The 60,239-nt window shown below is 38.8% G+C and overlaps 2 protein-coding genes across 2 annotated transcripts; one reads left to right on the forward strand and one right to left on the reverse strand.

The window, feature by feature from the left end:
- Positions 1-3,907: 3,907 nt before the first annotated feature.
- On the forward strand, positions 3,908-21,452 carry LOC110677148 (cell division cycle protein 20 homolog). The gene is made up of 3 exons (XM_021847957.1): positions 3,908-4,226; positions 4,292-5,137; positions 20,454-21,452. The coding sequence occupies exons 2-3, from the start codon at positions 4,313-4,315 to the stop codon at positions 21,249-21,251; spliced, it is 1,623 nt and encodes a 540-aa protein (XP_021703649.1). The 5' UTR covers positions 3,908-4,226; positions 4,292-4,312; the 3' UTR covers positions 21,252-21,452.
- A 6,621-nt stretch (positions 21,453-28,073) lies between these two features.
- Positions 28,074-59,992, reverse strand: LOC5579157 (serine/threonine-protein phosphatase 2A 56 kDa regulatory subunit gamma isoform). Its single transcript, XM_001664202.2, has 2 exons — positions 58,954-59,992; positions 28,074-30,356 (listed from the first exon to the last, which is right to left on the reverse strand). Exons 1-2 carry the CDS (start codon positions 59,616-59,618, stop codon positions 29,273-29,275), a joined length of 1,749 nt encoding a protein of 582 aa, XP_001664252.1. The 5' UTR covers positions 59,619-59,992; the 3' UTR covers positions 28,074-29,272.
- Positions 59,993-60,239: the final 247 nt, after the last annotated feature.

Below are 60,239 nucleotides of genomic sequence, written 5' to 3' on the forward strand. Positions count from 1 at the left end.
TTGAAAACAAATAAATGACTAAAAATAGCTAACACTGTATATACAACAAATGCAGTGTATACCTTTACCATGAATTAATAACCACACTTTTAATAGTTACCTGAATACTGGATTCAAACTCGAGACCTTCCCATCGTCAGCGGTATACCTTGCCATCTGCGCCATCCTTGAATTCATATATCAGCCTTCCAGTGCCCAATATAAACCTCTTGTAGCTGATTATTGATCATGCTTGAGCTTCTATTCAACAATAACTAATCAACACGTGCTATGCTGATCAACAACTGAATAAGCGCATTACTTCTGCTGCTGTTCAGTACTGATGCGAGCTGAACTCAGTCGGCTATTTATAGCGCACAGTGAGAAAATTTATTTCAATGCCGGTCAAAAATAAAGTTTATTCACAAAGTAAAACAGTCTGAAATGAATAAGTTTTAACTTGTTAAAATTTTAATTGAATTGTTCATCTAACTATACTAAAATTCATTTATTAAATGTATAATATTTCTACTAGGTTAATATTTTAATTATGTGTCGTACTTTTTCCATCTATTAACATTATACAAATATAAATACATTTCAATCAATAATCCTATGTCAGAACACTGATTTAAAATATTTTCTAAACATAATTGAATATTGAAAGCATCAGTTATAATTGTATCCAACATGTTTTTATATATTAGTAAGCTAGTGGCGAATTCGCCAAGGGCGAAAATCCACTCAAATAAAAATAAATAATAATAATATTAGTAAGTTGAACTTTGCAATACATTAGGAATACAACGCAATTTTTAGATATTTTGTCCATTTTTCAAAAATTTGGCTATGGTGTGACCTCTTTTGTAAAGCTTCTTTGTTGCTGAACAATGTGTTTAGTAATCGTTATTTTGGACTTCTTTGGATGACCTGCTCGGATGATATATCTATGTTGTATTAGGATTTTATAAAAAAACCTATTCAGCTTTTAATCATGTTCATGTTAAACATGGAAACAGCTGAAGTGCGAAGCAACCAAGACGTTAGTTCGTCTCCTGTACATCTGTTTACACAACAATATTTGTTTGGTGGAATATTGGCTCTTTAATAGAAGGAAAAATGACTTGTTCAACTTGTTAGTAAAACAATTGTAACAAGTCGGCAGAGATTCTTTGGAGAAGTTTAATAAGTGTTGATTCTACTATTATTCATTCCAATGAAAAATGTTGAACATTGACTTAAATTTGGATCTAAATACCATCTTCTCATCTCTTTGTAGGGCATTTTTTCAGCTGTCACCATTATTCAACAATAATTAACTATGTATGTTTATTTGTGACACTTGACTGTAAGTTGGGTAACCACTTTCATGTAACTATTGTTAAATTATTATTTATATTTCGATTATCATTAAAAATTGTATGTTTAGTAACTTTTTCCGATATCAATAACGTCGCAGATGATGATCACTACATATGGAAAATTTAATCCAATGTGATTCGAACTTTACCCTCGTTGATCCATTACGTCACCATTACGTCCATTACGTTAATCCATCCATCGCATACACGTCTTGGATTTGATTTGAAAAAACATTTGAAATATTTGATAATAACATAAAAAGACATAATATGTTTTGCTTGAATAAGAGCATACTCATATACTGTTATTCACATTGTTTATAAGTTTTACTAATCATGCTGGTCAACATTTTAAGTATTAGACACTGAAACTTTTGTACACTGATACAAATCTCCATATCGTCGTTATTTGTGTCACACATAGATATTTGCAATTTGAATCGGTTCATGGTAATTATGTGTGAGATACATAACCAAGGTTCATTTCATAATATATTTGAATTATGTGTCCGTACACATGATTATAATAAAACATATCCATAACTTCTAAATGGTTAATTAATGAATAAAATAATTGAATTTCATTCAATATTCGAAACAAATATGCATTATATAAATTCAACTACAAAACAACGTTAAATAATTTATTAACTAACTTTATTTTTAGCCAAATTTTTCATAATAGACACAACGTTTCACAACAACACAGAACTCTTCAGATTGACGAATTTTCTCCCCTCGGTGGGTTCGAATGCAGTTTTGTTCCAGCCATTCGGAGCCATGTGGAGGTGATCCAAAGCAGCTTCCTCTTCGCTAACTTTTCCATTTTCAACATCTGAAAGCCTCGGATAGCGCATCCAATCCCCCAAGTGCTAAAATGAAATATTATCTAATTAGATGTTCAAATGTTCGATAAATATTTAACAGACTCACCAAATTACATTAAATTACGCGCCAATCGATGATTTTCAATCTGGTTTCGTAAAATGGTTGACCTTTTTTGTTGATGTTCATCAGTTCATTCTCCATATATGCGTTATGTGTGAAACCATATAGATTTTTGCTATGTGAATTTACACATATTTTTGATTCACAATAGCAAGGTTCATTCGGTCTCATTTAAATAAATTCAATGTGTGAGACCAATCCGAATATTAATGTGTCAATACACATATAGAAAATTATAACAATTTTTGCAGTGTACGATTTGTTGTTAATCAAATGTTCAATATGCTACTAAAATGATGGCTACAACCTATAGAAGCTTTTAATCAGTCAATTGTTAAACTTCTTATGTGTTGTAGAACAAAAGCTACTATATTTGCATTTTCGGAGGTTTATTCAGCTCTTATTCAAAACACAAACTGCAAGTGGAATAACAGCTTTTTTATAAGCGGAAATTAATTTTATTCAATTAATGATTCAACTAAAAATTTGTTCAGCAATGGTTGCTGCTATGCAGCTTGTATTAAACACGTAAGTATCTTAAAAGCTACCAATTGTTCCTTGGGTCTGCTCTTAGCACAATTTTTCTCGAGATTTAAAAAAAATAGGAATATATCACTACAAAAATAAAGTGGTCCAAATCAATTACAACACCCAGATAATTTCAGAATGACTGAAGTTTTGCCTTTATTTGCACCTCACACGAGGGGCCCAGATAGCCGTAGCGGTAAACGCGCAGTTATTCAGCATGACCATGCTGAGGGTCGTGGGTTCGAATCCCACTGGTCAAGGATCTTTTCGTCAAGGAAATTTTCTCGATTCCCAGGGCATACAGGTATCTTCGTACCTGCCACACGATAAACACATGCAAAAAATGGTCAATCGGCAAAGAAAGCTCTCAGTTAATAACTGTGGAAGTGGTCATAAGAACACTAATCTGAGAAGCAGGCTATGTCCCAGTTGGGACGTAACGCCAGAAAGAAGAAGACGAGGGGCCCAGATAGCCGTAGCGGTAAACGCGCAGCTATTCATCAGGACCAAGCTGAGGGTCGTGGGTTCGAATCCCACCGGTCGAGGATCTTTTCGGGTTGGAAATTTTCTCGACCTCCCAGGGCATAGAGTATCTTCGTACCTGCCACACGATATATGCATGCAAAAATGACCATTGGCATAGTAAGCTCTCAGTTAATAACTGTGGAAGTGCTCATGAGAACACTAAACTGAGAAGCAGGCTCTGTCCCAGTGGGGACGTAACACCAGAAAGAAGAAGAAGAACGAGAAGCTTTTATTTTCTCGGTACGATTCGAACGCAATTCATATTTGTCAATGCGGTCGTGTAAGAGTTGGCACACCCATTGCATTGGGTGCACGCATAAATTTGTGTGAACACAGAATCTAAGGAGAAAAATCCAGCAACCTTAGAAAACAAAATAAAGACTTCTCGAAGCTCGTCTCAGATCCCGAGTACCCAGAGGTTTTGGCCGATCGACAAAAGCGATCTGCTCCAGTGTGCGACGCATGGAACCTATGCCACAGTTGATATTTCAAAAATCAGATGCACCCGAAGAAGAAGTTAATCCAGCGTAAATTGCTATTCGGGCGGATTTGGAACTGCAATTTTGCAGTAATATCTGGATTTTATGTTAAAGTACTGCTATTTTCCATCATGAGTGGCACTTGAGTAGTAATTGATTTAATGATAATCGATAATAGTTTAAAAAGTTCAAAAAAACGACCATATCATCACTCAAAGTGGTTGTACCCGAGTGCTGTATCGCCCAAATCGAAAGTCGCTCTTGGTTTCCGAAAAAGCGTTGGAAACTTTCCAAGCAAACCTCGCGGGAAAAAAAGCGAAGTGCGGAGTGAAGAGAGTACAAAAAGCTGCAAGCGAAAGCCGGTGCATAAAACCGTTTGTTAAAGGATTCCTGCCTGTGGCCTGAGGTAACTTTGTGTATTGAATGAATAATTCGAACATCTCTTTTACAACAATCGTTTTGTCTCGTTAGAAATAGCGTGTGTTGTGGAAAATGTCTCAGTTCAATTATCTCAATGAGCTGAACAATATAATCACAATGGACGGCGAACTGACAAAAGGACCCGCTCCTCGGTGGCAAAAAAAGATGGATCTTTCGGCAGCATCATCGAGTTTCAACGCAAGCTCAATGAACACATCTCGCCAGAAGCTGTCGGTTTCGTTCAACGGCCAGCAAACGGTTCCGCCCGGGACGCTTAGCGGGAAGACCCCGAGTAAAAAACCCGGAGGTGGATCTAGCACCAAGAAGGAAGGTAAATCCCAAACGCCAAGTCAAAAGCAACCTTCCGGCGGGGACAGATTCATCCCGAACCGGACGACTACGGATTTCGACCTGGGTCACTACATGGTGAAACAGAACGAAGCCAGGAAGGAAACCGAAGGCGACGGAAGCGGCGAAGATGGGCAGCAGCAGCAGAACGGAACGAATCCGAGCCCCAAGAATGCCGAGCGCATCAAGATTCTATCAGAAGCAGTCAAGGGATGTGATATAAGCAACAAACGGATTTTGTCCTACCAGACAAAAGCACCGGCAGCCCCGGAAGGACACATGAACCCCCTCAAAGTGGTCTACTCGGTGAAGACGCCCATGTCCACGAAAAGTGGTTCCCGCTTCATTCCGAATGCACCGGAGCGGATTCTGGACGCGCCGGACATCATCAACGATTATTACTTGAACCTGATGGACTGGAGCGGGGACAATGTGGTGGCCGTGGCTCTCGGATCGTCGGTGTACCTGTGGAATGCGGCCAGTGGCAATATCGAAGTGCTGTACGAGAATGAAGGCGGTGATCATGCGTGCGCACTGAGCTGGATTCAGGTGCGTATACAGTTGCTAAACCGATTCCGTTTTCGTTTGGTCCACATAATTGAAATATAATATCCATCAAGTCCCTCAACCTGGGAATCGACAAGTTTCCCCTTGTCCGGTTTACTAATTACTAAGTTATAATTCCCGCTCCCCTAACTTTTTGTCAATGAGTTCTGGTTCATTCAAATGTTCATGGTAGAACTGCTGTCACAATTCTAGCGTAACATTTGAAAAGGGCCTATCTGCAAAACGTAAACATTGAGAAATTCTCAATAAGCCATTTTACGAAGCCTGGTCAAATGACAGGAGACCTGGGATTTTTCAATCATCGTCGTCAGTTTTCACGATGATGATGGTTGATGACTGTGCGCATCTCTAGCGTAGCTTTTCATCCAGGCGAAAACTTAAATGGAGAAAAATTATTAAAATATTTCTGATCACAAAAGTGCTTTTTTATGTGCAATATGGATAACAAAGAGGTAGCTGATACAATAACTAGGTGTAATGTTGCAGTAACGAACATTTTTGGATCTCATTTTTGTCATTTTCTCCATGTCCACGTTTGGTAAGATGAGGCGTTGTTGAAAATCACGCTGGATTTAATCCCAGGTCTCCTGTCAATTGACGCCGTTGCGGCGATCAGCTGTTCCGAAACGTCTCGTAAAATGGCTCATTGAAGATTCCGTACCATATTTAAAATTCCTATTTTAAACCCATTCGCATTTTTACTAGTTTCATACCTGTGTTCGACACCCATTAAAGTCTGTTGCGTGACCCATAATGTTTCAAATCTCAAATAATACAACAACTCGTAAAAATTGTTGAATTCAAACATCATCGGCAGATAGGCCCTTTTATGAATCTTCAAACCAGTTAGGCCCTTTCAGTTAGGCCCTTTGATTGAACGTGGTTTCAGTTAGGCCCTTTTATAATTTGCTAATTTTATGGATTTTTGAATTGGTTTGCATAAATCTTGAACAAAATTTAGCGATTATGTGGAAAAACACTATATAATAGCTAAATATTGGAAATTTTCGGTTGAAGATTCAGTACCATATTGATTATTCCTATTTCAAACCCATTCGCTTTTTACTAGTTTCATACTTGGGGAAGATCCAAAAATGACCTCCATCGTTTTTGGGGTTTCTACAACTCTCCTACCCCCTCTGTCACGCTTTTTCCAATACCCAATCCATGCACTTGTCACATTTTCGTACATCCCCCCATTGGAGGAGGCCCCAATTGATGGACTTCATTTTCGGATAACCCCTTGTGTTCGACACCTATAATGATCTATTACGTGGCTCACAACGATTTGAATTTCAAAATACCACAACAACTTGTAAAAATAGTTCAATTCAAACATCATCCGCAGATAGGCCCTTTTACGAATTTTCAAACCAATTAGGCCCTTTTTGAATTTGCTAATTTTATTGATTATTGAAGTGATTTGCATAATTCTTCGACAAATTTTAATGATTATGTGAGAAAAACACACAATATTATAAAAGCTAAATATTGGAAACTATTCTATGAAAAATCAGCAGCATATTGATTATTGATATTTCAAACCCATTCACTTTTTTTACTAGTTTTATATTTGTGTTTGACACTCATTATGGTTTATTACGTGGCCCAGAACGTTAGAAATCTCAAATAGCATAACGACTCGTGAAAATGGTTGCATTCAAATATCATCAGCAGTTAGGCCCTTTAATGAATCTTCATACCAATTAGGCCCTTTCAGTTAGGCCTTTCGATTGGACATGGTTTCAGTTAGGCCCCTCCAGTTAGGCCCTTTTATTAAACATAGATCCAGTTAGGCCCTTTTGGAGTTTGTTGATTTTATTGCTTATTGAAGTGATTTTCATAGTTCTTAAATATTTGAAATCAAGCGAGAGAAACATAATGTAATAGCTAAATGTGGGATATTCTCGATTGAAGATTCAGTATCTTATTGATTATATCTATTTCAAACCCATTCACTTTTTTACTTGTATTATACTTTGGGGCCTTTCTTAGCCAAAGCAAAGCTATTCTGAAGGTATCTGAGTTCCATTCCCGGTCGGTCCAGGTTTTTTCGTAATGGAAATTTCCTTTACTTTCCTGAACAAAGAGTACCTTCGTACTTGTCACACGATATACGAATGCGAAAATGGCAACTTGTCAAAGAAAGCTCTCAGTTTATAACTGTGAAAGTACTCATTGAATACAAAGCTTAGAAGCAGGCTCTGTCCCAGTGAGGACGTAATGCCAAGAAGAAGTATAAGAAAAATTCTTGCAGGGCTGTTACAAAAACAAACGAATTTGTTTTTGTGAAAATCGCGGCTTTTGAAACTCGATCCACAACTAGAGGCAACAAATAAAAATTATTCAAAATTTTTAATGTAATTTTTTTTTTCAGGATAAAAAAACAGTTTTTCTACTAACTTCGCATTAAGATTATGATAAAACTAGTAAAAAAATAGAATGAGCTTGAAATAGGAATCCATATAGTACTGAATCTTCAATAAAGAATTTTTAATATTCAATGCTGATTTTCTCACATAATCGATTGATTTTGTTCATAAACTTTGAAAATCACTTCAATAATTAATAAAATTAACAAGTTCCAAAAGGGCCTAACTGGAACTAAGTTTTATAAAAGGGCCTAACTGGAGGGGCCTAACTGAAATCATGTTCAATCAAAGGGCTAACTGAAAGGGCCTAACTGGTTTGCAGACTCGTTAAAGGGCCTATCTGCCGATGATGTTTGAATTCAACCATTTTCACGAGTTATTTTGTTATCTAAGATTTACAACGTTATGGGTTACTAGTAGACTATTATGAGTATCGAACACAAGCATAAAACTAGTAAATAGGAGAAAGGGGTTGAAATATGAATAATCAATATAGTACTGAATCTTCAATAAAGAATTTTCAATATTCAATGTTGATTTTCTCACATAATCGATTGATTTTGTTCTAAAACTTGGAAAATAACTTCAATAATCAATAAAATTAACAAATTCCAAAGGGGCCTAACTGTAACTATGTTTAATAAAAGGGCCTAACTGGAGGGGCCTAACTGAAACCCTGTTCAATCGAAGGGCCTAACTGGTTTGAAGACTCGTAAAAGGGCCTATCTGCCGATGATGTTTGAATTCATCATTTTTTACTAGTTTTTTTGTTATATAAGATTTAAGACGTTACGTGGCCCAGTAATAGACTATGAGTGTCGAACAAAAGTTTAAAACTATTAAATGGCAATGGGTTTAAAATAGTGACAATCAATATGTTACAGAATCTTCAATTGAGCATTTCTCAATTTTTACGTTATGCTGATAGACCATTTTCAAATATTTCACTTGGTTCCATTATGTGAGAAAACACTATACAATGGCTAAATATTGAAAAATATTGGGGAAAATTAAAAATGCACGAAAAGGCCAATCTGATTTTGATGGAAATTTTCAGTTAGGCCCTTTTATGACCAGTTAGGCCCTCTTAGTTTCACAATTTTCAGATAGGCCCTTTTAAATTTGAATAAAATTACCATTAATAATGCATTTTGCATGCCCGTAAGAGTATGTAGGAGTAAGTTACGTAAAAAATGATACGAATAATTAATAATCAAGTTTGTTCACATTTTGCAGTTAGGCCCTTTTCAAATGTTACGCTAGAATTCAATAAATTTGTTATTTGAACTTTATTATAAACGATAATCTGTAAGTTGAACTTTACATAAACATAACTTACATCGTTTTCGGCAAATGCTTTGGCACATACCAGCCTATTTGCGCGTCTAGTAGATATCAATACAGTACTTGATAAACGGCCTAACTGACAAATGTAAACAAACTGAGTTTTATTCACCTAACCGTTTGTTTGATAAATTGCAATCATATAATGCACATCTGTTCCTTAAAAATAACGTTTTTCACGAAATAAGTAAGAAAAACATAAAGGCGCATTTGATACTCTCTTTCGATTCGAACTCTGATGTCAATTTCGCCCATCTTCCCCCTCTGCGCTAACCGGGCGCATTTGAGCTTGAGTGTGGCAGCAGAGCGCATTTCAAACTGGGTGTGCAGAAGGGCGTTAGTGATAAAGGTTCGTGCGAGAGAGCGTAGCAGAACGGCGAAGCTGATGATAGTCAAACCAGAAGGACGAGGTAAAAAGGCGCAATCGCTGTTGTCAAACTGAAGAAGACGAAAAAACCGAGGGGCGCAACAGCTCTAAATTTTGTTGAATGGCGCATGATGGATTTTTATTTATTCTAACATGTTATTCATAATATTTAAATAAGTTAAATGTTTTTTTTTTTTTTTTTACTTAATCATTTATTTACTAGGCTCATGCGCCATTAGGCATTACGGAGCCGACTTCTTTTGATTGTTTTAACAATTTCATGATGTTTTCTTAATATACTATGTTAGCTTTGGGGAACCGTAAAACTCGCGGTTTGGTCGAGGTTAGGGGTAACAATAATTTCAAGGAAGGGATAGGACAATGGGATCGTTCCGTTGACATTCAGCAGCTTGAAGATGTGACGTGTTTGCTTTGCTGATGGTCGAACGTGGAGTGGACAATGACAACCTGTAACGATACAACAAGACGAATTTCGAGGGGACACAAGGTGGACAAGTAGACCGAAGAGATGGGGGGATCAAACACAGATGTTAGCTTGTTTCAAAAATTCGTACAAAAGCTTCATGTACACAAGGTCAAGTTTACCCAACACATTTCTAATGTCTTCCTTTTCTGGTTTCCCTTGGGCCCTGAGGGATGTACAAAAATTAGATCTGGCAATACCGTATTCGAGGCACTCCCAAACTACGTGGTTGATATCTTGGTAACCTGCACCGCAGCTGCAGTGATTGCTATCTGTGAGCCCTATTCGATAGAAGTGAGAGCCTAAAGAGTAGTGGTTGGACATAAGTCGACACATTACCTTAATAAAGTCTCGACTTAAGTCCAACCCCTTGAACCACGGCTTCTTCGATACCTGCGGGAGAATGGAATGTAACCACCTGCCCAATTCTCCGGCATCCCATTTTTGTTGCCAGCTGACCAATGCATGTTGACGAGCAATTGAGAAAAATTCATTGAAGGCAATTTGTCGGTCAAAAATATCACCTTCCATAGCGCCCACCTTGGCGAGCGAGTCCGCTTTCTCATTGCCCGGGATCGAGCAATGTGAAGGGACCCAAACCAAGGTGATAGTATATGAATCATTCGATAGAGCACTCAATTTAGATCGTATTTCACTGAGAAAATACGGGGAGTGCTTCACCGGCCTCATTGAACGTATAGCCTCTATGGAGCTAAGGCTATCCGTAAAAATGAAATATTGATCAGAGGGAAGAGAGGCAATTCGCTCTAATGCGTAATGTATAGCCGTTAATTCCGCGACATATACGGAGCAAGGATTCTGAAGTTTATATGCGGCGCTATGAAACTCGTTGTACATACCAAATCCAGTGGAATCATTCGTTTTTGACCCGTCGGTGTAAAACCTTCTCTCGCAGCTGATGTGACCGAACTTGCTAGCAAAAATTTTTGGGATTTGCTCCGAACGAAGCAGATCTGGAATTCCACGGATGTCTTGTCTCATGGTCAGATCAAAAACTACAGCGGAACTTGAGAAGTCATGGAAGCAACCGTAATTGGGAAGATTCAAAGAAGGGTTAACCTCCAGAGTCATGTACGCGTAGTACAATGTCATAAATCTTGTTTGAGGATTTCGTTCGATTAGCTTCTCAAAATTTTCAATTACCTTCGGGTTCAACACTTCACAGCGGATGAGGAACCTTAACGACAATTCCACGAACCGATCCGATAAAGGCAGTATTCCTGCTAATATCTCTAAACTCATGGTATGAGTCGAGTTCATACAGCCTAACGCGATCCGAAGACAGCGATACTGAATACGCTGGAGCTTCAGAATGTGTGTTTTCGCGGCGGATTGGAAGCAAAAACTACCGTATTCAAGAACCGACAGAATCGTTGTGCGATATAGCTTTATCAGATCGTCCGGGTGGGCCCCCCACCATGTTCCTGTGAGTGTACGCATGAAGTTGATTCGTTGCTGGCACTTCTGATACAGATACCTAATTTGTTTTCCCCAGGTGCATTTAGAATCAAACCAGACCCCTAAATACATATGCGATAAACCTTGAGTCAGTGCCTTACCCATAAACTGAAGTTCTAGCAGCGCCGGATCACGCTTTCTAGAAAAGACAACTAACTCGGTTTTCTCCGGAGAGAATTCGATACCCAGCTTCACAGCCCAAGCGGACAAATTGTCCAGAGTATCTTGCAATGGTCCTTGCAGATTGTCCGCCTCTGGTCCTGTAACAGAAACAACGGCGTCATCCGCAAGCTGTCTTAGCGAGCAATTTCCCATGAGACAATCATCAATATCTCTTACGTAAAAGTTGTAAAGAAGAGGGCTTAAACATGAGCCCTGGGGGAGACCCATGTAACTTATTCGAGAAATTGTTGAGTTTCCATGTGAGAAAAACATGTGCTTCTCAGACAACAAATTGTACAAGTAGTTATTCAAAATCGGGGCAAGTCCACACTCGTGGAGTTTGTCCGAAAGGACATCAACGCAAACTGCATCAAAAGCCCCCTTAATATCCAAAAAGACTGAGCCCATTTGTTCTTTTTGTGCGTAGGCCAGTTGAATTTCAGTAGAAAGCAACGCAAGACAATCGCTCGTTCCTTTGCCTCTGCGGAATCCAAATTGAGTATCTGAGAGAAGGCCATTCGATTCAACCCATTTGTCCAGTCGAAAGAGAATCATCTTCTCTAACAACTTTCGGAGACACGACAACATCGCAATAGGACGGTACGAGTTGTAATCCGACGCAGGCTTTCCTGGTTTTTGGATGGCAATAACTCTCACTTGTCTCCAATCATCCGGAACAATGTTGGTCTCCAAGAATATATTGAATAAGTTCAACAAGCGCCTCTTTGCGACGTCTGGGAGGTTTTTCAGCAAGTTGAACTTAATTCTATCCATACCCGGGGCAGAATTATTACATGAAAAGAGAGCAAGTGAGAACTCTACCATCGAAAAAGTTGAGTCCATTGCATTCCTTTCTTCTGGATAATCACGAATAGTCATTTGAACTTGGACAGAGTCCGGACAAACTTTTTTCGCGAAATCAAATATCCATCGAGAAGAGCTTTCACGATCCTCGTTTACCGATTGTACGTTCCGCATTCTTCTACCGACCGTCCACAAGGTTCGCATCGACGTTTCCCGTGTTAATCCGTTGACGAAGTTTCTCCAGTAACCGCGTTTCTTCGCTTTCACGAGGCTCTTGAACTTGCGGTCAAGAGAACAATACCGATCGTAGTTATCGCGCGTACCACGTTTCCGATATTCTTTAAACGCATCTGATCTTTCGCGATAGACTCCGGTGCATTCGCCATCCCACCACGGGGTGGGCGGCCGACGTCGTACTGAAGATCCTGGAACCGGTTTACGCTGAGCTTGAAGAGCACTGTTTATAATCAACGCGGATAAGAATTGATATTCTTCCAGCGGTGGAAGTATATCGACCGATTGCTCACCTACGGAGATCGCTTCAGCGTATTTTCCCCAGTCGATATGCTTCGTGAGGTCATACGCTACGTCGATCTGGTGTGTTCGACACGAATTATTGGTAACTGAAATTTTGATAGGCAGGTGATCACTACCATGGGGATCCTGAATTACTTTCCACATGCAATCCAATGATAATGAATTCGAACAGATTGAGAGGTCTAACATACTAGGGGGATCTGGAGGTTTTATTCGTGTTGCTTCCCCAGTGTTCAAAATTGTCAGATTGAAGTAGTCGCAAAGATCATATATTAAGGTTGCGCGATTGTCGTCCCTCGGTGACCCCCAGGCTGTACCGTGAGAATTAAAATCTCCTAGGATCAACCATGGCGCAGGCATAGCTTCGCATATTGCCGCTAAGTCTCTGCGAGACATTCTAGCGTTTGGCGGTATGTACACACTGGCTATGCTGAGGCTTTTACCTCGGGCTGTAATATGACATGCAACTACTTCAATGCCTGTCATCAAGGGGAAATCGATTCTATAAAAGGAGTGAAGCTTGCTAATCCCTAAGAGCACCCCTCCATATCCATCCCCTCGATCCAGACGGATAATATTAAAATCGTGGAAAGAGATATTTTTATCAGAAGTGAGCCATGTTTCACAGAGAGCAAATATGTCGCAGCGAGAGCTGTGTACTAAAAATTTGAATGCCTCCATATTTTTCATAAGACTTCTACAATTCCACTGTAGTACTTCGATCATATCTCCGACCTCATTGACCATATTTGCCATCGAAAGATATGAACGAGTCAAGAATCGGCCACTTCGAAGCTATTTGCTTCAGAAAAGGTTTCACCAAGGAAAGCGCCATGTTGAGCAGGTTCCTCGTTTCGGGTGAGAATTGAAACATTTCGAAAATGAAATCCACTATCCCAGAAAGAGTCAGTTTTCCGGAAGCATTATTTTGCTCCTGCTGACGAATTGGTTGTTCTTCTGGGCAAAAAACTGGGACAACTGGGGTTTTAGATGTTCCCGGAAGTGACGGAAATTCTCCAGCTGAAAACTTGAAGCCTGGAGGTGACACCTTTTTGGTGTTTCCGCCATTTCTTGATTTTGTCAAAGGCTTTGAAGAAACGTTTTGATCAACAGGGACGTTCTGAGAAGCCTGCTGCTTCAAGCGCCGTTTTTGTAACAGCACGCTTCCTTTTCGTCCCTGTCTCAATTATTGTATACTCTTCTCCATCCTCAGAGTCAGAGCATTGATCGTTATCCGGCAGGGATGCGAAGATATTGTTGCCTTGAAAGGTATGGGCCGATGGAGCAACAGTCGGAGCGATCTTTTTCAGCATGTCTGCATAGGAACGCCTGGACCGCTGTTTCAGGGAGTTTATTGTATGTTTCTCCCGCTCTATGTACTTCGGGCATGCACTGAGTTTGTGAGGAGCTTGGCCACAAGAGGTACATTTTGGCTCCATATTGCAGGAACCTTCGGCATGTTGTTCGCCACACTTACTACAACGTGGTTTGTTGCTGCAGTAAGGTGCAGTGTGGCCCAACTGCCGGCACTTTTCACAGTGCATAACCGTCGGTACATAAAGACGAACAGGTAACCGAAGACGCCCAATCACGAGGACGCTTGGTAAGGCCGAACCGGAGAAGGTTACGCGGAACGAATTTGACGGCTGTTTTGAGCCATCAGGCAACACTTTGTTCATTTGATTGGCATCAAGAACAGGAGCCAGCGGAACGGCACGATTTTTAAACCCACCAGCTCCCGACATGATGTCTTCGCGAGTCAAATTGTGCTCCGTGACCACTCCATAACATTCGACCTCGCGACTGGGAATGTAGACTTTGTACTCCATTGAAAAGAGCTCAAAGGCAGCAATTCTGTTCGCCTGGTCGCGATCACTAACTGTGACACGCAACTTATCACGGCTGGGTGAATCAATCTCAAGGATACCTCGAAACGATTTTGCCAGATCTTTTTCGATTTGAAGTTTATTCAATGGTTTTCCGTTCGCTTTGGGCCGAAAGAAAACCAGAAAGGGATCCTTAGATCCGGGTGGGTAAACCTTTGGGCGGGGGATCGCCGAGTTCGAAGAAGAAGCAGAGGTAGAGGGGGGTGAAGGTGAGCTAGTAGGCAGAACCCAATTGGTATTCACAGAATTTTGAGCCGAAGGGCTTTTCAAAAGAACTTCTGGAGAGGGTCTGCCTGAGTTCATGGGAAAGGAGGAATTAACGTTATTTTCATTTTCGTTAGTTTCCATGTTCTCGGTTTGTTGGCTTGGTATTGGGAGATCAGTGTTGCGTCCTGAGCCTGATTCATCATCAGAGGAAATTAAGTATTCCGGCGAACCCCCACCGGTATCATTCGGTTCCATTGTGTAGATTCTACTGCAAATGGGATAATGTTGAGAATAAAACTACACTACAGATAATTACAAACTTATCTTAATATTAGTATTCAAATAACTAACGATATAAAAAAACGGGAATAAAAAAAAATATTTACCAAAACAAATAATAATTACGAAAAAAAAATATTTGCAGAAAAAAAAATATTTACAGGAAAAAAAAAATAAATTGTCAACCACTGATGTTTGGGAACCACTGGTTGATGTGAGAGTCACAGTGAGACTTTGAAATGCGGCGGAGAGAGAGAGTGGATGGAATCAAAGTGGAATGTTACCTACGGCAAAACGATGCACTGATGTTTGCTCGTTGATGATACACCACGTGCTTTTCAACCACTTCACTGTAGGAACAATAATTGCCTGCTTTAGGTACTGGTGAACGGTATCACACACCGGTGATGAGGAAGGCGATGTGCGACAGCAACAATAGGCCACCGCAGATGATGACGATGACGGCGTTGTTGATGATGCCGATCGGCGTGTGGTGAATACACAGCCGTCCGACTTGATGTTGATAAATCTTCTCCGGCGGGTTGATTCGAGAAGATTTTCGTCCCAAACTGTTGTATAGTTAACTCGTCAGACTATGCTGACGGTTACTACTTCCCGTGGTGCACTTCTAGGGACACACGCGACGGTGGAAAAAACCAACTTTGTGGAGCAAAAACCAATTGTCACGGAGCAACGAACAAGAGCTCTTCACGTTGCGAGTGCAAGACTAGGAATGTGGTTAAATGTTTTGCTACAAAAAAATAATATTGTAATGGATCCTACAAAAATGCATCATGTGATTAAATCGATCAGAAACATAATATAGAATTAAAATTAAACCCGCAAACCTCAAACCGATTTTACTGAGAATGTATTAGGGTATTAGTCTTCACATTCGCCCTAATTCTGGCTCTGTATTGATATGTCGAACCTTTCGTTTAACCTTTTGTTTCCCAGGGGTAGGCGGTGCAAGATGAATACCCTTTGGTTACGTCGGTCTTTTCCAAGTTTTTTCAATAATTTGTTTTGGATACTAATGAGTAACAGTAAGTTGATATGAAGATTAGAAAATTAGAAGACGCTAAATTTCAACAAAAACCTTTAGATCAATATACCAGATCCGCAAGATTTCCGTCGTGAACTTTAACGAATGAATAATTTTTTCGAAATTTGTCGATTCTCTATCGATGGGGTCATATGGGCGCCCTATTTTAGGTTGTGAAATTATCTCATAGAATCTTAAAATTTGATTATTTTGTTCACTAAACAGGAAAGTTATTAGTATTTATAAACAATCTGTACAACAATATTAAATTGCAAAGAACATTGTAACAGTCAAACATCAACATTCTAGAATGATGAAATTTGTAAGAGCCATCCGGGGCAATATGGGCAGTTTTTTCGAACATAATTTATTCCCTTTTCATTGAGTTTAGCACTTACTTATAACATGGGTTGCATGGTATTTCAGATTAATTTCAAGAATTTATGCATTTTTCGAGGGGCGCTATATCGCGAGGGGCGTGTGTAATACATTGTGTATTCTACACTGTTCATACAATACAACAAGGAACTTTATTCGCATAGTCCATTCTACGAGACGTTTGATTGATCCTACAAATGACCATTTTTGGGTCTCCGAGAAGCATCAAATTTACGATAAAGTGGCCAATTGTTATCTAAGCATCTGTGCAAAGCTTATGGGAACGCATTTTAGTGAACAATTACGCTTGATTTCTACTTGTCGATAATTGAAACGGTTTAGTATCCAACAAATCTATAGCAGATTCTTCCGGGCATTAAGTCCGAGTGACCACATCTGGTATATTTTAAACGGTGCAAAACTCTTCATTTATGATGTTGAATATCAGATTAGGGCGGTTCAAAATTTAAATATGTTTGAGAATCCAATCTCCCATATGTTTCTTACTATCCTTACCATAAAAATAGTGATCTGTGAAATTTTCAGTTTTCTAGGTGGTGATTTAAAGGTGGCCCAAAGACAATGTAGGTTTGTATGTAAATTACTATGGAGAAATTCTGAGATATGTTCCAAACCTGCTAGTAATGTAATGTAAGTACAAACTTATTATCCCATAGTGAAAACTCATTCTTCAAGCCATAATAAAGAAATTTGCTGAAGAGATTAATTCAATCCGACAAATAGCAGAAAAGATATTCATGAGTTTGTTTGTTATCAGTTTGCTAAATATGGGATTATAGCCCTGCAAACATGTACAAAAATCCCAAACAAAATTTGCTCAAAAGGGATTTGTTTCTTCAGCAACATCCTTCATTAAGACTTGAAGAAAGAGTTTTCAATATGGGATGATACGTTCCTACTTACATTACAGTACTAGCGTGTTTGAAACATTTCTCAAAATTTCTCCATAGTAATTTCCATACAAACCTACTTTGTCTTTGGGCCACCTTTAAATCGCCACCGAAAAAGCTGAAAATTTCACAGAACACTATTTCTATTGTAAGGATGGTAAGGAACATATGGGAGATGGGATTTTCAAACATTTTTAAATTTTGAATCGCCCTAATATCAGATCTTAAAGATTTATGCAAATAAATATAGGTAACTTGACATGTCCCAAAAAATAGCCCTTTTTTACCCGGTGACTCATCGGAATAATTCTGATCACAGGAATATTTATGAGTTCCTCTGGTCACTTCTAGAAACTAGCTAGTATAATGACAAAAAATCATTTGAATCCCTTTAGAATTCGCAGAGCGGTGAGGGTTTTTGTATTTTTTGCTTTCAATCAGGCCTATACGGGTTAAATTTCTTTGCTCGTAGGCTCTAAAACAATCAATAGAATGGTTTGACCTACGGATTCATTACATTCTGCAGCATTATTATTGTGTCAAGTCCATCCCATTTACCTAACAATCACATCAATCCTATTTACCCTCTCCCATGGCGGTTGCGTTATCATCTTAGACTTTTTAGCCATTACCCCTCCTATCATCAGGTTTGGATTGACTTGCGCTCTTATTGCCCCGCCAAATGCTGCAAAATGGAAATGAAAAATAGGGAGACTTACGGCTTCGGCACAATTCGACTATTATCGGCAACTAAATTTCAAACGCCAAATACACAGTATTTTTCTCTTAAAACACAACAATGAAAACATTCAGATGATTATTTGTTCTGCCCGCTTCCCGCTGACAAGATTCCTGAGACTGAATAAACAATTTCGCCAGAGATGTCTCAATTCAAATCAACACACTACATGATTCCTCTATGATTTCCTGCGGCGATTTTTTACACTCAGAAAAAAATATTTAAATGTCAAATATATCCTGAATCATTATTATTGTAATGTTACAGAATATAGGTATTTGACTTTGAAATTATTTTCTTTGCGTGTCTGTATTGTTTGCCGACCTCTAATAGATTCAAATGATTTTTTGAACCGGAAATGAGCTGTCGCTTGTTGGGATCTCTGCAAAAATATTTACATATATGTTTTTTTTTATATGTGTAATGCACGTTAAAAAATTATACTAAATACCTGCGACAACTCCCGACGTTCAATTGGAGCGTGAATTTTGTACGTTCTGCGACAAAACGACGGATTTATACCACCCGCTCGATTTCCTTCCAACGAATAATCGGCTACAACAATTGAAACTATTTTAATGAAATGAAAAGTCTAGAAAGGTAGCCGCAACTTACCAAAATTAGCTTCGATTTTGGGATCGAATATTTCAAAACTGTTTGAAAAATCGATAACCTGCACTTCCCCAAACGAACCTTTTTTCCACGTCGGACTATATTTTCGCCGATCAGAAAAAAAAGCAAAATGACGAATCGATACGCGTAATAATTAGTACCAATAATGTATGAAGTTAAAACAAAAAAAAACTATCATTTGAAATGAATTTTTTTTCGTCGTTTAAAAAAATGTCTAATAAAAGTTGCTCTCTAAGTTAATTCAACAATATTTTTGTTTTGTTCTGATAGAAAATTGCTGATTTAACGCATATTTAAATTAACAACAAATTGTAAAAGTTGATAGCACGCAACGAAAATGTTCATTATTTTGAATAGCTGTTAATTCTCTGCGTGTAGTTATTCATCCAGCCATTTTCGTATGAATTCCTGTATTCCTGTCCATGGGTCCCAGGAATTCCTCCAGGGATTATTCTTGAAAATCTCTTAAAAATTCAACCCTGAATTCCACAGTAAATTTAATTAGGGATGCGTCATGAAGTGTCTCCAGAAATGTGTGTAGCATTCCATACAGGGTTTACTTATCAAGTAAAATCTTCATGTATACGCCAAAAGTTAATTTACGGTTTCACACTAGCAAACACTTCAACAATTATTCAAATAATTTGGTTCAATGTTTTTCAAGGAATTTCTTTAGAAAATCTTGCAGGATGTAGTTTAGGAATGTTCAATAATTATCTTAGCAAGCAAATTCTTTATGACTTTCACAAAAGTTTAGGGAGTTCTACCAGAGATGCTTGCATTTTTCATCAGAGATTACTTTAATTTCTGTATTTTATTTTCAGGAATTTCTTCAATAATCTGAGCAATTTCTTTGAGTCGGTGCGGTGAGACCGAACACCTTTTGAAAAAAATGGATGTTTTCTTGGGAGATTTATGAAAGTAGTTTCTGAAGGTATCTTTACAGAAACTCTTGGTTGAAGTCTTACATATATCCTAAAGTGATAATTTTGATGAAAAATCTTAGAACGCCCTGGAGAAATTGATTTTTGAATTGTTAAAGATGCTCTATACGAAAATTTGCAACAGGGAAATCGATGAAAGAAACACTGGATAAATTCATGGAGGTCTTTCTTGAGAAATTTGTGAAATAATCGTCAAAAGTATGCCTTGCGAAATCTTTGAAGTATTTTTTCTAGAAAAAATCAGAGTTGAAATCTTGGAGGAGTTTCGATCGAAATTCATTATCTTTATTCATATATATTAAGGTGAAAATGAATCAAAGCCGAAGTTCAAATTTTCAAGAGCACGGATCTGAAGAACCAAACATCCGTTTAAGCTGAAAACTTAATCGATTGGTCACTAGCTGGTGGTGATGTTGTTGTTGGTTCCAATATATTGAATTTTGGCTTCGATTCGTCTTCACCTTAAAGAATCACTTTATGGATTCATGAACAAATCTTCGGAGTAATATCTAAAAGAAACATTGGGCGAAAACCTGATTTAATTCCTGTTGAAAATCATAAAAATACATGCAGTAAATACGAGCTCATTTGACTAAAAACAGACTAAACAGGAAACAAGAAAAAAAAACTTTTTACACTTTTTATTTCCTTGGTTTTTGACCCTCAGTTGATTCATAACCTAGGATATAGCGTATATTTCAAAATTTGATCATATTTCTGATTATAGGAAGGACACATACTGGCCGTCGGAACGTCTACGGGCACAGTGGAGCTGTGGGATTGCGAACAGATGAAGCGGCTTCGAATCATGGATGGCCATTCCGGCCGGGTGGGAGTTCTCGCATGGAATTCCTATGTGGTCTGTTCGGGCAGCAGAGACGGGTCCATCGTTAATCACGATGTGCGCACGAGGGATCACAATGTGGCTACCCTGCGCGGTCACAGTCAGGAGGTTTGCGGTCTGAAGTGGTCCTCGGATGGGAAACATCTTGCCAGTGGAGGTAACGACAACCTGGTCAATGTATGGAGCACGGCCAACGGAGCTCCACATACCACTACGGATCCACTGTATGCCTTCAACCAGCACCAAGCCGCGGTTCGTGCACTGGCTTGGTGCCCTTGGCAGCCCAACACATTGGCCACTGGCGGCGGTACAGCGGACAGGTGTATCAAGTTCTGGAACGTCAGTAATGGCCAGCTTCTCAACTCTGTCGATACCAAGTCTCAGGTTTGTGGGCTACTGTTCTCCAAGAACTATAAGGAACTGATTTCGGCCCACGGCTACGTGAACAATCAGCTAACGATATGGAAGTACCCATCGATGAACAAGCAAATAGACCTGTTGGGTCACACGGGGAGGGTGCTGCAGATAGCAATGTCCCCCGACGGAAGCACCGTGATGAGCGCGGGTGCCGACGAAACGCTACGACTGTGGAACTGCTTCCAGCCGGATCCTCTGCTCAGCAAAAAGGAAAAGTCCGTCACCAGGGAGAAACCGAGTCTGCTCAAACAGAGCATTCGGTGAGTTCTGGGAGGTTTTTTTTTAGGAATCATTTTTTTATAATGTAGCTTGTTCTTGTAGCTTATATTACTTTTTTTTAATTTGTGTAGCACGTTTTGATATTTTGCCATAATCGTTGCATCGTGAACATGACTAGATTGTTTCTTTTTGAAATACATTGATAGCTTCAAAGACTGCTAATAAAATAGAAAATGTCGACTGCAATGTTGAATTACTCATTATTGTTAAAGTCCGAAATCATACTGCCCATTGCTGGGCCGTTCAACGCTGCTAGTTCCTATAACATCGAAACAGACGTAACACTCAGCTAACTTTGTTGATGGACCTTATTTAATGATTATTTTAAAAATGATGTTTTTAGTTTATCGGCCAACTGCAGCGCTCACGTTAGCATTTGACGATTACACATTAAGGTGATGATGAATCGAAGCCAAAGCTCAAAATTTCAAGAGCACGGATCTGAAGAACCAATCATCCGTTTGAGCTGAAAACCTAATCGATTGGTCACTAGCTGGTGGTGACCAATCGATTAGGTTTTCTAACTCAAACTGATGTTTGGTTCTCCAGATCCGTGCTCTTGAAATTTTGAGCTTTGGCTTCGATAGAACTTCACCTTAAGGCTTCAGACAAACAGACGCCACACTCTCATCACTGTCCATCGTCCACCTTTTTAGCGGTCGATTCAAAAATATGGTAGTGTTGGAATGCAGGTACATCACACAACCTGCAGTGGAGATGTCGATGGGTAAGAATTGTAGAGGTAGTATTTAAGTTAATGAATTGTAGATATCTTTACCCAGACATGAAATAAAAGAGAGGAGCTGGCTGGTAGCGATATCAGTCAGTAGCCTGCGGTATGGAAGAATAGCCTGGTTGTTTTGTCGTTTTATTTCAACAGGTAGGTGGTCAATCCGTCACCCGCCGGGTTCGCATCGTTTTTGTTTGGGATTTGTTTAGTTCTTCTTCTTCTCCTTAGCATTAACGTCCTCACTGGGACAGAGCCTGCTTCTCAGCTTAGTGTTCTTATGAGCACTTCCACAGTTATTAACTGAGAGCTTTCTTTGCCAAAGCTGCCATTTTCGCATTCGTATATCGAAGGCAGGTACGATTATACTCTATAACCAGGCAAGTCAAGGAAGTTTTCATTACGAAAAGATCCTGGACCGACCGGGGTTCGAACCCAGACACCTTCAGCATGGCTTTGCTTTGTAGCCGCGGACTCTAACCACTCGGCTAAGGAAGGATTTGTTTAGTGTCCACCTTTGATATCTCGTCGTCCATGACGAGACAGCCTAGCTTGATCAGCCATTCAAGAGTCACGATACGGCTTCTGCGCACGCAATTTGGCCACCGTGTTTTGCTTGTCAGTCCGCTTTGGCGCTTTCCTGGCCCTAAAAATACGTAGCACGTGTAGTATCCGAGATTTGCATTTGCACAACATTCGGCCGATTCAGCCATCAGCCAATTCTCAAGTACGGCTGAAAATTGCACTGCCGGTTTTATAGGGTTTTATAGTCGAGTCGATCAAAAACGACTCGACTGGAGCCACTGTCGACCAAAAATTTCGCTCGACTTGGCTCTGTCACTCGAGTTTATCGACAGCTGTCACTCTATGTGACTGGATTACTATGGGAGTCGACGGGTGACATCTGAAATATGCATGCCTACTTTGATCGACAATGACCTCAGACGAGTCACGTGAATTCGCTCGAATTACAAAATAGACCCCTTAACCCCCCACTACCGGCAGCTTCATTTTTTACCGCAAAATTCAAATTCAAATCGTTATAACTTTTTTTGCACCATTTTTTCACAAGCTCTCAAAAAACTCTTCTAGTTTTAATATCTGTGTCGATATTGATCATTGGTCATCTGGTTTTGAAGATATTCCATAACTCTGGTTTTGAAGATATCCCAAAATTCCGACCCGTAACTAGAACCTCTAATACCCAAATTTTTATTTTCGATCTAAATATCATTTTTCGTTATCTAAAATCGTTCTAAACACGTTTTGGGCAATGATTTATTTTTATTCACGAATTTGTGAATTTTGGTTTTTGATTTTTATAATTTTTATTTTTGAACATCCCTATCCTTTTTCGTTTTTTCTTGAAGCCTCTTCTGGTTACTGATTTTTGGCAATAATTGTAATTACGTGTAATTTACGGAAAAAACAGGTTTAAAATTATTTTAATACCACCAAGCTCTTCTTCTGTAATAGGTTGATCGTAGAAAAATATAAAAGGTTCGCATTTTTATATTACACGTTAAATGAACCCCAGGCATTTGTAGGTTATATAGGAATACAATTTTTCAAACAATTTTCAAAAATAGAAAAAAGTTTCAAAAGTCAAAAAAAAAAACTTGTCTTATATGCATGTTATGAGTCAAGGTTAAAGCCACAAATAAAATCATTTTGATTTCTGAGCTACGAAAAAATACACAAAATTCCAAAGTGTACCCCGTCTAAAGGCGGGGTTGGGTATTAGAGGGTTAATTTCTCAGGCTACAGAATTTTAATCGTATTCGGATATTCACTCTTTGGAACAATACATTAATTAGAGTATGTTGTGAAAAAGTGAAGCAATTTGGTGCAGCCGTCTTTAAGTAATGACCATTTAGGTTCCTGGAACCACTCTGGCCAAATAAAGATCTTAAAAACTTATAAAAACATCATATCGTAATTTTCAGATATCTCCAAGAATACTGAACTGATTTCAATGATTTTTTCAGAGAAGCTCCTTATTACCTGGCATTATATGCCCACATTTTATTTTTTGATTGATCAAAAACAAAATGGCCGCCAAAGGCATTTTATATGGAAAATTACGGTCCCACAAGGAATTTATTAATATCAACACAGATCCTAAAACTATAAGAGTTGTTTGAGAACTGGTGGTTTGAGAAAAATGGTGCAAAAATATTGAAAAACAAGTTATAACGATTTGAATATTTATTTTGCAGTAAAAAATGAAGCTGCCGGTAGAGGGCTGGGAGGGAGGCACCGATACTACACATGAAATATAGAACAACGTTTGTTTGAACTGCAAGATAACTCCAGCTTGCCACTAACAATCAAGGCAGGCTTGGGGAAAACCGCTAGTTTTCTTTTGTTGTGTACTTTCGATCTTTCCTGACAAACATGGAAAAAGGGCCACAGTTTTCTATGCAACAAATAATAATTTTCATTGGAAAAAGTAAAACGATGCGTTTTTCAATGCTTTATATCCAATCAGTTGGAAGGTGCTCATGTGACATTACTTACATTTTGTGTATGAATTGATTTTCATTCAATTTTTGTCGCTTTTGATGAAATGCGAAAATGTGTTTTAATCAGTTACGCGCTTTTTCCATGTTAGTCCAATGTTTGAGATCTGGGCTCACAGTGACAGTTCGTGACAGCGGAATCTCGGCTCACTATGACGTACAGAAATTTTGTATTGGTTTCTCCCTCCCAGGTAGAGGGGTTAATCACAAGGGTGGAGGGCGGCTGTCAACTGGGAGTAAAATTGAAAAGCCGCCAACCTAAGTCCAGAATAGCGATGGGCGATTTTGAATCGATGTTCTGAAAATCGATTTTTTCGTTCCGATTAATCGATTTTTTGAACCGATGTTAGGAGCACTCAAAATCGAGTGAATCGATTTTCTTATTCGACTTTTTGTTTCGATTCAGAAGAATGAAATGAATTAGAAATGTTTAATCAGTTGATAAACTATAAACCTTATTTTGAATCAGACTTGAATAATTGTTAAATATATAATTTTAATTTCCAACGTAATTTAATTGAAGGAATTAAAAAACCATATAAAATTGCTTTTGATCTTATTTTGAGACCATGTTTATGTAAATTTTCATATCCGCTTGCAAATCAAATCGATTCAAAAACATCGATTCATATGATTCAATTAAATCGGTGAATCGATTCGACATGTTAAATTTGAATCGATTCAGTAACATCGATATTCGGGCCAAATTTGTCCAACGCTAGTCCAGAACCAGTTTTAAGGCTTAACGCGGAAAAGTAAAAATCATTCTTCGCAAAATTACAGGTAATCAATGCGCTTGAAAGAAATTGTTTGCAAGCAGTTATTTGCTACGTGCTACTGCAGTGCGCTGTTGGCAATTTAATCAGCAAATTCTGCTAAATTCCCAAAAAAGATGTTTGCGAGAAAATTGATTACTCTGTCACCATTGTTTGGTCGTTATTTGGTATTGTTGTTTACATTTTAGAACCAGCGACACGTCGGGGTAGCAATAAAGAGCCGCCAGTTCCACCCTTGGTTAATCACTACCTTCGTCCGCAACAATCTTCACTAAAACTCAAGAACATCTGTTCAACAAACCGACTGATGGCTGAATCGGCCGGATGCAAATGCAAATCACGGATACTACAGCCCGCCTCATGGTCTGCTGGACGAACCACTTCGACGATTTGACCTTTATGGCCACGTCTCGGGTAGAAAGGTTCGGGTTATTCTTAAAATACTGCCTTATCTTCCGCGCCTTCTCTGGGTATTCCATTTTCGGTTTTCGGCTGCTTCCAGCGCGCCGCTCGATGGTCTGCGTCTCTTGGAACATCTTCACAACGCGAGACATGGTGGATTCTAAGCCTTTTGTCGATCCATCTGTGCGACTAACCAGGATTATCGATCACGGCGCCCAAGATTTGCTGGCGTAGCTCTTCTTGTACAGTTCTACAAGTTTTCTAATACAGTCGACTCTCCACATCTCGATGTGGATCTCGATTAGCGTTGGGCAAATTTGGCCCGAATATCGATGTTACTGAATCGATTCAAATTTAACATGACGTCGAATCGATTCACCGATTTAATCGAATCATATGAATCGATGTTTTTGAATCGATTTGATTTGCAAGCGGATATGAAAATTTACATAAACATGGTCTCAAAATAAGATCAAAAGCAGTTTTATATGGTTTTTTAATTCCTTCAATTAAATTACGTTGGAAATTAAAATTATATATTTAACAATTATTCAAGTCTGATTCAAAATAAGGTTTATAGTTTATCAACTGATTAAAAATTTCTAATTCATTTCATTCTTCTGAATCGAAACAAAAAGTCGAATAAGAAAATCGATTCACTCGATTTTGAGTGCTCCTAACATCGATTCAAAAAATCGATTAATCGGAACGAAAAAATCGATTTTCAGAACATCGATTCAAAATCGCCCATCGCTAATCTCGATATCTCTCCCTATGTCGATGATTTCTTCGGTTCCTTCAGTCTGCATACAATTTCTCTCTCTACATCTCGATATCCTCCTTATCTCGATAGCTCCATATCTCGATGTGCTCCTGTTGATTTATTGTTCCAAATTTTCTCTCCGTATGTCGATATGACCATAATCAAAGGTGACTAGACTAGATTTTAGTGGTTCAAAACAATTTCAGAACGCGAGATGACGTCTGCTTGTTTATTATTTTCCTGGTAATGGAGTGATTTTCAATCTAGTATTCATGAAAAATTTGTTCTTTGTCTCGATTTCTCCGTATCTCGATGGTCCCTTCGATATCGAGATGTGGAGAGGCGACTGTACAACTTTATGAATTTAAAAAAGGACCAGCTAAAGTGTCAGTTTTTTTTTTTACATTGAATTCTTATTGAAGTAAACTAAGCTAAGATCAATGTTTATTTAAGTTTCATGTTTTTATTCTTTATTTTTTAATGAATGATTGTACAGAAGCCATCAAAACTATTTGAAGCTACTGTGACGATCTAAAAACTTTTTTTTTATTATTGTCGGCGCAAGAATTTTTTGCCGCTTTTGAATCGATCAAGAGCTCTTGAGACTTGGGATTTACGACATTTTTGACGGTTTGGTGCTCAGTGACTCTAGCGACCATTTTGAATAATATAGAGTCTTTAGTGACCTTCCGTTAAACATAGATTTTTTAGAGACTTGCATTTAAATAGCGACAAAATCTCAAAAAAGAAACCTGTTCCCAGCCCTCATTAAGGTAAAGATGAATCGAAGCCAAACCTCAAATTTTCAAGAGCACAAATCTGGAGAACCAAACATTCATTTAAGCTGAAAACTTAATCGATTGGTCACTAGCTGGTGGTTACCAATTGATTAAGTTTTCAGCACAAACGGATGTTCGGTTCTCCAGATTTGTGCTCTTGAAAATTTCAATTTTGGCTTCGAATAATCTTCACCTTAATACTAGCAAGAGATGGCAATATTCTGAGATAACATTTTACAGGCGGCATTTAGTATTTTTTTTTCTAGTTTTTCGCACTTTGTCCGTGCTATTCAGGTGTTCCTCATAGTGCTGATTCCACCTTTCAATCACCTCACGCATCCTTCCCGAATGAGTTGAGCTTCTAGTAGAGGTTTTATGTTTCCTGTGAACGGTGTAGCAGCTCCATGTCTTCACATTTCGCTGCTTCCAGGCGGCACTTTTTGTCCCGGATTAGGTGGATTGATGATTTATTTGACAGGCTCATGCGCTCTCTAGCAATACGAAGCCGTATTTTGATTACCAAAATCATATTTGCTTATAATACTGTGTTATTGCTGCTGGTCAATGCAGAGTGTACTTATCGAGGCGGACAAGCGGAACAAACTTTACAGAACAGCTTTACAGCATGATCAACAAAAACGTCGACCTGATTCAAAAACATGTAGTGTACCAACATTTTGAGAAAATAAAAAAAAAACTTGCATCTCCACGACTTTCTGGGAACACCTAAGTGACTCGCTGAATAAGTTAGACTAAACGCCACTGATCTTGTATCAATATATATATAAAACAATAGGTGCAGAATTTCACAACTATAGAAAGCGCATCCATCATGCCATTTGTGTTTGTAATAATTTTGCCGTTTTTATTAGTGAAAATTTCTAACAATTATCTTCATTTTCCATCGTTCGACTTTGATCTCATTTCTCTCTCTCTCGCGCGCTTTTCCTTTCCAATCGGTATTACACAGAAACATTTGGAATTATGTTGCATTTCACCTTTATTTTTGTGTGGTTTTCTCTCTCTCTGTCTTCTGTCACAGTTACAGAAATAATACAATTGTAACGAACGAGATATATAATTTATTTGTTAGTGGGTACGGTATCATCGTTCGGGGTGGTTTCACTCGGAAATGGAGAAGAGAATCCAGCATCCAGACGGAATGGAACCACCGACCGCACGATCGATTCCGGGTAATGAAGATAAATTAATCCATATTTATTTTTATGTCTCAGAGTAAAATTATAACTTTACATACAGTGATTGGACTACTTCTGGGTTTGTTTCCATATTGTTGGATTGCGTGTGAGAATTTTTTCGTGTGTTCGTGTGCCATTTTCTATACTTTCTAGAGCATTTGCTGTTTGCATGAATCGGTTTTTAACAGTAAAATAGTACAGGTAGAGTGTTTCAGGCCTTAAAAGAGTAAAGTTTGAAGTAGGGACTGATAATTATCGAATAGTAGATTTTTTTGCTTCCTTCGTCAATATTCAAAAGAACCTATATACTACAACATACTTTTCTTGTCATTAAACTATATGTGTAAAGAAAAAAGAGTAAAATGTTCGACTTTATAAATTGCAAAGTGATTCTATCTGAGCGAACTGAATCGCCAAAACGAAGAATAAGAGTTCTGTTGGTCGCTGCTAGCCCCTAAACTGTACTAAACGAGTTTGTGTCTGTTTCTCTGTGCAGCAGTTAAGCATCAAAACGTTTTAGCTCTCTAGTTTCTTTCTTATACATATCGTGTATTAGCGCACATCGTTCGGCTTGATGTTTAACCGTGAGGGCTAACGCTTAGCGTGTTCTTTAATATATATATTATAAATTGATCATACTCATATCTTTGCTTCAATTTTTACCTAAATTAGTAATCTTTTATTCTTTCCATTGTTAAAACATATATTCGCAACGCTCTTTCGAAAAGAAAATATCCTTCGTTTGCTAACTTTTCCCATTCGCTCTCGCATGTTTTAAAAACGTACTTGCTAAAACAGAAAAAATGTAAAGACGTAGCAAAAACTCCCCGGAACGGCTTTAAGTTTTCTGCTGGATCACCGGTGACGATCTGGAGGAGCTGTTGTTGCTACTGTTGTACGTCCGTCCCAGGATCGAATCTTTGTCCTTCTCTTGTGTGGAGTTTGTAGCACCGGCGAGAACCAGCTCGCCACCAGAACCCATCGCTGCTGATCCTTCGTCATCGGAGAGGGCAAACTTCGGATAGATCGGATGCTGCCGAGCCAAACTTTCCACCTGCTGCCAGAGCTCTTCCCGTCGGTTCAGCTTCTCCATTTCGTTCTGCTCTTCGGCTTTAAATTTCCGGTGACACTCATCGAACAGCTTCTGATTCATTTCCATGAACAGCTTGATCGCGTTATAGATTAAACCGTGGATGGTTTTGTTCCAGTGCGTTTTCGAGTTGCTGTTCAGGGCCGGAAACATGATCGGGAGTATTACTTTGGAGTTTTCCGAAATCAGCGACATGATGTACTCATTGTTCCAGTAATACAGAGCCCTTTCGGCCACTTGGAAATGGGGACTCGAAACACATTTGGCAATCTGTCGAAACAGAGGCTCCATCACCTTCTGGAACTCGGCCGGTTCGATGACATCAAGGATCTCCTCCAGTTCGTTCAGGAACATCACTTCCTTAGGGCTATGCGTTTTGGGCCAGAACTTCAGCAGACACTTAATGACCGGTTGCGTTAAACTAGGATCCTTTTCCAGAAATTGCACAACACAGTATGCTAGCTGCGGATGATACACCGACAAGGTTTTGACCTTGTGCAACGGCAGCAGCACTTTGAGCAAAAATTGCTTATGCTCCTCCTTGAGCGGCAGAGCGAAACCGTTAATAATACTGCCCAAAATTTCCAAAAGTTCGGCTATCCCATTGTGGTGTTCCGTTTCGTAGATAAACTTGTAGAATATGTTGTTGATCTGTTTCCTAATGAAGGCCCGCAGGCCAAGGAATTTCCCGTACACCCGATGTAGGACAGTCTTGAGGAAGTCGCGTTCCCGTGGATCCTCCGAGTCGAACAGTTCCAACAAATTCAAAATAAAACCATGATCAATGTACCGCTTGGCCACGCTCGGCTGGAAGTCCGGCGATTCTAGAAACCTGAAACGTAAAGTAAAGGATTGTCGATTGATTAGTTGGTTTCACTATCGTACTGGAATTATACAATGCATTCAAATATTAAGCAGATTCTTTATGTTTAATCGTTAGGGTCGTTGAGCTATAGAAAATCATGGACGACAACAGCATTCCTAGGAAGCTTACAAGACGATGAATTGTGTGCAAAACTGTCGGGGACTACCACAAGATAATGGATTTTGATACCTATGGTTCAATATTGCGTTAGAAGATGTTTATCGGAAAGCTGGGTTTTACAGACGAGGACCCATTTTTAACAGATCCAGTCAACTGGTTTGCTTCGCGGATGATAGGGTTCATTCACAAATTTCATAACGCTGTAGGGGGTGAGTGGGTGTTCTGAAAATGTTACGGCTCATACAAAATTCGAAAAATATGCATACAAAATGCCTTACTAGGGGGTGGGTGGGTGTCAAAAATGGTAGTTTTCAGCATTATAAAATTTGTGAATGAACCCATATAGACTCTACCGGTCGTACATTTGAAATGGTGGCATACCTATACGCTGACCCTATCGCATAACTATCGCATGGGACATTTTTGCGAATAGGCGCCTGAAACGTGCGGCACCACGGACTGGTGGTGAATGCGTCAATGACAAATTGCATGTTAGTGTGCTGAGCCGAATGCTACAAGATTCTTCTAGCAAGCAATGTGACGATAGATTCCTCACATTGCTTTCTAGACCGCTGCTCATCTATGGGCATGAAATGTGAACTATGCCCGTGAAGGATCTTCGAGCTCTAAAGGTTTTCGATCGCTGGGTGTTTAGGACGATCTTCGGCAGCGAGCAGAAGGCGGCGAAAGCTGGAGGGATACGATGGGCATGGCATGTTGCAAGAATACCAGACAGCAACCCTGTAAAGATGGTGCCTGCTTAGAGTTCAGTAGGAACAAGAATCGGTTTTTCCTCCGATTTCTCCAATAGTGACTCTGAGAGGTAACTGCCAAAGGTTGCAAATTCTTTGAAATTCTTCCGGCGAAATTTTCAAAGGTTTATTCCAGGTTTATTCCAGTATTGAAAAAACTCATTAACAACTTTCTCCAGCAAAGCCTGGAGTTTCGAATAAAATTAATACCGTAACTAATAAAGCCATTTTCACAGGGATTAATCCTTAAATCTCGTATTCTTCCAACAATTATTTCATGGATTATCCCGAAAATGTTTTTTTCTGGGGATTTTCCAATGATGACTTATGTGACTACCGTCGATGGGAGTGACAATGGGTCTAGGGGGTGAGATTGGGTCAAAACGGAAAAATATGATTTATGAAATATTTCAGCCAATAACGCTGATATTATTAAAATTTGTAATTCATATGTTAGGGAACATATAATTACACGTAATTCATCACAATATACATTTTTAGAAATAGTAGTTTTTGTTTACTATATCGTTAAACTTGTAGGTTGAAACTAGAAAAAATTTACAACAATAGATTTCTCCTGTGCAAAGTATCACGCATGTACTTTAACGTATATAGTTATATTAGTAGAAAGTTTAAAGTCTTTTCATTACACTTCACATGTATTTTCCGGAATCTATTTGGTTTTTCCACAAAAACAAGTTTTTTTTCGGTACGGTGTCTAAAACATTAAAATGGGGGTGAGATTGGGTCAAGTAAGAACGATAGTAAATCAAATCACAAGTCCACTTTTTTGATATTTTACGGTGTCGAGTGTTCTCTTTTTTCATTAAGATTTGTTTATTCTTTCTAAATACAGCATCTCTGAAACATCAAACGAGTCTACTTGAGTATTCCGTGCATTGAATAACAATTCAACGCATCCTGACAACTTCTCAAACCAGCAACTGTTTTTCGTGCGCAGCAACATCGTAAAATTTTAGTAAATTAATTTTTTCTTCAATTCAATTTCAAATTCAATATTTCATTAGTGTTTTCATATTATAGAAACGTCTCACGGAAGTATAAATGAGTTGGATCGCTGAAATACCGGAGGTTATGACGTCAACATCTGCTGAAACGTATTGATCATGGAATGTCCCACCGAAATTTAACTATTTGCGAAGGTTTAACATAATCACTGTTTCAGTGCACCTTTGGGAAACCTGAATAGGCTTTACGGCAATGGGGATGAGACTTTGAAAACAATTTGATGGAAAAAAACAAGAAAATTTATGTAAACTTCACGATAAATGTTGGGTTTTCATATTTATTCTCATAGCTCTTCAATTTTTTGGTATAATCGTTCTTTTAAGTGGGTTTATCATACTTGTGAAACATCTTAGATATCTTTTCGTCTTGTTTGCATCGTATTTCATCAATATTTTTCAGCTATGAATGTTTTTGAAATCATTTTTTAAAAACAAGTTATTTTAATTACAGTAACCCAATGTCACCCCCTATATATGGGGTGAGATTGGGTCATTTTTCATTCACTTGTGGTGCCACTGTGAATAAATATTTTTCTTTAATTTTTTGAACAGTTGTTAATGTACCATCAAAGTACATACACACCAAATTTGAAGTTTTTTGGAATAAAATTGCGATAGTTATTCAATAAATAAATCGCACATATCCCTTTTTGACCCATTGTCACCCCCAACGACGGTACGTCAGGAATTCCTCCATGAGATCTTGCAGGAAAATTCCTTCAGGATTCCTAATAAATTCGGAAATTTAGAATGAATTTGAAAGGAAGTACGTGAAAAAATATACATATGAAGAAACGTCAGAAAAAATCTTTTGAAAAACTCAACAAGAAATTTGTTTCTAAATTTCTGGTAACATTTTTGAATGACGTAATGCCAAAAAGAATAAGGAGAAGAATACAAAGAAGAAGAAGGTGGGGCAAAAGTTCGACCTTAGTGGAATAATCACTCAGTTAACCAATAAATATTTGAATAAGCCGCAAATCAGTCTTCCGTTTGCATGCCAGCTAAGCTAAGCCATCAGTCTGCTATATTACGGCATACACTACCCGTCATAAATACGGACTCACTGAAATAAGTATTGCAACACTCAGCTGAATAATGAATCACCCCCAAAAAGTTTAGCATCACCTCAAAACAGGTTATTTCACATTGCTATATCTCGAGATCGTTACGACTTGCAAAGAAGCAATCTTCAGCAAAGTTGTTCAGGGGATCAAGGACATCCGGAAAGCGAACAGTTTAGTTCGCGATCTTGCCGATAGGTGGCGCTAGTGAGCATGCAAAATTGAGCATTTTGAACTAGTTCTACCTTGTGATCCATAAGAGATAGAAAGTTCGGGTCTTCGGCAAAGTTGCTCAGGGGTTCAAGGACATCCGGAAAGCGATCAGTTTAGTTCGCGATTTTGCCGCTAGGTGGCGCTAGTGAGCATGCAAAATTGAGCATTTTGAAGTAGTTCTAGCTTGTGATCCATAAGAGATAGAAAGTTCGGGTCTTCGGCAAAGTTGCTCAGGGGTTCTAGGACATCCGGAAAGCGATCAGTTTAGTTCGCGATTTTGCCGCTAGGTGGCGCTAGTGAGCATGTAAAATTGAGCATTTTGAACTAGTTCTAGCTTGTGATCCATAAGAGATAGAAAGTTCGGGTCTTCGGCAAAGTTGCTCAGGGGTTCAAGGACATCCGGAAAGCGATCAGTTTAGTTCGCGATTTTGCCGCTAGGTGGCGCTAGTGAGCATGCAAAATTGAGCATTTTGAAGTAGTTCTAGCTTGTGATCCATAAGAGATAGAAAGTTCGGGTCTTCGGCAAAGTTGCTCAGGGGTTCAAGGACATCCGGAAAGCGATCATATTAGTTCGCGATTTTGCCGCTAGGTGGCGCTAGTGAGCATGTAAAATTGAGTATTTTGAACTAGTTCTAGCTTGTGATCCATAAGAGATAGAAAGTTCGGGTCTTCGGCGAAGTTGTTAAGAAGGCCAAGTACATCCGGAAGACAAACAGTTAGGTTGTAGATTTCGCCACTAGGTGGCGCTAGTGAGCATGCAAAATTGAGCATTTTGAACTAGTTCTACCTTGTGATCCATAAGAGATAGAAAGTTCGGGTCTTCGGCAAAGTTGCTCAGGGGTTCAAGGACATCCGGAAAGCGATCAGTTTAGTTCGCGATTTTGCCGCTAGGTGGCGCTAGTGAGCATGCAAAATTGAGCATTTTGAAGTAGTTCTAGCTTGTGATCCATAAGAGATAGAAAGTTCGGGTCTTCGGCAAAGTTGCTCAGGGGTTCTAGGACATCCGGAAAGCGATCAGTTTAGTTCGCGATTTTGCCGCTAGGTGGCGCTAGTGAGCATGCAAAATTGAGCATTTTGAAGTAGTTCTAGCTTGTGATCCATAAGAGATAGAAAGTTCGGGTCTTCGGCAAAGTTGCTCAGGGGTTCAAGGACATCCGGAAAGCGATCAGTTTAGTTCGCGATTTTGCCGCTAGGTGGCGCTAGTGAGCATGTAAAATTGAGCATTTTGAACTAGTTCTAGCTTGTGATCCATAAGAGATAGAAAGTTCGGGTCTTCGGCAAAGTTGCTCAGGGGTTCTAGGACATCCGGAAAGCGAACAGTTTAGTTCGCGATTTTGCCGCTAGGTGGCGCTAGTGAGCATGTAAAATTGAGCATTTTGAACTAGTTCTAGCTTGTGATCCATAAGAGATAGAAAGTTCGGGTCTTCGGCAAAGTTGCTCAGGGGTTCAAGGACATCCGGAAAGCGATCATATTAGTTCGCGATTTTGCCGCTAGGTGGCGCTAGTGAGCATGTAAAATTGAGCATTTTGAACTAGTTCTAGCTTGTGATCCATAAGAGATAGAAAGTTCGGGTTTTCGGCGAAGTTGTTAAGAAGGCCAAGTACATCCGGAAGACAAACAGTTAGGTTGTAGATTTCGCCACTAGGTGGCGCTAGTGAGCATGCAAAATTGAGCATTTCAAACTAGTTCTAACTTTTGATCCACATGAGATAGAAAGTTCGAGTCTTCGGCAAAGTTGTTCAGAAAGTCAAGGACATCCGGAAGACAGATAGTTTGGTTCGCGATTTTGCCGCTAGGCGGCGCTAGTGAGCATGTAAAACTGAGCATTTTGAACTAGTTCTAGCTTCCACGATCCACAAGAGATAGAATGTTCGAGTCTTCAGTAAGTAAAGAACAGAAATAAAGTAAAGGACATCTAAATATCAAATTTTTTGATTCCTAATTTTGCCACTAGGTTACACTAGTACGCATATTCAATTAAATAAATGAAACAAATACTATCTTACGAGCCAGATGAGATAGAAAGTTTGAGTCTTCGGCAAAGTTGTTCGGAAAGTCAAGGGCATCCAGGAAACAGTTTACTCTAGAGGGATGACTGTACCTTAGCATTATGAATTTGATAAGATAGAATTTCCAGAATGCTGTTCAGAAATCCTTTGACATTTGGAAGTTGAAGTGATTTGAATCACTTCATGTACGTTTTTCAGATTTGATAAGTTCAATTTCCAAGTGATTGATGTTTGATTTTTGAAGCAAATTTAAGGCATTCAGGTCTCATTCACTTTATATTCAGTGTTTCAGATTTGACTAGCTCCATATCCAAGAGACTCATGTCCAATTCAATTCATATTCAAGTGTTTCAGGTGAGAATCACTTCATGTGATTCATGTCTGATTCACTTCATAGTCAAGTGTTTAAGGTAATATTCACTTCATGCACAAGTAATTCAGGACCGATTACATTCTTCTTCAATTAATTCAGATATGATTCGCTTTATATCCAAATGATTCATGTAATGTGACACTTCATTTTTGAATGCATGCTCACTAGCGGCAAAATCGCGAACTAAATTGTTCCCTTTTCGGATGTCCTTGAACCCCTGAGCAACTTTGCCGAAGACCCGAACTTTCTATCTCTTATGGATCACAAGCTAGAACTAGTTCAAAATGCTAAATTTTGCATGCTCACTAGCGCCACCTAGCGGCAAAATCGCGAACCAAACTGATCGCTTCCTGGATGTCCTTGAACCCCTGAGCAACTTTACCGAAGACCCGAACTTTCTATCTCTTATGGATCACAAGCTAGAACTAGTTCAAAATGCTCAATTTTGCATGCTCACTAGCGCCACCTAGCGGCAAAATCGCGAACTAAACTGATCGCTTCCTGGATGTCCTTGCACCCCTGAGCAACTTTGCCGAAGACCCGAACTTTCTATCTCTTATGGATCACAAGCTAGAACTAGTTCAAAATGCTCAATTTTGCATGCTCACTAGCGCCACCTAGCGGCAAAATCGCGAACTAAACTGATCGCTTCCTGGATGTCCTTGAACCCCTGAGCAACTTTGCCGAAGACCCGAACTTTCTATCTCTTATGGATCACAAGGTAGAACTAGTTCAAAATGCTCAATTTTGCATGCTCACTAGCGCCACCTAGCGGCAAAATCGCGAACTAAACTGATCGCTTCCTGGATGTCCTTGCACCCCTGAGCAACTTTGCCGAAGACCCGAACTTTCTATCTCTTATGGATCACAAGCTAGAACTAGTTCAAAATGCTCAATTTTGCATGCTCACTAGCGCCACCTAGCGGCAAAATCGCGAACTAAACTGATCGCTTCCTGGATGTCCTTGAACCCCTGAGCAACTTTGCCGAAGACCCGAACTTTCTATCTCTTATGGATCACAAGCTAGAACTAGTTCAAAATGCTAAATTTTGCATGCTCACTAGCGCCACCTAGCGGCAAAATCGCGAACCAAACTGATCGCTTCCTGGATGTCCTTGAACCCCTGAGCAACTTTGCCGAAGACCCGAACTTTCTATCTCTTATGGATCACAAGCTAGAACTAGTTCAAAATGCTCAATTTTGCATGCTCACTAGCGCCACCTAGCGGCAAAATCGCGAACTAAACTGATCGCTTCCAGGATGTCCTTGATCCCCTGAACAACTTTGCTGAAGATCGCTTCTTTGCAAGTCGTATGGATCTCGAGATATAGCAATGTGAAATTACCTGTTTTGAGGTGATGCTAAACTTTTCAGGGTGATTCAATATTCAGCTGAGTGTTGCAATACTTATTTTAGTGAGTCCGTATTTATGACGGGTAGTGTAATAGCAAATGCACTGCCATTTACAAGTTTTCAACTTTAATCACTAATCAGCATTTCTAATGCACAACATCTACGAGCATCTCGATTGTTGTATACTACCATGAAGCTGCTAAGAGAGGCGAATATTTTCGTAAGCTACAAACTTGTCATCTTTCTCGCTGGCCAACAGGACACCCTTTCATGACTTTAAAGAGACACCAAGAGACCATAACGTTATTATAGCTTAGCTTAGACTGACTACACATATCAATGGTTGCTATTCCGTGATTGACCGAAGTCAGTGAAAATGCGCAAAGAATCAACTAGAAGATCGGCTGGGATTGGCCATAATCTTCTTCAGTGTGCATAATTCAGTGCCTCTATTTATACATGGTCAATAACGGCGACGGCCACGTCCTTGCAGTCAGGTGGGATTGGGGGAAGGAATGTTAGTGTGCAACCTTTGCTATTTGAAGACCGTGTTTGCCTCTGCATCTCCACAAAGGTTACTGGGAGGGATGTTTGTTAATGGGGAGGATCGTTGGGTCACAGGATTCGCTTTGATAAGCGATTAGACCATGACAAATAAATATTGGTGAGATATAAACATGCTTATATGTAAATATAATATTTTCATTTGATATGAACAATACCTATGTAGAGAAAAATTATGCCGACACTTGACGTGACGAACCTTTCAAAGTTTGTTGAATAAGGTGAACCTTTCGCAAGTCTGCACTCGTAGTGTTGAACCATTCAAAGTTTTTTTTTTTAATTATAAAAATAAAGATAAAGAGAAAAAGGTGTTTTGAAAAAAAAAAATTTAGACATACATAATTTATGGATCAGAGTTTATGTCGACACTCACAGTGACGAACCTTTCAAAGTTTTTTGAAAAATCATTTTTAGGGTAGAAGTACCAATTATGGCTATAGTACCAATTATGGCAATAGTGGGAACAAAAAGAGATTTTTCTTATTGTTTCACTAGAATATAATGGCTTATATTCACAGGAATGGTTAAACTATTTGTTTTTGATGGTAACTAAACCTTGAAGAGAACATTCGTACAATAAGCTTCGAAAAATGAACATTTGAAAATTTTGCCTCACATATATGTCACCTTCTTAGCAGTTGGCTAAGGGACCTCCGTTAAGAAATGTATGTTTTCATCCGGATAAACTGTTTCAACCGATAAATGTATGTTACCTAGTGAGAACAAATGAATAAATTTAGCTGGTATGCAATCAATTCTACTGTTTTAAGTTGGAAATCGTGTTATTTCCATCATGTCTATAACTGGTACAAAGAGTGTATGAGAGCCCAATAGGGTCCTAAAGCCCTGTCCCAATTTTAGTGCCAAACGCTTAAGTTTAGGCCAAATACACATGTTTACTCAATTTTCTAATGTTTACCGTTGGTTTAAGCCCAAAAACATTTTTTTAGATTTTGTCACATCCTTTGGCTTAAACTCAAATTTTGGGTGTATTTTGTTTTCCGTGTCCCTTACGAAATGTCAGATAGGAACAACCCCAGTGGTCGAACTAAAACCCCTGTGGTGTTTTTGTCGACTAAGCGAACGTCAAACATGATCAAAAGTGTCAAGGTTCATTTATGGACCAAATTTTTAAATTAAAGTTTAAACATGATATAGCCATTATTTGAGCGGGAAAAATTGCTAAAGTAGTTACAGTAACATGCTTTTTCGTGTTATTAAATAAAAACAAGATTTCATTGAAAATTTTAGGACCCAATTATGGCAATACTCTGGAGGCGGTTTGTTTACATTTTTTGATCAGTAAAATAAAATAAGTAAAGCTATTTTACGGATGACTTCCACGACAAGACGGTTCGGTAAGGCATTATCTTCATGTTTTGTACTCAATTACTAAGATTTTTCAATCACACGTTCGAAAACGTTCGCGAGTGGAAGATGCTAATTTCATGATAGAGATTTTTGAATTTTCCCTCTTTTTTTGTTAAAAATTGGCACTGGAAAGGTAAGGTGAGATCATTAATGCTGTTTTGTATCATAATTTGCATTTATACTACATTTTGACTTCTTTTTCGAAAATTAATTTTCTCCCATGAACCCATTGCAAAAAATTGATTTAACATCTATTTAACCCAAAATTTTTGGAAAATTTTATGAGCGATATCTTCATTGCATATTAGCGTTGCATTATCATTTGCTCTTCATGACGTTTGAGTTTATTTCGTGCAAATATTCGATAGTTCATATTGGTACACTTTTATGTCGAATGCTAGGAACGCTATTGCCATATTTGGTACAAAGACAACGCTTTTTAAAATACATTTTTAGAAGCTTAAAGTCAATTTAGTACTAAAACTGTTTAAATCAACAGATTCGCAAGGCTTTAAACTAGTAATTGATACCAACAAGTCATGCTTGCGTCTTAGAAACGCGGTTACAACTTGATTTTTATAACTACTGTTGACATATTGCATCCATAATTGGTACACCTACCCTACGTCTCACCGTTGTAACGATTAAAGGTGCAGTCATACATGTTTTATAGATTAGAAATAGTAGCATGAAACGAGCTCACCAATTGAACCGTTATCCTTGAGCAGCAACAATCCACTTTCAGCTTCACTCGTTTGCTCGGCTATATAAAACCACTCAGAGAAAATAGGCGCGTCACCCGAGAGGGAAAACAACTGACGACTGTTCGGGCTTTCTTGACGCACTGCCCAGGAGCAAGCGTCAACGTCGAAAGAACTAATCGAACGCGGCACTTTTTCACTTTACTCGACCGATGCGCGACATGTTTGATCCTGCCCTCATCGCCGGCCCCCGCAGGAGCAAGCGTCAAGGTCGAAGGATCAAACACAACTCCCAAGAGACCAGAACGTTATTATAGATGATAAACCATCATTGAATAGTAAAAATGTATATTATGACTATAGAAACACATTTTCATGTTGTATTGCGTAAACCGTAACCTTAAAATCACATAGAGAAAATAGTCAATACTATTTTAATTGATTTGAAATGATAAAAAGGCAACATCCGTTAGGATGTGGTTTTATGTGAGGTTCAGTAAAATATATCTAAATTACGTTTCTACATTGGTACATTGGTGTTCTTATTTCTGTAGCAAAAACAAGAAAAAAACGTAATTTATCCTACGTTCATTTTTTACATCCTCTAGATTGCTAGTGGCCTACATAAGGGACAAGTTCATGCCCAACACTATCGATCGATCTAACGCCATTCGTTCTCTCTTTTTCTATTATCCACTTACGATGGATCAAACCAGAGAAGAGAAGATGATGTCAATAACTATTTCATTCAATCGCCCTAACTGCAAATGTTTGCGAAGCAGTAATGAAATCCTGTAGAAGCAAATCACTACTTCATCTATAGCTAATCCAGCGCGGCGCACCACCAATCAACAATTGTAGGATAGTAGTTTCGAGTCCCAGTGGATTGAGAAAATGACGAGTACCAACATATCAACAAACATGTTAGTATAGGAACAGCAGTGATGAGAGACGAGGACAAAAAAGAGAAAACAAAGAGATACGAAAGGCAGAAGGGGGAAAAAGGCAGAGATAATTTTTGGTTTGCTCCACGTGAGCGTTACGATCTAGCGATATCATTGTTGACAGCCGAATACTAAATTTCTGCTGCCTTAGCACTTAAGCAGTCGTATATCGGGCCAAAACCTGCATTCTTGTAGCATTTAAGGCGTATACACGGCTTTCTAGCATTAAATTACCTGCAGTATAAGCGCATATACTGCAGAATAAATGCTTTTTTGAGTGCTTATTGATTACCTGAGCAATATTAAAAAAAAAAAAAAAAAACTAGCGGTTGAAAAGGAATAAATACCACACACCACCAGACGTACGTCTCTGAAAACGAAAAATGGCCATAGCTTTTCCAAATCTCAATTGATTTCTTCAATTTTTGGAGCGAAAGTTCCTTACTTGAATAGCATTTGAACCACCATGACATATTCAAAATTAGTTATTAATTGAGCTAGAAATCTTAAAAAGAAGCTCTTGCCCACTATATCTTTTGCCACACTTTAGAGTAAGGTGGGGCAAAAGTTCGACCTTAGTGGTATAATGAAAGTTTCTAGGAAAACAATAGCAGTTAAAACAAAACAAATACCATACAGTGAATCTTCAACATATTGGCTATAATTTTGCTGAACAAACTTGTGTCAAAATATTTACCCATTTTTAGTTATAACAGTTTCAAAATTGATTGTCTTATTCGAACTTTTGCCCCACCGGTGGGGCAAGAGTTCGAATATAGTGCGGGGCAAAAGTTCGCTGGCTAAAACACAAAATATCGATCCTTTTATGACAGGCATACTTTACACCAACCGTAAACTTAAGTTTGACGAAAAATACACACTAAATTTTCATCAAAAAATTGCCCAAAACCGAGTTGATTGTAATATACTCAAAAATAGCAGTTTTTCGCAAAACTAAGTGGAAATGTAAAATTTTGGTGACAGTTTTCACACAATCAGACAAATTTAACTAAATTTGAAGATAATATGTGGATTTTAGGCAATTTGCAAATTTTTCCGTGTTTTTATACATGGGTCGAACTTTTTCCCCGCTGATTCGAACTTTTGCCCCACTATGGCCCAAAATTTGTATTCAAGCATTTATGCAAAAACTAATACACCTCAACGCATCCTTATGAAAGGTCTAGAAACGCCCTTACATGAAATATTGAAAAAGATTTTATCTTCAATTGGTTCCATGCAACGAAAGTTTGACCAAAAATTACAATATTCACGTCGAAAAACAACAAATAGCCATAACTTTTCCAAATCTCAATCGATTTTTATTATATTTGGATTGAATGTCTCTTACTTGAATAGCATTCGAACCACTATGACATTTATAAGATTTGTTTTGAAATGAGCTAGAAATCTTAAAAAGAAACTCTTACCCCACTCGAACTTTTGCCCACTTTACTCTACTGAATAAATTCTTGAAGAGACCATCGGAGTATTGTCTGAAGGAGATATTATCTTCAACAGAAATAGAAAGGGTTTTCTTCTTCTTGGCATTACTTCCCCATTGGGACAAAGCTCACTTATATTTTGACATTTTATGGTTTATTCTACCGTCTTTGTTGTAAAAATAAGAGAAAATTATTGTTTTCAAAAATGAGTAGTCACTTCTATAACATTTATGTTAGAATAGTACGCATAGACTAAATGACGTGTCCGTTCGTAATCGAAAAATGCAGCCATTCCCAATCAAGCTCTCTTAAGAAGCAGACGTTAAATACAGCATTCTTTGTAAATACCGAGTTGTTTCTGTCAACCCAGTACCCGAACTTCCAATAATTTAGAATGTAAAAATTACTAACTACGCACTAAAATTATTCATATCGTGTTTGTTTACTGTCCACCATTGTATCTTTCATTTGTATTTCCAAAGTTGAGCATTTGGACTTGTGAAAATAATAACCACTGATCGGAAAACTTGGAAAATCATTCATATACTGACTTATACTTTACAGAAACTTTTTTTTTATTTATTTGTTTGCTGCTGTTTCGTCTTCGAATCCAACTGGAAACAAATCGAAATACGCTTACCGTAAAACGGGGTAACTTTGATAATGCGGGTAACTTTGATACGAAATAACAAAGTTTTTGTTAATCAGTTAAGCAAAACGAATGCAAAACTAAAGAGTATTAGTATGACACTTCATATCAAAGCTATTTTCGTTGGAATTAAGTACATTTGAGGATTTATATGCAAACAATAAAAATTTATAAGATTTTAGCATTTTTAAAACGATTACAAAAAATCTGTTCTACGATCACTATTTTATGAAGTTATAATGAGTTTTACTCATCCTTGACAGCCTAGTTGTAGCAGAACATGAATTCGATCTCAAATCTCTTAGCGAAAACCATTTTTATAAATTGGGACCATTTTTGTGATCTAAGTCAGAAATTTCCATTAAGCGTTAAACGCTCAGAGGTATGCAACGCCCTATAAATGTTCCGCAATGCATTCAATTTTGTTCGATTTATACTCTATTGTCAAAGTTAACCCAAACCAGAGATCCGACTTTCTATTATTTGAAAAAAAAAAAGAAAAATATCCATTCAGAATAAATCTTTTGGCAATCTATCAACTGCAATCGATAGTTAGGATACCAGTACTTGTTTTTAAAATATAAATTATAATTCTTTGGAACGGCTTGCATAAATATTCAAGTTTTCTTCGAAAAAACTATCAAAGTTACCCCGTTTTACGGTATCTGTAAAAAGATACACACTCTAGTGGAATTAAATGTTATAGTACTAAATTCGGGGTTTCATCTACTGATACAATTATGTGTGTGTAATGTTTTAGTATCTTATGATCTGTTAACAAATATGGTATTGTAAAAATATATTGTTTTATTATAAAAAATTAGATTTTCAATATTGTAGAATAACAAAGCAGCAGCCATTTGAACACAGTCAAAATAATAAGTTTGTCTTGTATATTTGACTTCACAATAATTTATTAGTTAGTAGAATAAATTCTGCCATTAAGGTAAAAACTACAATAGATCTTCTTATGATAATCATGAGACCACTTCGGTTGACAAGCGTTGGTGCGAGTCTGTTAATCCAACCCCGTTTGTAGTAATTTTCACCGAAAAGCTGTTTTCAGTGCAAGTCAGCCTGATCGATGGCATGATAAATTCGCAATTAAAGATTTATCCTAACAGTCATTCCCAGCAGAATCACACGTACAACTTTTCAGTAAGCTAAGCTGTGTGCTCGTTATATGAAGCTACCCTTCTAGAAGAAGTCGTCTCAATCATGGTCTTAATTCCTCATCGTCAGGAGGCAGTACATTAATTACGTAAAATAAGCAATACTTATCTTTCACTCTAAACTTTCCTTTAGAAGTAATACATACACATGAGGCTTCTATACCCTCAACGTTACCGTGCCTAATTTTAACAGTCGTCAATGATGTAGTGATGTCAATACATTACAAGATCCTACTATGTCGAGCGTACACAATTTTTATTCGGGTTGTGCGTGCCGGAACATCATTTCCCTTACAATCGACTATTCGTTCATGCAAATTCTTATCGATCCAAACGAAATTTGGTTCTCGGCGGGGCACTAGTAGCCCAAACGGATTTAGCGACTTCTGACTGTTCAACGCTAGGCTGATGGAAGATGAATTCAATTGTGACGTCAATCGATCACCCTCCCAAATTGCTTTCTATCGTGCCAACTATTTTGCTCGCGGCGTACTTATCTATAACCACACCACGGTGTGTCTAAAACCGTTATTAACAAAAAAAATAACCATCAATTCATGAGTGGTTAGGGAGGTCTAAATAAAACCTAACCGCTAACGGAGCCTGTGGAGTACCAGGGCGCCCTCTGCAGTATTGTGCCCTTCCTGTGCTACCCGGAGCAATGGCGCAGGTGACTTTGTGTTTTTTTCCGAGATAATCGGCTGCCCTTCTTCAGTCTCTAATCTGAGGCTAAATAAGGGTGGGATTATGAATATGTTGCTATTTATTTTAAATTATCACCTATATGGTTTCTCACTATGCGTTTTGCACAGTGTATTCTGTGCTTTTTCGCCTTTGGCGACTCTCAACAGATACCGATCTGGTTTTTTTCACTGCTGGTCTTTTTCGTGCTGAGATTGCAAAAAGCTTAATTCTGCCTAGTTTGGGTAGTGGCTACGGTTAGGATAGCTCAGATAAATCTTAAGCATAAAAGAACAGCAACGATCAATCTTTGCAGACTCATGCAAAATGATATAGCCCATGTGGCGCTAGTTCAAGAATTTTATTTTCGTAAGGGGAATTTCTATCTAGGTAATCTTGTGGACCCCGTTTTTGCTACCTTAAGCAAACTTTAAATGGCAAACTCGCGCTTCATGACCCGCGCATGTGTGCTCGTTAATGACGCATTCGTTGTTACACTCATTTCTGAGTTAACTACCAGATATGTATGTGCTATCACAACCGATGTTTCTGTTGGTGACCTCAATAGGAAATACATCTATGGTTCGGCATATTTACCACATGTTGATACCCAACGGACGATTTCAAACGAGTTGTCGTACACTGCGTAACAAAAGACCTACCGCTGATTGTGGGCAGTGATGCATTATATCATCTGGTGCAGCTCAGATATCAATTTGAGAGGCTCCAATATGATGAAATACTTAAGTAGTACAGATCTTGGATTACTTAACATAGGCAATTGCCCAACATTCATGGTATCTACTAGAGTATAAGTGGTAGACATAACGCTCTACTCGAATAGAATCAGTCACGAGTTGACGAATTGGCAAGTATCAGATGAGAAATCATTATCTAATCATCGCTACATCTTCTTCAACAAACTGGGAACTCTATATTGAATTGGTTACGACCAAATTTCATGGATTTTCTCCGTCCATTCAAAATCCAAGTGATTTGGATGATGCCATTGGTACTACAACATCCTTCATTATGGGAGCTTTTGAAGAAGCATGTCCTCTGCGGTCTGTGAAGACTAGGGACTCCATGGTGGAATTCCGATCTGACTAGACTCAGGAAACAATGTAGAAGGAGTTGGAACAGACGCCGTTCAGCTGGATCAGAGTCGTTCAAGTCGGCTCACAAGGCTTAAAAAAAGGCTCGTCGTTCTGCTGAACGATTCGGCTGGACAAATATTTTACAAATGGTTCCAGTTTGAGTAAAGTCAGTCGGCTGAACAAAATCCTTGCAAAATCTAAGGATTTACTAGTTAACGAAATTCGCTTACCTAATGGTGACTTTATTTCTTCTGATGAAGAAGTTTTAGAATGTATATTCAATACACAGTTCCCCGGATGTGTGGACATAGCATCTACGGATGAACCATTTCATGTAGTTATGAGTCTCTGGCTTCGGCTCGTAGTATCGTAACTACTGAATCGATTCAATAGACACTTTATAGTTTTGCTCCTTTAAAATCTCCAGGAGCAGATGGGATTTATCCAGTTCTGCTCCAGAAGGGATTTTAGTTTATTAAATATGTTTCGAAAGTGAGCAGTTTTACTACTAGGTATATTCCCAGATCCCGGCGTGATATTACTGTAAAGTTTATCCCTAAAGGAGGACGTGCGTCGTATGAAGAAGTTTTAGGTCAATCAGTCTGTTGAGACCATGGAAAATCTGACAGCACTTCCTCGTTGTTTCCATCGGATCTCTGCTGACAGTTATGCTGTCACCAGTAGACGTCATCATAGTTTTAGTTAGCGTGCAACAATTATTGTAAGATGTACACTCGTTTTTAATTCGTTCAAATAAAGCTTATTCTAGTTTATGTGCGCGTTATGGATTAGCTCCACCACAAGAACCCACGTCAGCCATCTCGTCCAGAACCGCGTACATAAAACAGTCTGACCTCTTTTCTTCTGAAATGTCTGGAACGCATTACCGATCATCACATCCGTGATTTTTATGTGACAAACATGCCTCTTCATGTGAATCAACATGCTTATCAATCTGGAAAGTCCTCTTTGATTCTTTTACACAAAGTAGTATGCGATATCAAGAAAGCATTTGCTCAGAAGCAATCCTGCTTGGATGTTTTCGTGGATATCGAGGGTGCCTTTGATAACGTGTCTTTCGATGCCATATTGTAAGCTGCACGAAATCATGGGCTACTTACAATGATAACCAATTGGATTAATCAAATACTCAGACACCGACATCTCTTCAGGTAGTCGAGAGGTGGTGTCGCCAATATGGCCTTTCGGTTAACTCGAATAAAACGTCTATTGTTCTTTTTACGAAAGACGAAACCGCGATGGAATTCGACCTTTACGTCTTTTTGGCACTGAGACTCTTTTCGACGTTGCGCCACTACACATACATCTTAAAAAAGAAGCACTTTTTTGCTCTTACCGTTTATGGGTACTGGATCAACTGAAGAAAAATCCGGTGAATCGTACATCTACACACTTCGTTGTTACCACTTTTGGTCAAGTGAGACTAAATGGTCCTTGCTCCAAGTGGTCTCACAATTGCTTGTCACTTTCCTTACAGGACATTTACCACACACTTCCCTTCACGGGAGGAGTGGACGTCTGGCTATTTGGAAAGAAGTATATCAAACAATATAGTATGTTACACTGATAACTCCCTTCTTAAAGGTAGAGCTGGTGCTCTACCTATCGTGAGCTAAGGCTGAATCAGTTTTACTCACTTGGTAGACACTGTGCCGTTTTCAGGCAGAAATATTTGATCTTATGTGTGGGGTGCAATCAGCACTACAACAGCGCGTAATGGGTAAAGTCATATACTTCTGTACAGATAGTCAGGCTGCTATAAAAGCTCTTGCTTTGGCCAACTCAAGGTCGAAGCTTGTTATCGCATGTCGAACACAAATTGAGGAAATGAATTCAGTCAACTCTGTAAACCTTGTATGGGTACCTGGCCATTCTTCCATCGCTGGAAAAGAATTGGCTGATGAGCTAGCTCGCGATGGAGCATCGCATGACTTCATAGGCCCTGAGCCAGCTTTTCCAATTTCGAAGTGCTGGGTGAAGCTTCAGATAAATTCTTGGGCGGCAACTCAGCACAAGCAATATTGGAATAGTTTGGAGACGTGTTGTCAAACAAAATTGTACATTACTGAGCCATATCCAAGGTTGGTGAAGTATTTAACAAATAAGTCAAAGCAGAATTGCAGTCTCTTGGTCAAAGCGTTGACTAGCCACTGCCGACTCAACTATCACATGGCAAATACTCAGCGTGCTGATGATACATTTGTGTGTGATAGTTGTGACTCCGATTATGGAACTACTTATCACGTGATATGTAACTGTCCAGATTTTGCGCAAATACGATTCCAATTACTCGGCAAACACTTATTAAGGAAAACTGAATTCAGAAGCCTGAATCTTCAGGACATTCTGTTATTCTTGACCCGCTGTGGTAATGAGTTAAAGGCCCTCTTTACGCTCATGCGTTTTGCAGTGCCCTTTTTATGCTCTCATTTCGCTTATGCGGGACCCAATTCCTATTTCCTCCCATCTGCCCCTTCCCTTTCCTCTCCCATCGGGTAGATGATGAAATAGGCTCAAATATGACTCCATTCAAAGCGATATATGAATTACCCTTTTATTACGGGGGACTGTATAATATCACACTAGATCAGCACTAAATAATGGTAAAAAATTGATGAATATAAGTAAAACAGTTTTTAAAACGCCTAAAACAATGTTATTATAGAATACCTACTTTTCGAAAATCAAGAGAAGAGCTGCTCACTAAAAATTAATCAAGTCTCAGAATTCTTACAACTTGTTGATAAGTCGGGTAGTTTTAGATTTCATTTTCGTAATTTGCAAAATTAATTACATTAAACGCCTAAAGGTAGGCAGTTTTCTCTGAACTTGGCAGCCTGTTCATGTCTGTCTATAGGGGTCTGGATCATTTGGCATAAAGCCATTTGGCATAACACCATTTGGCATAAAGGACATTTGGCATAACAGCCATTTGGCATAATTATGAACAATGTGAAAATAAAGGGTCATTTGGCATAACGGACATTTGGCATAATATCAAGACATGTGCAAAGTAAGAATCAATTGGCATAATATCAAACCATATGTGAAGTAAAGGTCATATCGGACATTTGGCATAATATCAAACTATCTGAAAAGTAAGGGTTATTTGATATAATAATTCAGATGTTCCTTTTTCTATGTGAAAAAAAAGTTGTAATATTACGCAAAAGAAAAAGTCATGTTAAAAAGAAAGCCAAATTCCTATATAACAAAATAACGCGTCGAATCGCTATAGCAATAACCCTCGAAAGAATACCTTATGTTTAAAAGAAGGGTAAATCTCTAGATAAATATCATGATTAAACAGGATAACAGAAGATGAACTAGGGTGTCAATCAGTGATGCAATATTTCTTAATTTGAAATTAAAAATTGAAAACAAGGTAATGACTTTGTAAAACAGAAGAAAAAAATGCAGCAACATTGCTACTACAATTATCTTTTAAATAACATTTCGTGTTCCAACGTTACTGAATTAACGGGTCGATTTTACCATTCTCTTAGAGATCTTATAGAGTGACAAAAAAGTACGTCCCGTCACATTATGAAAAACAACAAATTAATTAGCTTATCAGTTATTGGGTCACACTTATGAAACCTACATATCAGAGGTGGTGTTATTTGATTTTTATTTTCATGATTCAGCCAAACGGCATTCGGTAAAGTGGCCGGACACCGAATTTTCAGTACTACGAAGTGCACGCATCAAATTTTTTTTACGGTGATTACAAGATTGAAGTAGGTCTAGGCCAACTTCTTTATTTTAACGAATCGTGAGTTGGTATGTTCAGCAAAGTTGTAGCAAATGATCAGAGTTGCTCAATATCAGTCATAACAGCGTATGGCTGATTTATATCTATATAAATAAAAATGGAGTGGTGTTTGTATGTCACGAAATGGCTTGAGAACGGCTCGACGGATTAGAATGATTCTTCCATAGTTATGTTCCTGAAGTGTTCCGACGTGTTTGTGTATATAAAAAGCAAAGGATATTGAACGGGAAAGTTGAAAAAAATAGGAGTGAACGGAACTTCTATTTTGCACGGAGCATTCCATGGCGTTTTTCAACAGCCTACTTGATGGCAAGACGAAGTTTGCCGGGACCACTAGTAAAATATTAATATCAGTTGCGAGCTATCAATATCACTTTGATTTGGCATCTAATAACACAGAACACCTAGATATAAGAAATGAATGTAATGTATAGAATGATACTAAAAAAGAAATAAAAAAAAAATGATTTGGCAACCGAAAGCAGTGATGCGACATCGCATTCTAGATTATAATCAATTCAGAATGAGTGATCACGTGATAATTCTCCTTCTCCCTGGGGCCTTCCTTAGCCGAGTGGTTAGAGTCCGTGGCTACAAAGCAAAGCTATGCTGAATCCCAACTGAGAAACAGGCTCTGTCCCAGTGAGGACGTAATGCCAAGAAGAAGTGACAATTCTCCAAGATATTATTGTTCTTCTGTGACCAACAGAATATCCATAGTCTATCGCTATCAATCATCAATGCATTGGTGATGGAGTAGACAGCATGATGTTGATGTGATATAGAATGATCCGTATTGTATCGCAGTTTGCCTGTACAAATCAGCAAGTTTTAGGCGTGGATAGTGACAGCGAGCAACTCTGCAAACGATTAGCTTAAGAGCCGCGATAATTGAGTATTTTTAATAAAAAAAAAACGTCTCAAGTGTTTTGTTTTTTCGATTTATTGGCCTACTAAGTTCTACAGAGTTTTAATACTTATCATTTGCTACAACTTTGCCATAGTTGTATTTCTTATGGTTTTCATGTTATTTGAGTTTTTCATCTTAAAATTTAATATTTTGTGTGCCTTGTATCTCAACTATGAGCACCTGAAGAAAATGATTCTTCCCACCCAATGATTTTGCAGTCTTTCGAGTATCTCTGAGCAAAATTAAGAGAAGATGATATTGTTGTTTGCATTTGACGTGCAAATCCAGTATAACTGAGCTGCAAATGCGGTAACATAAAGTAGCCAAAGGATACTTAGCAACCATGATCCATGTTACCGCTAACATAGCAAAGAAAATCACTCTTTGACTTCGCCTTCCTTATTAAAAATCTTACCGCGTTTGGTGTTCCCGCATTTGATATTTGCATTTCAAACGCACACAGCAATATTTTCTATCTCATGCAAAATCGATTTTACTAATAGACGAAATGAGATAAATCCATATTTATTGAATATTCCCACATGCTCAATTCACAAAATTCATCACCTAAGCATATAAAATCTGAAAGAAATTCACCATTTTTCCTTTATCGGTATTTCGTCTATTAGTAAGCGAGATCATTGGAAGTCAACATAAGTCGTATAAAATACATCTACAAAGTTTACAATCCGATTGAATTCGGTGGTATGGTTTAACCGGAATCTTCTGATGGATTCATACCGCACTTGTTGTGCTTCTTCGGCGGCTTGCCAGAGAAGAGAATAAATAAATTATTATAGAACAGATTCAGCTGTTACTAAAATGAAACAGTAATAAAATGCTAGAATCTTCAATTTAAGTATGTACAGAAAATATATTGAAATTATGCCAAATGTCCGTTATGCCAAATGACCCTCATCTTTCACTTAGTTAAAAATTATGCCAAATGACCGTTATGCCAAATGTTCTTTATGCCAAATGTCCTTTATGCCAAATGGCTTTATGCCAAATGGCCCGCTTCCGTCTATAGAAATGAATTACAAATTCGCCACTGGGTCAGAAAACAAACCTGGAATGTATGAAACAGTTTGTTTGAAAGGTATTCTCATTTAGCCTTGGCAATAGTGGATTATTTGGAGAAGAACCTTTCTGCAATCCATCAAACATTTCTTTAAAAAAACTGGTTTTTCATGATACAGGTCGGACTCGATTATCCGGAGTATCGATTTTTTTTTTTCACTCCAGATAATCGAATCACTAAGAAAAAATTGAAATCTTCGATAAATGAACATAAATATTATCTTTTTTTTTGTTGTTTTATTTATATGATGCGGTGGCGTAGCCAGATATTATCTCTAGGAACAGTAGGGGTCTTTATAAGAAAAAACATTTATTTTACCAGCATACACAAAAACCACTTTTTCAAACCCCCCTGTTCTTAAATACGTTCAAAACTGCAAAGCCATTCATGTTGTATGTTGCAAAACCAAATTATCTCAGATTTATGCATTAAAATTGAAAAACAAGAACATCAAAAATCAAATTCCGGATAATCGTATCCTGGATAATCGAGTCCCCGGATAATCGAGTCTCCGGATAATCGAGTCCGACCTGTACTATTATTTGCAATGTAAACCATATTTAGGAAAATAGGGGTGTGTATCAGATATGCTACATCACAGAAATTTTGATAATAGAAATCGAATTATAGCTCTCTTGACAGACTGTAGATACGGAAATTGTTGGTAATCATAGTAATCAGCGAAAAACTGACACAACCCTTACAACTACTTTTTCTTTTTATTCGTTCTCTGACTCTCAACTAATAAGGAAGTCAATAAAGCTCATTAGTCGTTAACCCTCAAGTTATTTTTATTACAAAAGGTTATGGGCGACACACGTAAAGAAGCGGTTTATGGAATTCCCCAGTTTCCTGGCACCGGCTATAAGAATTGGAAATTCTGGGTTGAGAAGTATTTGAAGTACGTCGGTCTGTTGGAAGTCCTCAGCAAGGAAGCCCCAATAACTGCAGCAGAATTGGCGAAGTTCAATGAACAGGACTGCAAGGCAACGAATCTAATCATTGCATTTCTTCACGACGACATGCTGGACCTTATCCGGGAGAAAGATACAGCAAAAGATATTTGGAGCACTCTCGAAAACGTATATGCCAAGAAGTCAGTATCGTCCCAAACACTGGTCAGGAAGTAACTCGCGAAGCTGAGGATGTCTGAAGGAACGTCTATTAGGGAGCATCTCAAGATCTTTGATGATTTGATCCGACAGCTGAAATCTGCCGGAGCGAAACTAGACGAATGTGACTTGGTTTCTCAGTTATTTGTCACACTTCCTGAATCGTATGATCCGCTAGTAACCGCATTGGAGAATTTCGGTGATGGCAAGTTAACGTTGGACCTAGTACGTGAACGTCTATTGGCTGAGGAATTGAAGAAAAGCAATCGAATGATGGATACTCACAAGGAGAAACCTGCAGCGTTCTCTGGTAATAAACAGAAGATACGAAGGTTTACTGGTAAATGCAACCGTTGCCACAAGAAAGGACACATGGCTAAAGATTGTCGAGTGAAGATTCAAGCTGAAGCCAATGTAGCCAGTGGAGGGAAAGCTGTGGCCTTCATGATCTGTCGGAATGTTTCAACAGAAGCTGTTCGAAGAAAAGTTGTTTTCAAACTTGATTCGGGAGCCAGTGATCACCTTGTCAATGAAAAGAATTGCTTCAAGAAACTCGTGAAATTAGGTCAGCCGATTGTAATTAACGTTGCGAAGGAAAATGAATCAATTCAAGCTTGGCATAAAGGTAGCATCACTGGAGTCAACAGCTTGGGAGTTCAAGTTACCATCAATGATGTGCTGTACGTACCAGATCTGAGAGCAAACCTTCTTTCTGTGAAGAAACTAGCTAGAGCGGATATCAAGGTAACATTTGGAAGAACAGCGGCGAAATTGGAATATGAAGCTGAAGTGATTGCTGTCTGTCCAATACGAGGCGATTTCTATGAGCTAGATGTCTACTATGAACAAACATCCGTGTCAATTGTCAAGTGGAAGACACAAATCTCTGGCACCGTAGACTGGGGCATCTGGGAAGCGCAAATTTGAAGACCCTGATAGGTATGGTGACTGGGATGCCGAAACAATCTGAAGATATAGCCTTCTGTGAACCTTGCATATTTGCCAAACAATGCCGAGAGCCGTTCAAAGGTACACGTGTACGAGCAGCAAGACCGTTGGAACTCATCCATTCAGATGTTTGCGGCCCAATAACACCGGCTGGATGGGATGGTTCGCGCTATTTTGTTTCTTTTACAGATGACTATTCACATTTTGCTGTGGTATACGTGCTAAAAAAGTAATCTGAAGTTTTCGAAAAATTCAGAAACTATGAAGCAATGGCAACAGCTGCAACAGGGTTGAACATATTAAAAATGACGGTAGACCAAAGTCGTGAGTATTGTTTAAAGCTTCAAGAAGAATTTTATGCGTCCAAGGGAATTCAAGTGGAATCAACGGTAGCCTATACTCCACAACAAAACGGGGTCTCGGAAAGATTCAACAGAACAATAATCGAGAAGGTCTGTGCCATGTTGACGGAGTCTTATGTACCAAGATACCTGTGGAATGAAGCTGTTCTGTCCACGACATATTTATTGAATAGAAGCCCGACCAGTGTCTTAAAGGACCAGGTTACTCCGGTGGAAATATGGACAAATCAGAAGCCCAATATATCGAAGTTGCGAGTATTTGGAAGTAAAGCGTTCGCCTGGATTCCGTCTCAGCTGAGGAAGAAATTAGATTCCAAAAGTTGAATGGCAATAATGATCGGATATGCACCAAGTGGTTACCGGTTGTGGGATATCGAGAGAAGGCAACTATTTATCGCAAGAGATGTCAAGTTTAATGAAAACTGTTTTCCGTTCGCTGAAGTACAAGATGTCCAGTCGGCAGTTCCATTGGTTTTCGTACCTTACGATCTTGAAGTCAATTCAGAAGCTAATGAAAAAAGTGTTCTCCAATGTATCGAACAAGAGGGGGAAGATCAAACTGGTGACGTCGAACCTGTTCAAGAAAATGAGATACCTTTAGAAATTGAAAGCAGCATCACACCAGCGCTCCCTTCGCATTTAGAACACGGTTCCAATCATGATGAAGAATCCGTGAGGCGTAGTGAACGGGAGCGTTTCGAGATGTATCTGGGCGCCCCGATGAGGAACAATGGATGAAAGCGATTCAAGAAGAATTGATGTCGCTCCGTACGAACAACGTTTGGAAATTTGTGAAATGTCCCAGTAACGTTACTCCGTTGAAGTCGAAGTGGATCTTTCGTGTAAAAGAGGATGCAAATGGAAACCCCGTTCGTTATAAAGCCCGCATAGTTGCAAAAGGATTTCTACAGCAGGCTGGCATTGATTATGGAGAAACTTATGCACCAGTCGCGAAATTGGCTACTATCCGTACGGTGTTGGCAGTTGCGGTTTATAAGAAAATGCACATCCACCAGCTTGATGTAAAAACAGCGTTTCTATATGGTGACCTGAAAGAAGACGTATATCTAGCAGTTTCTGACGGTGTGTTAGCCAATTCAAATGTAGTCTGCAAGTTGGAGAAGTCATTATATGGATTAAAACAAAGCCCAAGATGTTGGAATGAAAAACTGAATGAACTACTAATCAAAAATGGGTTCACTCGATCAAGACATGACTATTGCCTCTACACTAGAAGTACAAGCAATCGAAGAATTTACGTAATTATATATGTTGACGATTTGTTGTTGGTAGGAAACGATCTTTTGCAAATTGATGAAATCAAGAATATTTTATCATTTTCATTTTCATTTTCATTTTGCAGCGTTTGGTGGGGCAATGAGAGCGCAAGTCAGTCCAAAGCCGGGGGAAGGGATAGGTAATGGCCGTAATAGTCTATGCGGACCACTTGAACACCATCGGAAAGGATAAGAAGGGTTGGGGTAGGGTATAGGGAATTGGAGAAGACTTGACACAGTAATGCGATTAATGCTGCAAAATGTAAATGTGCTGAAAGCAATTTAATTTGAGTTTTGAAGTTTGATTTGACTTATTAAAATTCCAAATAGATCGGCCATTGTACAAGTAAGAAAGAATATGCTGATCGCTTTTTAGAAATTTTATAAACAACAAAATAGTAACAATATGAGAGTGATGCTAAGGGCTGCTGATGGCACGATGCGACGCTTTAGGAGATTTTGATACTGATTGCACATTACTATAAAGAGCGCAATTCAATCGATGATGATAACTTTACAAACTTTATCTGTTTTTGCACTGATTGACGATGCTGATCTATATAAAAATATTTGATATTATTAGTTCATTTGTTTGAGTGATCTATGAGTTAATGGAAAAATTTTACATACCCTTCTTGATGATACTTCCCTGACCAGAAATATTCTATGTTGAGCATCTTTTTCGAAGCTATTCTATCCAGGAATCCATGTACTGCTTTCAATCCTGAAATTATTCTTATTGTGCATGCTCATGCATTATATTAGTGATGCTCATAATCATGCAACAGACAAGAAGGAGAGAAAAAGAGAATATAGGAACAGTGATTAGTAATGAGTTAATTATGTAGTTTTGTTATAATTGTAAACAATTAAACAGTAATAATGAATAGCTTACAAAATGACTTTGCAGCATAGCTGAGCCTTTCGGATCGTAAGACCGATGTATAAACATAATTTGTTTCGAAATTGTCCGCGTGGTCTTCTAGTGCCCCTATTAGATAAGAATCATTCATAGACATACATACCGAATGCTCGCCATGACCTGACATTTACCTACATTGTACTTATTAAGTATTAGGGGCCCAGATAGCCGTAGCGGTAAACGCGCAGCTACTCAGTAAGACCAAGCTGAGGGTCGTGGGTTCGAATCCCACCAGTCGAGGATCTTTTCGGGTTGGAAATTTTCTCGACTTCCCAGGGCATAGAGTATCTTCGTACCTGCCACACGATATACACATGCAAAAATGGTCATTGGCACAGTAAGCTCTCAGTTAATAACTGTGGAAGTGCTCATAAGAACACTAAGCTGAGAAGCAGGCTCTGTCCCAGTGGGGGGGACGTAACGCCAGAAAGAAGAAGAAGAAGAAGAAGAAGAAGAAGAAGTATTAGGCATTATTTTATGTTTTTATCACTATTGATATTATCAAGGCCAGAATTCCCAGTGAGTGAAGAATTTTATAGTACTAGAACACCATAGAAGATCGCTAAACATTACCTAATCATGGAACGGCTTTTTGCTCTATTATTTTAAGTAGATGCTATTGATCTCCCTTTGCTCCTATCCGCAACCCGGTGCACGCGCCCTGTTGGTTTTCGAAAACCTCGTAGAAGATTACAAACCGTCAATGGCATTCCCAATTACTACCCCACATTGCACATTCAAGGGTCTAATTGTGCTCCTAACCCACCCTCAGTCTGTAATCTTCTCGCCAGTTTAGAATTATATTTTCCCGAAGTGAAAGCAATTTTGATGAGTGATAGCGCAGTGCAGCCCAACTGCATAGTACAGTAGTTTAACCAGAATCTTTAGGTCAGAAGATAAAATCTAAATTTTGTAATAAAAAGGTTGCCATTGCTTTGAAATTTACCCAACATCTAATCAAAACTACTGACAACAGCGATCAATTATCAAAATTCATCGCTCCCTGGAAAATATAATTCCAAGCCCAGGGAAATTGATGAAATCAAGAATATTTTATCGCAGAAATTTGAAATGTCGGACTGTGCTGAAATCAAACATTTTCTCGGAATCAAGATATCTTACAAGAGACAAGACCGCATTATGGAGTTATCGCAAGTAACAGGAATCAATCGAGTGCTGGAGAAATTTGGACTGAAGGATTGCAATCCCGTCAAGAATCCAATTGAGAAGGATACTACTCTGGTAACTGAATCAAAAGATTGTCCTGGTCATCCATATCGCGAACTGTTGGGAAGTTTAATGTACTTGATGCTTTGCGTAAGACACGACATTTGTTATGAAGTTGGTTACCTGGGCAGATTACAGCAGAAACCACAAGACGTACATTGGCAGATGCTAAAAAGAATTGTTCGTTATTTGAAGGGAACAAAAGCTCTAGTACTCAAATTCAAGCCAAAAAACAATGAAGTTCCATTAACAGGTTACGCTGATGCTGATTGGGCGTCGGATAAAACAGATCGAAAATCTGTAAGCGGTTATGTATTTGAAGTATACGGTTCTGTAGTGTCCTGGAGCAGCAAAAAGCAGCAGACTGTTGCAACATCATCGAGTGAAGCTGAGTATATAGCTTTAAGTGCTGCTACATATGAAGGCCTGTGGCTGAAGGGAATTTTAAAGGAGGAAGATTTAAAGGAGATCGATGAAAAAGATTCGATTGTTATTTTTGAAGACAATCAAGGTTGTATAGCAATGTCCAAGAATACCGAGTGCAAACGTGTCAAGCATATAGACATTAAGCACCATTTTATTAGAGATCATATAAACAACGGTACACTGAAGGTTGAACCTATTGGGACCACCGATCAATTAGCAGATATCTTCACTAAAGGTTTGGATGCTGGACGCTTCAAGATTCTGAGGTCCCGTTTAGGATTGGCCGATTAAGAGGGGGTGTTGGTAATCATAGTAATCGACGAAAAACTGACACAACCCTTACAACTACTTTTTCTTTTTATTCGTTCTCTGACTCTCAACCAACAAGGAAGTCAATAAAGCTCATTAGTCGTTAACCCTCAAGTTATTTTCATTACAAAAGAAATGATCAACTTCTTCCCGCTGACCAACTACACTCCGAATTACGGTAATACAAAGATGTGTGGGAATATTCAACCAAAGTTTTCACGTGTTGAAAAATTGTTGTAAAGCCTTGAAGCCCATATGGAAAATGTCACTTTGTCCATTCTGACGCCGACCATATGAACTTCTAAAAAGTTGAAATGTTGAAGAAATTCTTAGAGACATTTCTGGAGGAACTTCATGAGGAATCCCAGAGCGAATTGAGGAATTATTGAGGATTTCCTTTAGGATTTTTTGGAGCAATTCCTGGAAGATGTGGAATTGTGGATGAATTCAAGAAGTAACCCATTTAAAAACCATTGATAATTGAAACATTTAATTCAAAATATAGCCTTTTTTTTCTACCAGTCCTAAATTCACGGAGTGGATGCCGGGACACCATTATCTTTCGAATTGCAGAATTGATGGTCATATATTTTTTCGCCAATAACGGTTTCAGACACACCGTGACACACATATTCTCGATACCCCTTTCCAACTCACCTCAAGAACAGCTCGTACACAAACTGCAGATGCGGCCAGCTGGCCTCGAGCGTGGGTTCGTCCTCTTCCGGGTCAAACTCCGCCCCATTCGGATTGGACGACGGTGGCAACGTGCGGAACAGATTCACTGCGAACATCTGCACCGCCTCCGGATAGATGGCCTCCGTAATGACCTGCTGCTGGCTGCTCAGGTATTCGACCATCTCCTGCAGGGCGCACCGTTTGATCTCCTTGTACTTGAGGTCATTGAGGGGCTCGGAAAAATCAAACAGGACACAGCACTGACGTAGCTTCTGGATGAACAGTTCTTCCCTTTCGCTGGGCGGAGAATCCTTCAGCTGGGGAAGGGTTTCGATTTCGTGCGACTGCGGAATGATAAACCGGGAGCTGGCGTTGGTTCCACCGTTGCTGCTTCCATTATTATTACCACCGCTGCTAGGCCTTTTGTCCAGATTGTTCAGCTTGCTTCCGTTGTTGTTGTTGACACCGGTTCCGGGAGTTCCCATTCCTGCTCCTCCTCCTCCATTGGTTCCATTTGTTGTGTTAGTTGTCGAAAGGGAGTTATTATTGGTGGAATTTGTCACGGCGTTGTTCCCCGTCCCATTGCCATCGTCGTTCATCGTCATTTTGTTGTTGCCTTCGCTATCCCGGTCCGGTTGCGGCATTCGTTTTCCTCCTCTGTCGAATCGCCCTCAAAAACGGATCCTCTTGCGGATTTTTTTTTTTTTTTTTTTTTTTTTGTAGGTGTTGTTCCAATATCTCCCCCTCTCACTCACTCCCCCACCGACGAAAGCGACTGCCCCCACTAACTACTAATCGCACATCCGAGCAAAATTTCACCACCGAACGATCGATTCTCGCGCGAATTGCAAACCACCCTAGCTAGAGAACATCCGGAACGCGAAACTAAAGCTGGAAAACGGCAGGAAACGGTGCGGTTTTCCTCCCGAAAAAAAGAAAATTTAACTTCGCACGGGAACGCAAGAGTAAAAACACTCGATCCCAAATCTGACAGATGTGTGAACTGACTGGATTTTCTCTCTCTTCACATCTCATCGCATCGCTCACGAAGTCGTCGCGTTGCGAATTTTCCACACACAGAAATGAAACCACTCACAAATAATTATTTATTTTTACCAGCCTTCTCTAAACATTTTTGGTTTCATCGGAAATGATTCGAGCACGACAGCTCTTGCCTCGTCACAATCTCAGCATAAATAGCCTCGATTTTTTTTTTCCAATCGACTCAACGGGAGATTTTGTGGGAAATCTTGGAAATTCAAAGG

Source organism: Aedes aegypti, chromosome 2 (genome assembly GCF_002204515.2).
Source record: "Aedes aegypti strain LVP_AGWG chromosome 2, AaegL5.0 Primary Assembly, whole genome shotgun sequence".
NCBI lineage: Eukaryota > Metazoa > Arthropoda > Insecta > Diptera > Culicidae > Aedes > Aedes aegypti.

Bases quoted from the DNA above. Each gene is read 5' to 3' on its own strand.
- LOC110677148 (XM_021847957.1), top strand. From the start codon at position 4,313: ATGTCTCAGTTCAATTATCTCAATGAGCTGAACAATATAATCACAATG. The intron at 5,138-20,453 runs GTGCGTATACAG...TTCTGATTATAG, and splicing joins GCGCACTGAGCTGGATTCAG to GAAGGACACATACTGGCCGT.
- LOC5579157 (XM_001664202.2), bottom strand. From the start codon at position 59,618: ATGCCGCAACCGGACCGGGATAGCGAAGGCAACAACAAAATGACGATG. The intron at 30,357-58,953 runs GTGAGTTGGAAA...TTTACGTTTCAG, and splicing joins GTGTACGAGCTGTTCTTGAG to GTTTCTAGAATCGCCGGACT.